Genomic DNA, 72,089 nt, shown 5'->3' with positions numbered 1-72,089 from the left:
CTTATATGAAAGTTGCATTGAATTAAATTTGAAGAAAATAATAATCTTTTTACATTTTAAGGCAGGATTAACTATTAAAAATCAGACACAGAAATAGTTTCATATCTGTACAAGGTTTAGACTGGTCTCTGCTAGTTCCAGACCTATTCCCATTCTCTCTATCAATATAACTTGAAATCCTACAAGTTTGCCTTTTTCTTGTTAGGTCATTTTCTAACTGCAAGTTTTAAGAATGTTGGATGCTCGGGGAGGCCATATAGGCTTCCCTCAGTTAATTCAGGTATTTCCTTCTTTAGAAATATAACAACAAAATAAAAAGCTTCAAATTTGGGTTTCCTTATCTTTTCCTCGATTCACTCATAAACCAAAATCAAATTGTGGACCTTTTTATAGACTCTAGCACCCATTAGACAAAAAAAAACCCTAACTTTAACAATAAACCCCGAAACCCCACGAGATCTCCAAACCCTAATTCAGTAAAAGAATTAAACACATCACCCAATACCCAACTATATAGCAGAAGCCCTGAAATTTCTTAAACCCAAATATATCACAAAGCCAACTAATGGCTAAGGAAAATAATTACAATATATATATACACACACACACATAAACATGGAAATTGTGATTGAAAAAGGGCAAAAGCATCGATAAGAAAGGTACTGGCCTGAAAAACAGCTAGAGCGACGAACTGTTCGAGCTTGAGAGTAAGCTGATGCCATAGCTTCTTCTGGTACAGATCTGCTAGCGTATTGTACCAATCTCCAAGCTCTGGATGGACATTGCGCAGAGAATCGAGGTACTGAAGAGCGGCCATGGCGTGCTCGAACGGTAAACACGAAGGTACAGAAAAAGAAGAGAGGTTTTGAGAGAGAGTGGGGGAAAGAAATCGAAACCCGTTTCGTGCGTTTATATGTACACACAGTACTTTAAAACCTTTTTTTCTCCTATTGTGTCTTTTCTTCTGCTCAAAGGAAGGAATGGATCCAATCCGGGTTTCTTCAGTTTTAGGAAGATGAAAATTTTGTTTTATCGGTCCGACCGACCCGGCTGATATGGGTTTGATGTACGGTTGCAATTCGTAATCCCAGCCTAACCCAACCCATAAAATATTCGTTCGACTTTAATTCAACCTTAAATTTACTTTCAATCGGAGGCCAATTCATCATTTTATTTTTCAAAATGAATTTATTAATTGGATCGGGATTTCGAATTCGATTGTGACTTAGTTCGGGTTGCTTACATGATTGATCTTTACAATAAAAATTTAATCTGATCTTGAGTTAAATTCAAATTAAATTACTTTTAAACACCAAAGGTTTTAATAATTTATTATAAATTTTTAATAATTTATAAACAATTTTTTAAAAAATTAATTCTTCAAAATGTTAAAATATGGTAAATTAAAATTTAAAAAAACAAAGTTGAAACAAAAAAAAAAAAAAAAAAAAAAACTGATCATAATTTGAATATTATATATAATATATTTAAAATAATATATATATATATATATATATATGAAAATAAAATTAAAATTTGGGTTTTAATTGGGCTTGGGCGGCTAACACTTCTATCCAAGTCTAGGTCTAATTAAGTTCAGTTTAAAAAAATTTAATTCAAAATCAACGTTAATTGTAAAAAAGGCAAATTACAAAAATTCCCCCTCGACTATTAGTCGAAAAACCCGTTTATGAATATTTTTGGCAAAAATTTCCCCTCAACTATCCCAAGGGGGTTTTTTTAACTAATGTCTGTTTAAGTGATTGTTTGAGGGAATTTTTCGAACTAAATAACTCTTTAAAAGATTATTTTTCAAACAATTTATTTATTAATTTTCTCTCTCTCGACCAAGCAAGTATGTGAAGCAGCAAAGAAAAATTACCAAAAATAATAATAATCATAATTATGGAAAGTCAATAAAATCATATTTAAGCTATGTATAATTAATAAAATAAAATTGAGTACAACCGCACGTGAGAGAGAAAATCCACCATGGCATTGAAATAGAAAAAGAAAATATTAAGCAACTCAAGAATTCCTTCAGTACACTTGATCTTTAGCAACCATTATAAAGTAAATTATTTAAAAAATAATAATTAATAATTTGTCATGTTTCCTTAGTCCAATTTCTTTATTTTCCTTTATTGAATTATGCTACTGCAAGGTAAGTGGACTAAATTAGCAATTAAAAAGCAATATAATTTCTTTTTCAAATCTGAATTTTTTTTTTTTTTAATTTTTTTTACTTATTTTGAGAACACGAAATATCCCAAAGTAATTTCAAGGGGTTGGCTTAGTGGTAAAATTACCTGAGCTTGGGTGCTTAGTAGCACCAAGGACTGAGGTTCTATTCCCATTATGAACTTATAACAACTTGGGGCCAGGCCTCCTCTGCCATACTTAGCGACTTACCCGGGCCGGGGTGGGGAGGCCGTCCTTCCAGGATTTTTGAGACGAAATTATTATAGTTGATGTACTAAAGTTAAAAACCTAAAAATATAAAGCTTTTAATGCGAAATGATATCGTTACCCTCAATTCAATTCACAATAATTTAATTATTAAAGATATTTAAGTCATTTAGTTTGAAAGAAATGTTTTTATCATCTCATCATATATTGTTTTGATACTACTAGAAAATTACATACCATGAGGACGAAGTATAAGGGATAATTTATGAAAAGTTTACTCACTCTTATTATTAAGATGTTTTTTTTTAAAAAAAAAATAATAATAATCTTATTATTAAGATGGTAAGAAACCAAAGGAAACATAACACTTTTTGTATACAAATGGTTTGTTCAATTACATGGATGAAATAAGGGGAAAAAAAAAGAAGAAGTCATAGATTAAGTGAATATAGCTAGTATTCTTGGGGCCTCAACTATTATTTACATGTGCTATGTCATGTTGTTCAAACAGTGTTGAAAGATAAATTTTTCACAATTGGGGTTATCGATCTGCTATTCGCTTTGTGTTCGAAGGAATAAGAATGTTTGCTTGATGCGGAGAGAGAAGAATAATTTGTTAAGGAGTAATTTTATCCAAAAAAATTCACAACCACTTAAACAGATATCAGATAAAAACACCCCCTTAGAATTTTTTACCAAAACATTCACAAGAAGGATTTTTCGCAATTGAGTAATAATAAAGGGAGATTATAAAAATAGTTGCTCAAGTTTGTGAAAATTGAATTGAGTTTGATTGCCGAGCTAAGTTACATCCATTATTTTATTTTTAGCAATCCAAGGAATCAATAATGAGCAAGCAAGATTGGTTTAGGTATTTTAGAATGTTGTATTAAATGAATGATTCATTTGAATATTTACATATCTCCAAAAAAAAAAAAAAAAAAAAAAAAAAAAAAAAAAAAAAAATGAATAAATTGAGTGGTTACGAATAGAAACTCTTATCATGATATGTCTATCCAATAACATTACTCATATTAAGGGACGTAGAGTACTTGATTAAAAAAAAAAAAAAAAACAGGCTTATGGGATATCTAATAAAAAGATGGTGCAGTAGTTGTGTCAGTTAAATACTATACACGTTTGATTTTTTTAATAAACAATATTAAATCATGGTCAATATTGGGGGCAGACTGGTTTGATTTTGATCACATAAATTATCCCTAGTACTCCTATACAATTTTTTTTTTTTTAATTTTTAAATCATAGCAAAATTTTAAAATAATTCGTGATTACTAGAAAATGGTTTGTTGAAATATTATATATAGAATTAATCTTAGAGGACTATTTTTAACTTGTTGAAAGAAATCAGGTTTGATTAAAGAAAGAAAAAACAAATTTATTTGAAGAGAATAAAAAATAAAAGAAAATTGAAGCGGAAGAAGAAGAGTAAGAAGCAAAAGAAAAAAATAGAGAGATGTTTGTAAGAAGATAATTTAATGGGGAACATTATGTAATATTTTATAAATTATAAACATATATAATACACACACCATAAGCAAAAAATATTATTCACACCAAAGATAATTTTGTGTATATATATTTATCGATTCTGAGATCTATAGGTTCCAACTTCTTAATTTGCTTGTAGCTCTCCATCGACGAGTCTAAAACATAGGGTGACAAAAGGTGACAACAATGTCCCGACAGTGTTGGAGCATAATGGCTCTGATCTAATTCCGGCTCTGAGAGGCCACTTGGAGTAAAAAGCTAAAAGGATTACTAACATTTGGTAGGGAAAATAAGGTAAAAATTTGCTCTGTGGAGTATATATGTGTTCAGGTAATTTTAAGTAATTGTCAATTGTGATTCAAAAACCCTAAACTCAAAAAGGACGGCAAAAGAAAAAGACAGTTAACTCATGTAGGGACGGATCAAGGATTTCCAGTTAGGGGCACAGTGTAATATGACAAATATAAAATAAAGGAAAAAATAATAATAATAAAAAAACAACAACAACAACAATGGAAGTTTCACCAAGTGAGCACAATGCTTGATGTGGTTTAAAAGTGAGCAAATCAGTTTTAAAAGTGAACAATTTGTCCCCTTACATTTCACTTCTGCCCACTTTTCGTCGAATGTCATTGTGCATTTACCAAACTATCCCTTATAATAAATTTTTTTTAAAAATATATTGAAGGCAAAATATCTTAAATGCCCTCTAAAATAAACTAATATGTTGACCAAGTGTGTAACTTATCATTTGGGCTTCTGCATGTATTATGTAAACCTAAGCTTTCCCTGCTCTCTTTTTCACAACATGTCTTTCACTTTTTTCTCATCTATATATATATTTTTAATTATTATTATTTATCGTAACATTTCCTCATCTCTATTCTTGGTCGAGTTAAGTAGAGAGCAAAAAGAGCGTACCATTTGTGGGTTCTTGAATGTTGATCATATTAAAATGAGTGTGTCTTGATAATAACCAAACTAATTAGCAGGTAACAGAAAGACAAGTGAAAGTAGAAGAAACAAGTGAAAGAAATGTACAGTATATTATATTAAATATATTTTTATCCTAGTAGGTATTCACACACCCATATCCATGCCTCTATTAAAGTTCAAACCTCCGATCTTCTTTTGGGAAGTAGTGTTCTGATATTGCTGGGCACTTGCTCGTTAATATCATTATATTAGATTATACATACAACTTATCATAATATATATATAAATATATATATTATATTGATTATTGGTGGGTACTTTTGGTATTAATAAAAAATATCAATCATATGTATCACAATATGGACGGAGAGTGGTCGAAGGTGAAATGTAAGGAAGCAATTTGTTCACTTTTAAAATTATAGGGACTAATTTGCTCACTTTAAAACTACAGGGGGTATTGTGCTCAATTGGTGAAATCTCATGATTTTTTTGCACTTTTGGCTAAAACAAAGAAAATTATTAAAAAATGCATGCTAAAAAGAAGAATTTTAAGAAGTACAAAAATAGAAAAGAAAAGAAAAATGAGAAAACTTTGAAAGGAAAAAGTTAGAGTTTGATTGAGGAATGGAAATTTGACTTTTTCTTTTAAGAAAATTAAAGGATAATGAAGACTAAAAGAGAAAGAAAAAGTTAAAAGATAATTTTAGAAACTAAAATATTTAGGAGGGCACAGTATAAAAATTGCCATATATATATAAAAAAAAATCATAAAGATACCACATATTGTAGAGGGCGTCTAGTACGTGCCTCCCTAGCCTGCATTGGCTCGTCCTTGAACCCATGCATGAACTTGTCAATCTTTTTTACTATTGTTATATCATTTTTTGTTTAATTAAAAAAAAAAAAAACAAAAATAACTAAACATTGAACTAAGATTAATTGTAATAAGAAAATGTAGAGGTGTTTAATTCTAAAAGTAGGGCAAAATATTAATCCTTGCTGGTTAAAAAATAAAAAGAGAAATGTTTTGAGTCTAGACCTTGTATTGGAGACTAAATATTTATTAAAATTAAAAAAAAAAAACTCACACACTGTTTTTTTCCTTTCAATATTCTTGAGAAATAAGTAAGTAGCTGAACAGGAGCTCGTGGGTGGGGCTAATTTCGGTGGACAGCAATAGTGGATTGCGTATCTCTCTCACAAAGTCACACACTATCTCTCTCTATCAATCTTAAGCACTTCTTCTTCTAGTGCTCAGAGCTTACCTTAATCAATTGACTTTCCATTTGATTCTTTCTTTAATGATTCTCTGAACCGTCCTTTTGTTTCTACACACAGCTTTTTTAAATCATCATCCAAACTCCAAATTTACTACAACTACTATATATACTTATTTCATGGAAACAGAGAGAATCCAAACCAAACCCATCGCACCAAGCTACCTTATCACCTTCCTCCCCTTTCTTTCACTCTCTCTCTCTACACTCTAGAGAGAGAAACTGAATAATAGGATACAATTCAACCAAGATCAGAAAGACCATTTTGGGTGATTTGCTGTTTGTAAGGTGAAGACCCAATTATGGTGGGAATTTTCTCTAGATTTTCTGTCGGCAGAAATGGCCACCGTCGAACCCAAAGTGCACTTGTTAGCATCTCTCTTCCACTTCCATTGAAATTTTATTTTGTGTGATTTTTTCGTTGCTTGCTTTCTTTTCTGATCTAGGTACTAACACTTCATCTTTCTCTCTACTCCATATTAGCCTAAAAGATGAATTACTAAATTCATAGATTTTATTCTTTATGGTTGTTATTAGATTTGTACCCATCATATGCAATCAGATGCCTTTTTCTTTTTCTTTTTTTCTTTTCTGGGATTGGATTTTTAATTTAATATGGTAAGACTTGGTTTGACCTTTTAATAGGTCCTAGGTTTTGTGAAATTAAGTTTGATTTAGTCTTGGATATTAGAAAATTACTTAGGATCTCGCCCACTTACTTGTGATTGGATTTTTAGGTTAACTTGATTTTTAGCAATGTTGTACTTTCTTTTCCATGAATTTTATTATTTGTCTGTGTGACTATATCTAGACTTGGATCAATATGAGCAGTGTCAAAAACTTGGCTTTTACTTCAGAGAATTAAGCAGTTCTAGTTGCGGGTTCATTTCCTTGTATTTTGTTGTCAGCATTTTGTTGTCATTTTAGTGATCTGCTTATTGGATGAGTTGATGATTTTGTATGTTTGATTCTTGTCTGCATCATCTTAGATGCGTAGATATTTTTACTGCATTTTGAAGCTCCGAAAGTACAATTTCCCCCTTTTATGCTCCACATTGTTTGTATCAAAATATGTTGACCTATTTTAATGTTATATACTAATAATTGAGTATAGCCTAATTACTTTCCTGGTTCCATGATTTTCTATTCAGATTAGGGGACTAGTCTTTTGTGGTGTTTGTTTTGTTTAAGTGGCGACTGTTTTATTATGACATCTTCTATTTGCTTTCATATGTTTATGTTTATAGCTGGGTATTAGTTATTGACCTCTAATTACATTTATGTTTTGGGTTGCTTTATTTCGTGCAGGATGAGAGGGAGGTATTGCCCCCAAATGCTGAGGCTACTGGCGCTGCTACTGTAGCTGGTGTTGCATCGGCTGTTGCTCATGGGATTGAAGTGGCAGTTGAGTTTAAGCCGGTTGAGCACCCAACTGAGCCTCCTGACAATGATCGACCAATTCAATGCCCACTGCCTGAACCTTCAATTCTTAATGTAAGTTTTAAAATTTATTCTTCGTTTTGAGAATTGATATATACATGTTCGTGGGTGTTTGTGATATAGATATCCATATCATGGAAGTTTCACAAACATGTATATAAACCATGATGGATCTCTCTCTCGGGGCGGGGGGATTTGGGTGTTCATGGTTTCGTATTGCTGATTCTTGAAGGAGAAGTGTCTGTCTTGTTCGTTTTTACTGTCATGTATTTTTAGTCCTAGTCTTTTTCCTATATACATGAAGCTATGGGGTTCTGTTATGCTCTCGATGGTAGAAATTTTTGTTAGTAAAAGCCATTGTGGGAAGCTTATGGGTTGTATATCATAGTTTAGATGATTAAAGTGACCAATATTACACACTCAAGTTATTTGAATTAAATCCCCAAAGGAAGAAAAGCTTGACTATTATGTTTGTTTGCTTATGGGTATATATGTCATACCAAAACCACCTGTATTTAGGGTCAACTCATAAACCAACCCCCAACTGAGTTGTACTTTGAACCATTGAAATTTGGGTAAATTACTCTGACCTCCCCTGAGGTTTTTCTTTATTACTTATAGATTAAAATTTTGAAAAGTTTACTCCCACACCCCTATCAGAATTTAAGAACGGTTAAGATAGTTGACTTTTGTTGTACAATTACTGAAATACCCTTAATATCACTTCATGTTTATTATGTAAGCAACAAAATTTAATTTACCGGTCTGCCCCTGATAAATTACCCTTGGCAATCTCGCTACGCTACCACCCTCTTTCCATCGCAGGCCCCTCTCTCCACCACCACCACCACCACCACCGTGCTCCACATACTCCCTATCTTTCTCTCTCTCCCCTGCCACTTCTCTCCACCACCGCATCCTCTCTCCTCTACCACATCGCCCCTCCCACTCTCTGTATTTCTCCCGTCCCTTTTATTCAATCTCATTCACAGACAATTTACTGGTAAGAATTCTCAAATCCAGAAACTCAACTTCAATAATTGACTTCCCCTCTCTCTCTTTCTATATATATATATCTCAATTTCATCACTTATCAATGAATTTTCAGTTACTGGAATTCCATGAACTCCAACCCTAAAACTTTCAGGATGTTATCAATGAAGTTCTTTTTTGGGAAAGGTAAAAAGAAATAAAAAAAAAAAGAGATAAGGGGATCATTATCAATGAAGTTGTTTGATGGATTTGGAAGATCTCATGTTGAATGGTGTTCGTTGAACATATGCTTGTCCTTCACTCCTCCACTTGTTGAATGGTGTTCATATGCTCTTCCTTCTCTAATGCGCTCACACACTCATACATATATATTGTATTATTCTGAATTGTATATATATTGTATCAAATATATTTTTAATACATATTAAATATAAATATTTATGGAATGAATTATAGAGAAATATGTATCTTATATATATATATATATATATATATATATATATGTATATATTAGTATATAGTAAATATATATTTTTTAATGAAATAAATTTCTATATAATATATTACTCTGTATGTTTAGTTCCCCATTTATAACCAATCTAGCTTAAACTTTTGCAATCAGTAAACTTTATAAATTAAGTATGGTAGGTTGGAATTGTTTGGTTCAATTAGTAATGAATTGAAAGGTAATTTGATTTGATTGGTGGGTTTAATATGGAAATGTGTTGCATATAAGGTTAGTTTGCGTATTTATAATTTATATTTGACTTGACTTTTAGTAATCCTGATTGTAGGGGTGGTGAGGGTTAATTCAACCAAACCTCAGGGAGTTTGACCATAATATTTTATCAACTTTAATCTGTAGGTAATAAATGAAAACCTCAGGGGAGGTCAGGGTAATTTACCCTTGAAATTTTTATAAAAAATAAGAAAACATATTTCCAAGATGAAAAAAAATGATAATATCATGCATTTGGTATAAGGAGAATTTTGGTCAAGAAAATACTTGTTCGTCCCATAAGGTTATAAAATTTTCAGGTAGGAAAGAAGGAGAATTCTGATGCTCTCTGCTTGTCTGCTGTAATATATCGAAGGTAATACTTGAGAATATAATTTGGATCATATTTTCAAGAAACATAGTGATGCTGAATCACCAAATGTGATGGAATGGGGAATAAGGAAGTTAAAAAGATAAACTATACATAAATGAATGGCATAACAAAGAATTCCATAGTTTTTGGGGAAATGCTGACAATGTTGAAACAAGAAAGGGAAATATCTTGTGAAAAACTGTAGTATGATACTATCATGGAGTTCTAAACTTAAAAGTTCATGTGAAGACATCGAGACAGGTCATTACAGGAGACTTATAGTTGTCCATTTTAATTGTTGATTTTGAATGCATCATAGAACACCATTGTAGCTAATGCTGTATTTGTATGTAGAACATTCGATGAAACATTTTGGATAAATGAGGTGTATCTTATTCAGTGTTCACCATTGGTCACTTTTTATGTGTATGTGGAATCAATAAATGTGCTCAGTGAAAAGAGAGCGATGAAACCTCCAACCATCTTTCCTTTTATTGTTTAATCTCCCATGAACTTTGCCACTGACTGTTTGCTTTAATAGGTATTAGCTAGGTGGCTTCTCAGAGTTCTGATCATTTCTGAGATGTCTTTTAGAGCCTTTGGCTGGGAAGAGATATTAAAACCTTATGATACCATTAACTTGGGTGTTGTGGAACGAGTGGTTTCTAAAATTTGGTGTGCAAGGGTTCTTGCTTGAGGATAGAAGAGTCCTGCTTTTATCTTCTATTTTGGCATCAGTTACAAATAATTGAAAAAGTGTTTCTCCGTGATTTGGGGAATTTGAGAGTTGTGAGTTCTCCTTGACTGTGCATCAAGAGATGGTCAAAGTGCTTAGAGTTGCCACTAAAAGGAAAAGTATGAACTTAAGTTTGGCAGGTGTTCTCTTCGGAATCGAGCAGTAAAGAATTTGTAGGTTTCCCAAAGATGATGGTGGAATTATAATTTTATTTTACTTTGGAACAGTTGGTACTTGTTTTAGTTGTGAGGCAGATATTAGTGCACACTTAGAAGGGCCTAAGGGAATTTCTTTAATGAATTCAAATAATTGTCTAGCCACAGTTACCTTATGAGCGAGGTTTTGTATTTATATGATCTTTTTAGCGGTTTATATTTGTTGGATCCCTAGGCAGGTGAGAGAGCAGATCTGCTAGCCAAATGAGGGGCTTTCTGTCTTCTCCTTGTAGGGATCACTTTCCCCTCTCTGAGAATTTGTCAGGAGGGAGGTTGTTTTTATGGGGAGGAGATTGTTATATTCTTTTTACTTGTTCTTTTAACTTTTCTTCTTTATGCTATATATCATTCTTGGGATATTCTTTATTCTGTGATCTTTGAAGGATTCCCATCCTTTTTATATGTATAATTCTCTTTCTTTTACTAATGTTTTGTTTTTGGTTTCACATCAAAATTAAAAAGGAATTTGTTTTTCCCAATGATGATGTGGTTGAAGGAAGTCAGGCAAATTCATTGGTTAACTTCCAAGCTGATAGCATATAATTTAACAGCGCTAATTTCAGTCTAGGAAGGTCTTGTGCATTTCATGCCAATTAGCTTAGTGATGTTCTAGATCAATTTGTAACCATCAGCTATTTCTTACATCCTTTGTCTTTTACACCGTATGTGATGTCTATAAGAGTGATGTAGGACAAGGGAGCAGCCTTAAATAGTTAAGAACTTGAAGAATTCAGAGGTTGAAAGTTCAAAGAACTAGGGCTGAAATTTGGAGGTTTGATAGTAGAAATGTAGAAAAACAAGGGGAATAGAATAAGAGCTGTGATAAAGGATTTTAAAAAAAGAAAAAGCCTATTGGCATCTCACCAACAGAAAACAAAAACCTATTGGAATCACTCCAACAGGGCGTAGGCATCACACCTAGAGAGGCCTCACACCCTCAGAATTTGTGAATCACTCACAAAGAAATCTCAAAGCATATTTTTAGTCATTCATTGACTGCCTCACCAAGTTTACATCATACCCTTCTTATGGCAACTTATGATCTTGAGATCTTGAGATTAACCCATAATTGAGGTAATCAAAAGTAGACTCTATAGCATAATAAAAATAATCACCCCGTAATTGAGGTAATCAATAGTTGACTCTAGGATTACCCCATAATTGAGGTAATCAATATTTGATTCTAGCATAATAAAAGTAATTACTACTGACTGATGCAATTCGATCGTAATTGATGCAAGCTACCATAATTATGCAATTTGACCAAATCCCCCCAATTATGCAAGACTCCAAGTGGACCCCCCATCATCTAGCATGTGCCGAACTAAGGCTTGAGCCTTATAACATTCCCTTTTGCGCCTTTTGTGTATCCTTAAATATGCCTGCCATTGATCTCTATCAAAGAGGGTGCTAAATTGATATTTTAAATGCTCCCAGACAAGGCTTGGAAGTGCTTTCTTTTGATAACATTGGTTGCTTAGCTACTTATAATTGCATATACTAAAATTTCAATTGTTGTCTCCAAAAGTGCTTGGATTGAAGAACAAACTAAGTTTACGTAATTTGGACGTTGCATCTATTAGTGGCTCTTTTCTCGACTATCATTGATGGTTGGTCAAACATGTGGGCATCTTTGTTCCCACTTCCCAGTTATTTATGTTGCATATATTCAGGTTAGGACTTATCCAACCCCTGTAAAACAGATGTTAAATTCTTTTAATGAGTTTCAGATTTTCCTAGAAGGAGTGTTCTGCCCTACTAAATTAGTAATAATATGCAAAATGTAATTATAAGGGGCATATTACGGAGGATGTAATTCTCACAAAGGCTAAAATTATGAAAGTTCAAAGATACACTGTACTGAAAGGTGCTTAATTACTGCAAAGAGAAGAGTACTGTAAATTTCTGTTTCATTGAGGTTACAAGTACATGGGAGTAGCTGATAGGACTTGCATATGACCTTGACTTTAACTTACTACATCATTTTAATTGTTAATTATGCTTCATGAGTCTTTTTGAAACTCTAGGCACATTTAGACTGTGGCAAGAAAAGTCAACATGTTTTTTTTTTTAATTTCATTTTTACAAGAAGTTCAATATTACTGCTGCTGGTTGTCTCATGGAAAGAGCTATTCCAGCGTTTGTTATTACGTAAATTGAAAAATGAAACGACTTGGTAATCATAATAATATAGGAGATATAAAAATGAGTCCCAATAAAACTGTCAAAAGTAATATAAGATAATCTATTTATTCACCAAAACAAGATAATGAACTTGGAATTGAATGGGAAAAGGGGTCTGTTTGATCAGTTTTCTGAAAACAGTTCAGAATAACTTGGAAAACATAGCTCTGTTTTAAGAGAAATATAAAAGACAGATTTTTGGAATTATGCCTTTTCAAAAAATATTATTCTGATTACTGACAATCAAACAAGTTTCTATCTAGTTTTACGAACTTTAGTTTTCTGAAAACAGAAAATTGAACCAAACAGGCCCTATAACTTCTATATTGGCACTATCAATTTATAATTTACTGGGAGAGAGGCTCCACACATTGTCCTGGGGGTGGTGAGGGAGGGGGTGCTGTTTATCTTGGGCATTGCCTCAATAATAAATTTGAAATATCTAAACTCCCTAGAGTTCCCTGGATGTTTCCTTAATCGCTTTACCTAGTCCTAGAATCAGTTTTATCATGGAATTTCACTTCAGGAGGAAGATTATTGAGTAGCTATGCTGTTGGCTATGTTTACTAAAAAGCTTTTGGTTGTGTTGTACATGCTTAGAAAGAGAAGGCTAATACTTAACAAAGATTTAATTCCCAATTCTTGTTGTTGGCTTTGAAGGGAACCCAAGGGAACCCCCAGTTTCTTTTTTCTTCCCCCCAGTTTCTTTAGTGCATGTATGTGTTGCTGTGGTTAACGAATTTTTTGTATGAAGGTTTTAATTCAGACAATGTACATTAAGGATGTTTAATTTATCACTATCAACCTGTAAAATGCATTGCCAAGATGAAGCAAGTATTATTATATAATGTTCCTTGCTGATAGCAGTATTTTAATATCGGTAGAATCAATTTATAGTTTTCTTGTAGAATGAAGCCTTCATTTGGGAGGCGTAATTGGAACAATTCCAATTTATAATAAGTTTCTGGTTCTTTGTGAAGACTATTGGCATGATGAAAACCTCCGCCGCATTTTCTTGACTTGGATTTCAATTATACAGTCATAGAACATCCTTAAAATATTTAAGGAATCAATACTAGCCTTAGAGTTTCTAGTCTTGAAATTCTTGTGCGGCTCTAGCCTCTAGGTCTCCCAATTGGAAGGCCAATAGAAGAGGAAAGGGGAAGAGGATTTTTAAGAAAACAAATAGAGGAACTGAATTCAAAGGGGGAAAAGAAAGAAACAAAGATAATGGAAACAGAGAAAAATTTCCTAGAAGAGTTCAATTTTTTGTTGCACTTGCAAAGCGAATCTTTACCATTATCATATATTTGAAAGGAAGATATTATGTACTCAACGGATACTAATGGGGTTAAAGATCTTCAAATTTGATGGCTGAGATCAGTTTGACCAAAGTTTTTGTGTGTAAATTGTTGGGGGTAGCCTTCCCTTTGCTCATAATGGACCCTACTCTAAACACCCTCCAACCCATTCACACACAGCAAATCTGTGATGGTGGGTTTTATCACAAGTCTTTTGGCATTGCTTTCCATCGGCACACAGTGGAAACTCTGATTGTGGGTTCCATCCTAAGTCTTTTGGCATTGCTTCAATAAAACATCACCAGTTAGGTGGTCAGCTGGCCGCCTGACACATGCTTGTGTGTGTGTGTGTGTGTGTGTGAGAGAGAGAGAGAGAGAGAGAACTAAGAGTTCTTTTCTTCCAGCTGTTTTCCCTTGTCATTCTTTCCCTAATTCATTTTCGCAGAACTGCTGTCTGATGAAAATCCTAATATTTATTTACCTTTATCAGGATGGAAGAATATGGAAGGAGAGAGTATCTGCAGGAGTGCGAAGGAGGTCTGACTTGCCGGTAATGCAGGAAGGGACTGACATAGAATCTGAGAGTGCTGGAACAAAGTCACGGACCCCATCTAATCGCATGATTCTACCATCAATCAGTGCCCCCGAACATAATATCCTTAAACTGCTTGAAGAATCTGGGATATAATTTGCGTTTTACTTGTTCGTTACTGGAAGTTCTCGTTATACTCTGTATAAAATTTGACATGCTTTTATTTTCTTCCGAGTCTTTTTTCCTTGTCCATCGTAATCAATTTCTTGAAAGTATGTATTTGCAAATGAATCCTTGTGAAGTCACACTATATGCATGTATATTTAAACAGTAAGATTGAAAGTTTCAGTTTGAGTAAGCTGATTGTTATCAGTTCAAATTTGCTTCAAGTGACATGATATTCATATCTCTGAGTCCTCTAAGCTTTACTGGATCCTTTGGCATTGTCGCTTCATTTCATTTTTGTCAAGGTTGCTAGTACATTTTTATTGCTTTGCAGAAATACGATCATCATAACCAAATTCAGTGGATCAACGTGCATTGGCATATACTGTTGAAAAGAAATAAATATAAGTGGCATGACATTAGTTCACAATGGCTAATTTTTTTTGTTTTCTTGACCATATTACAATTTTCAATCATTGCACAAACTCAAGTTTTATGTGTTTGTTCATCTGTTCTTCTTCATTTGGTAGTCTTGTTTATCACATATTAAAAATAAATAAATAAGAAAAAAAAGAAGAGAGGCTCTGATAATCTAAAAGCATGTGTTGGTCACTTGAATTTGAGACTATTTGAGTGGCCTTTTCTTGAAATGGTATGATACATGATTTTAACATCATTTTTGAAGTGACTGGCATCAAATTTATGTTAAAGTCAATTACAGAAAATTATATATGGAACAATATCATCACTGCCTAATGTAAAGGTAACTTGACAAGTACTTGAACAAGCCCTAAATTAAACAGGCAACTCCTGGACTTGAAACGGATGCTCCACAGTCGGATTGACGAGATATTTCCGAGGCCCGCGAAAGCTTCCATGATTCATCCATGGCTTCCTCTGCCACGTCCAGCGCGATGGTTGAACGTGCTTTCCTTCACGGCCAACATGAACACCATCTGCAGCTGCATGAGTTGATATCCAGAAGGTGAAAATGAAGAGCAAAATAGCAAGTGAAGTGAACAAGGAAGCCTTCAACTGCACCATTGTGCTCTTTAGTTTTCTCGCCCTTTGTGAGAGTGTGTGCTGGGTTAATATATAGACTTTAGGGTTACTTTACCTTGCCTAAAAGTCACATGCCAAATCATTTAGCCTCTGATTAATTCCTAGACCTGTGATGGTTTTGGTGGTTGGTTTTGTTGGTGGGGTGGGTTAGTGTTTGTAGTTATGATTCTGTTGTAGAAATAAGTAAGTCACTGAAAGAATATATATGCACACACACATATATAATAAAAAAAGGTAGTTAAGCATTCAATAATGTGGTCTACTTTTTAGGTTGCATAGTTAAGATGGCCAAAATTTAATATCACTCTCACTAGCCTATGTTTATTGTAATTCCACTACCTACCAAGTATCAAGACAAGCTACATACAATCATCATGTAAGGAGGTGTTTGGCAGCCCAGAGGTTTTTATTTGAAAAAAAGAAAAAAGAAAAAAGAAAAAATCAGTTATAGACTTCTAGTTTAATTTTCCATGTATATTTTAAAAATTATTTTGATTTTATTTTGTTTGGATGGCAAAATACATGAATGCTATAGTTGGATATTGGAAAAAATTATAGCATTCGTGTATTTTGATAACAAGAAGCACTAACCCACCCCACCAACAAAATCAACCACCAAAACCATCATAGGTCTAGGAACTAATCAGAGGCTAAGTGATTTGGCATGTGATGAAATTTTAAATTTATAAAGTGTCGATTTGATAATCACAAATGCAACAGAATCAAACATCTGCTTTTATTATGCAATGTTGCCAAATACTAAAGTGAAATGGTAAAATTTCTACCTAGGGTTGCTGTGTCTTTTGAAAGGTGAGAGTTGGACCTCATTTTTGTTAAGAAAAGAAGTGAGTTTTCAGGCTTCTCTCTCTTTTTTATTTTTTTTATTGGTAAATAACCAAGGAACTCATAATGTGGTTATTTGACTCATTTGGTGCATTAAAGTGGAAATTAGTGGAGGTTGAATCTGTACTCAATATGTCCCTTCTATTCCCTTGGTTGTGCTTGATTTGACATTGTGGAGGTATGGTTTTGGCTAGTATTTAATTGGCATTACATTGTTCTTTGTATGTTTGGTGTAGTAACACATTTTATTTTCAATGGGCAGTTGTATGTTTCTCTTCCTACTTTGTATCTTCCTTTGATGGACACTTTTCCATTCTAAATATACCTTATATTATGCACAAGGATAAAGGAGTCAAATTTGATTAAAATCAAGAATTGGTTTAACTTTATCATTCTTGTTTGGTTGATGGAAAATATAGGAGAAAGGAGAAAAAAAAACTAAAACTCATAAAGCTAATTTTAAACAATTCTGCGAGGTTAGCTCAGCAGAATTCGATCTTGATGCCTCATAAAATATCATGTCTCATTTTCGTGGGATATTTACATGAGTTAAATTGTGGTCATGCCGGGTTCTGAACTTGTCGGGTCATGTGGCTTGTGAAGTGTTGAGTCATGAGTATGCCAATCTAACTCTAAGGTGTGGGGGTACCTCCTTTTTTTTTTTAAAAAAAAAAAAACAAAAACTAATTTTAAACAACCTCCTCAAGTATTGGCCTTGATTTTAGATATCTCGCATAGAGTCATTACATTTCATAATAATCCCCCATTCAATGAAATGTATCATACACCTCTAGATCTAGGGGTGGGCTCAAGCCCATAAAATATATATATATACCTAATTTTAGCCTACCCAAAAAAAAAAAAAAATTTTTATTACTACAGTTAGCCCACTCAAAGAAATATTAGCTCACCCCATTGACAATTCCTGAATTCGTCCTTAGTATCATATTCAAATAAAAAGTTTTTCTCAACTAACTTGAATAATGCATTCTGATTAGATGGACATACCAATACATGTGATATGCTGAGTTCACCCATCTTTTGGAGTGAGCAAAATTTTTTTTAACTAACTTGAATAGAGCATTCTGATTGGATGGGCATACCAATACATCTGATATGCCAAGTTCACCTATTATATTCTGGAGTCAATGGACCCAGTTGAGCTTGGACAGCTAGTAGGCTTGGATTATCCTTATGGCCCCACTTAAGTTGTTGGCCTACCCTTGCTGGGCTTGTGATCAAATTAATTTACCCTAACACCCACTTACAACCTTGGTAAAAAACACCCACTTACAACTCGGTAACATTATTTATTTGGTAAAAAAATGTGTATGTACATAAAATCATAATTATTTGATAATTAACGGGATTAGTTAAGAAGTATGAAGATTGACACGATACGTTAACACGACATAATACAGATAAATCAACGTATTAATTTTTTTATAAGAAAAATAGATTGAATACTTTGATATATACGTTTGTAATATTGTTTTCAATATCGTCATATTTTGTTTTATATAAAATGAATGGTGTCAAATGTGATGGTCGAATATAATATGTTAGTCAAGCGTTTGAAATGTGTGAATTAAGTGTTCAATATATGTACCAAAGGTGGTATAGCCTAACGATATTACGGTTATTACCTCTATTTCTCAAATAAATTTTGAGAGTTTAAATCATTAAAGAAACAAATAAGTGCGTGACTTTCTTGCTAATAAAAGAAAAAATATTCAAGATATTACAGATGTGTAATAAAATTAATTTTGAATTATAAACACTAATAAATTTCCGGACGTGTATCTAAAAATATCCTTAAAATATTGGTGTTCAATACTATGTTCGAAAAAAACACAAAAGACGAAGATTTCTTAAAAATGTCCTTGCTTCTCAGGGGTTAGCACTTCGCAATCCCCCTTTTCCTCCCCATTATTGTAACTACAATTTTTTCATCTGTACACCCAATGCAAGTTCTCCTTTAATTTTCGGCTCTTCCAAATACCTTAAATACAAACACACCTGAATAAGTAATTACACCCAATAAAAAAAAATATAATATTTTATTTTTTTCCTTCTTTTATTACAAATTAAAATAAAAATTAAGTAAAATATATTAAAATTGTAGATAATAGCATTTAATGTCTTGAAAAATATGAAAATCTACAAGAAAATATATTTCTTTTTGTTTGCTTTTTGAGAAAGCTTTTGAAAATAATCAATCAGTTACTGTTACAAAATTTTCATTCTCCTTCTCTCCAGACTCCTTTAGGCCAAAAAAAACAAAAAATCTCTTTTCAAAATTCATTTCCTATTTTCGATGCTTTCAAACACTTCTCCTTATTTCTAACCAAACTAAACCAATAAATTGATTTTTTTTTTTTTTTAAAAAAAATCCACTTTCTAAACGCAACATAAAACGTAAAATAGTGGGGGAAGGCAAGTGGATTCGTATCAGAATTGTTTCTCCTTGAAGCTTCAAAACCTCAAGGCTCGAACACAAAAAAGGAAAAAAAAAAAATATATATACATGAATATACAGTATATATATGTATATACTACCATTGTCACAGTGTGATACAGAGTTCAGTTTGTGCGATGGGTGACGAGGGTTTCGAAGAATGGGACGCAGATTTCTTGGACCAACTCATCCAAGTCGAAGAACTAGCCTTGTGCTCCACAAACCCTACTCAACACCACCATCCACCGCCACCGCATTCGGCGGCGCCGTACGTCGACATCAGCTATTCGCCTCCTCGAGAGTTGTCTCAGAGAGTTCAAGACAGTACCAAAGTGTTCGACCGGTCTTTAAGTGGAGTAATCGACGATCGCTCTCAAAATGTGAAAGAAGCGGAAATTGATAGACTGAAGGTGATTGCTTTTTCTTTGATTGAACACCTGTGTGTATATATGTATATGTATATATAGATATAGATATAGGTGTGTGCTGAAAATTTAGTGAACTCTAATCAAAACGTGAACTATAATTGCAGAGAGAGCTGGGGCGCGTCTCAAAACAGCTTACTCATCTGGTATGTTTATCCCTTACACAAACACATTCTTTCTTTATACATTGTTGCTATGAATCTGCTTTGGGTATGTTTGGGCTTGATAAGTGAACAATACTTGGTCTATTAATCAGAAAAACTAGTTTCTAGTGTATTTTGGAAGACAAATGCAATTATAGTTAAATGCAATTATAGTTACCAATTAAAATTAGTTTCTTTCTAAAAAAGGTTTTCAGTAGGAGGTGCATCACTATTGTGTTTCTCTCCTTTATATTAAGAGGGTTTGAGGTTAATGGAAATGAACCCAAGTGTATGCTATGCAGTGGTGACTTTGTGAAGATAAAAGGATTAAGGCAACTCAGTTGATATGAAATTGCAGCATCCTGTGTCAGTTGTAAGTTAGTCTACTGTGGATGATACGAAATTGCAGCATCCCGTCTCAGATATCAGGGTTTTTTTTTTTTTTTTTTTTTTTTTTTTTTTTTTTTTTCAGATTAAAAAAAAGGCTATTATGATGCTGCATACGAGCTTCCTCCCTCAAGAGGCCATGTAGGATGGCATCCTTGACTTGCATTTATAAAGTAAAATAATGAAGTGGAGCACCTTTGGAGCTTATGACCTTGATAGTACTTGACAAGATGATAGAATTGAAAATCTAAGATTTTCTTTGATGCCAACCCTCCTCCCTCCCAACAAAACAAAAATAAAAAAAGGTAAGATCCACAATAAAGCAGGCCCTTGCCTTACAAATAGGGTGCAAACCCGTGTAAATGTATCCAAGATTGTTGAAAACCTATCCCTAGTGTTCCAGCCAAAATTGTTTTCAGTGTTTAACTGATTTATCTTAATGTACTTTATTGAGCCGCTATTTTATCTGGTACTTAGAAGTCTTTACGGTGGTCTAAACCTTAGTTGAACCTTTCCCTTAACAAATGAAGCAATTCTAGAATGTGGATAATGTCATTTTTGGTCAGTTTTCCAGCCGTTGAGTGCTTGAATCTTCTTAAAACTCATAGAATTTTGCATTTAATTGGAATAATTCATACTTTCTGGAGTGCCATAATAGCTGATCTTATTGATGATCTGGGCATTGCCATACATTATAATACTATCTACAGCCTTTTTGAGACATCTCCAACTATATTTGGGGCTGTTTGTGAGAGACAAGCTTGAAATCTCCTGTCGTCAAGTTTGATGATTTTTATGTGGTTTTCATTTTTTTGTTAGTTGAGAGACAGTAGGCACCCACATCCACAAAGTAAAATTTGCTTTTCTAAGATCAGACTTAAGGAAAAGAAGAAAGTAGGATTTCAGTATGGCTATTAAGTGGGATCATGGAAGAAACTTTTTTTTATTGTAATTTTGGAAGCATGGAAGAAGCTTTTTTTGTTTGTTTGTTTTTATTATTTTAAATCTTGTATTTTGGGTCTGTATTTGAAGGAAATAGACAAGAGATGAACATCTTTTGCTTAAGACTCTATGAAACCATTTTTTTGGCAAAGAGAAGTTTTATCTCAGCAGGAGGGTTGATGGGTGAGTGGGTGACCTTGTTGGAGGCTATGAGCCTGATTGTGACCTTTTCAAGTGTAAGATATAGAAAGTGTTTTTTTTCTGGCAAGGGTGTCTTTTCTGTTGTCTAACCTTAATGTCTGGATTTAGGAAAAAAAGGATCCATGGGGCTCATAAACAGAATGCTAGAAGTATAACTGCTAAGTTGGAAGTCATTGTTTTCAATCTCATGACGTTGAAAGTGGATAACAGAAGAAATTTTAACTTCTGAAAGGTTTGTGGAAAGAGATGGAGATTTGTAAATGGTCTTTCCAATACTTACGTCTTATATGCAGTATTTTAGAGTTATGGTATATAATCTGGTAGAATTTGAGGACTTATGAGGGTGCTCTTATTTTTGTTATGTTTAGAGAATGTGCATGGCTTTTATGCCTCTCCTTAAAGAGGTAAGGTAGAAATGGAAGTAACATATTAGATGGTCATCTGAGGCCCGCAAAGCATATGAAGTTTCTTCTGTGGGACTGCATTCAGTGTGCAAAAACAGAAGTAGGTATTTGTATTGAGGTGGTAAATATTAGATTGATATATGGAGTCATAGAAGAAGTGCCAGTTGAGATTTTTGTTCCTTCATTACATATTAGGTCCGAACGGGCTGAACTAATCTCTTTCCAGAGGAGCAGGTAAATTAAGTGAAGAGTGGGTGAGGAGTAGAATAAATGATATCAGTAGTGTACTTATCGCTGATGTTAGGTGCACTTTCTCCGGTTTTATACTAGAAGGATGTGGGTCAGAAATTTGCAGAGTTTATGGGGAACATTTTGCGGTAGAGCAGTTTGACAAGGGAAGTGATCTTGTTTTTATATCATTAATTTTTTGATGATTTCATAATGATAATACTTCATATTTATTCATGAAATTTCCCTTTTGAACGCCTTTTTATTTCATTATTACTAATAAAAAAAAAAAAAAATTTATTCATGCAATTTGGTAGGAGCTTGTACATGGTCATTGCTATGGAGTATGCTGTATTGTATTTGGCTTGAGGGCTGCATCACGTTTTTTATGTCTAATTTCGTATCTGTTTCCAGATGTAGGTCTGTTGTCATTTTCTTAAACAAGTGTGTTTCTACTGAATCATTATGGGAGTACGATCGGGCATCTAGTAATCTTATTCTAACAATTTTCCTGATACCCACACGATTAGTAACAGTTCCTTTATTCTATGGTAGTAGAATACCAAAATGCATACCTTTATTCTATGTTAGTAGAATTCCAAAATGCATATTTAGTTAAATCCTCTTGAAATTCATATATGATGAAAGGATTTGTAGGTAATGGGTTACATTATACTTCCAGGAGCAGGAATGCTTAGAGCTTAGAAAGGAAAGAGACGAGAAAGAGGAGCAGGTTAAGTCTGTATTTTCACATGTTGAAGCAAAAGATGCTGAGGGTCATTGTTCAAAGATTAAAAACCTGTACGTTGAACATATCTTTCACTTTTATACAGTATCCACTAGCTGGCTGCTTAGTTGATTTTCAGTCTCGTGTTCCTCCTTAATCATTGATTCATTCAAGTCACTTTGGAGTTGAACAAAAGATACTTTAGTCTTAATAATAGTTTGAAATGGACTTACAGTATCATATTAGATTGATTCATTAAAGTTAATATGGCCATAGTGAAGTTTATATCATTTTTCCCTTTTTCTTTTCAGAGGCCCTTGCATTGCCTGTCTATTTGTTGAGCTCTTTTTTTTTGTTTTTTTTTTTTTTTGTTTTTGGGTCAATAAACATTAAGTTTATTAATCTGACTGGTGGCTTCGTCTTTCTGTTTATCTTTTAGTATCTGAAAAATGGATCATTACATCTGCTGCGTCATTTGAGGATGAAAATTTAAACTGTGACTTGTGAAAAGAAAAAAAACTGTGCACATTCTAAATCAAGTCTGGCGAGGGATACTGTTACTTGTTTTTCAAGCACACACATATATAAATGGTCTCTATGTATATATGCATGCATGAATGATGGCCATGGTTGTACACCTACAATGCACTCGCTCTAGAGAGATTCAGCAAATTGAACTCCATCTTTGGTCTTATATTTCATAATTGGAGAGGCTTTCAGGTTTTAGCTTGGTTTTGTATAGAGCTAGCTCTTGAAATGGAGCGGGTTTGACCCGAGATTTGATCTGTTCTGAAGTCCATTTTAACGGATTTGGATTTGGATTTTAAATCTGTATTAAAAAGTGTCGATATGGATTTTCGTTAAATGGATTGGGCTTTGGATCAAATATATTTTACTATATTTGGATCTTGTTTAAGTCATATGGGTCATATATATATCCTGACACTAAAATATGGATCTGTGCCTGGTATCGTATGAATCCACTCATTTCAAGCCCTATATAAACCTAGCAGGGAGGCTGATTAACAGAATCAGTGATTTATTTTAGGCCTCATGAGCCTTCAGAAGTGTTTCTTTGTTTTTTATTGTTTGAATACATATATATATATATATATATATATATATTTATGTTCAGCAATTTTGATTTTTGGGCTAAGTTGCAACCTTGAATATCTAATTGCTGCAGGTTCCATCCACAACTGTTTTGTTATTTGCAAATCTCTTAGACCCTTGTAATGAGACTTTGATCATGTTTCGTTGGGTATTCACTTTGTCTTGGTAATTGCCACTACCCTTTTAAGATTTGGCAGAATGAGGTCCCCAAAAAGCATGGGCAGTAAAATGTTGTCTTCTTTGGGGATTTTCCTTTTCTGCAGTAGTGTCATTGGTTTTACAAAGAGAAATGTAGTGAACTTTTGAGGAGAGCATAATTTCGTTGAAGAATCACCATAGTTGGTCTTGCATCCCTATTTAAGGGGCATCTATTGGTAAATTAATCATCTATTTTTGCTTTTGTGCTCCTTGAACCATTTTTTGCACTCATAGATAATAACCTACACTTAGATCTTGAATAATGTTTCTTTCTTTGGAAAAACAGTTGTATTGAGTTATTCAATATTGTCTCTTATGTCGTCTTAGTATAAGGGGGTTTTTGTAGCATAAGCTCATTAGCTCCAATGAAGCTATAGTTATCCATCCTCATATCCTTTACAAGTTTTTATGAACCTGAGACCTCATAATGGTGTTGGATTCTGCCACATGCTCTTTCCCATGCGACATGAGCTCTACTAAGTTGGTGAATGGTGATTGATTATCATGGACTTTTGCATTATGTTCATCTTACATGAGATAACTCATGTATGATAGGTCAAACCCAGAATGGTGGGAACTGGGGTGGCTTTCTGGCAGTCTTAAGGCAGAGCAACACGTTTTGTTCTTATTTTTCATGCTATGTATTCTTGTCAAAGCGTACCAAACGCATGTATTGCTTTGCACTGCGGAAAGATTGTGCATGACACTGGCTATAGTGGCAGGGAATATGGAGTTCATACCCGAGACCGTTCTTGGATATCTATTGGATCCCAAATTGCGAATTCTTCAAATGATCAGGTTGACGGTCGAATTAATATAGGTGAGCATTGACTTGGCATTATGCTAAAAAATTAAATAGTTGACTTTTCAGTTGACCCATTATTATATACTTCACTAGTTTCTGATATCTTGTTTATTTGCTTTTGTTGTATGTTAGGCGCATCAACTTATAAAGCGATAGGAGTCCAGACAGACAAATCTGGTGAAAGTACCCATCCAAGCATTGAAAATGATCGGTCTACTCATCAATGTCCAAGCAAGTTGCTAGCTGTTTGGGACTCACAAAGTGACCAAAAATGGGGAAGGAACATTGTTTCCAAGTTGTTTGTGGCTTGTGAAAAAGATTTTCATGTCCTTTTTGGATTCTTGAGCTTAAGTTTGTCATCCAAAACTGCAATGGACTCTCTGGCAGATGAAATCTCCTCTGATGTGGCTGTGCAGGAGCATATGCAGCCTGTTCATTCTGTTGAAGCTGCAAAAATATCTCGTCTCTACTCTACGCTGACAAAGGTATCGATTTAAGTGATGCCATTACATTTATATTTTTAACAAAAGATGTGGCTTCAGATGGTATGCTGCTATATATAGTAAATTAATCACGTTAATGGAGTCAGGAAATTTGAAACTTCTGCTACAATTGTATATCATTACAATATCAGTCACTCAGCTTGAATCATTTTATGTTATCACCTTTTTCATGATTTCACCTAGGTGATAGTGTATTTGTTTCGGTTCGCATTTATATAATGTTGTATGTGCATATTTCACACACAGGGCAATTCTTTTGCCTTTTGATTATCTTATTTTTAGTTAACGATGTATATGAGTTGCATTTGAAGGAAAGAAAAGGTAAAGTTGTAGTATTCACAAAGTAAAAATATATATAAAAAAAAGTATGAGAAACCAAGAAGTTAAAGTTTTTCTTTTTCAAACATCTTTGTTAATCCTTCTACCAAGACGCACAATGTAAATTTCTCTACAATTATTGCAATTTCATGGGCATTTGCAATGCTTCTAGCCTTCTACCAATTATTTTAGAAAATTGCAATGAATAAAAAGTTGTTAACTTCCCCCCTCTCTGTCCGTCTGTCTGTCTCTGTACAACGAGAGACTTCCCTTGTGAAGACCGTGTTGTTTTGTGACATACTGTAAGCATTTACGTGGAAGCTGATGTGACCTAAGCTTAAATGCCTAAATTGATGTGACCTATTAGAATGTGGAACTTGAAATCAGAGAAAAGGGATTTAAAGGGGCATATAGAAGTGGGGAGAAGATAAAAGTGGGAGGATAAAAAGGTTATCACTTTCTCAATCTTAAAAGGAGATGAATTGAAGTAAAGAGAGGAGAAAATATAGGAGCGGAAAGACTGAAAATCTAGAGGAGAGGAATACAGGGATTGATAGAAAGGAGAGGGGAAATAGTGGAGAGTGTCACAAAGTAGTTTTCCAGGCCTCAAATCATAAAAGGAGATAATTTGAAATAAGGAGAGAAAAAATTAATCAAACTATAAGACTGATAGGAAAGAGAAGGTGAGAGCGATCTCTTCTGTATAATCTTTCCCTTAATTAATCATAGCGTGTAAGCTTATTTTCTCACGGTGTTCTTGTAATAGGTTTTACAAAATAAAAAATATACATTTAAATTTCTTCCCTTTTGTTGTTGTATCTTTCCTTCTGTGATTTTGATCTTGAAAAATGTATCTTACTTTGTCCATGGATCACTTATTAGACTTGAGATGTGATGGACTTTATGCAAAGTTTCTCTTTAATGGGATTGCGATCCTGGTCGTCTCTTTGTCTAGGTATTTGTTTAGCCTGAATTTGATTATGACAAGCGAGCATGCTTTTGATGTTTAAGCTAGGAAGTTCACTTTTTCGTCTTTAGGCATATCTTTTTCCCCCAAAGGAACTTAGTAATTCCCTGGACCCTAGATAGTAGATGACCCTTAAATTTTTAGGGCTCCTATCATTTTTCATTAGAACTGTTAAAATGCAATTTATTTTCATTGTTTGCATCATTTGAGTGAATTGCTCAATTTATGCTTGAATTCGGCAGATTGTTTTTCTCCTGATGGTGATACATCTCTTGTCAAGAAGCTCTTAGGGAATTTTAATTGGAATTGTTCTCTATGAAAGGGGAAATTAGCTAGTAAAGTAGGTTAGGACCCAATATATATTAAAAAAGGTAGGTTAGTGTCCAAGGACTATCTTTTAAGCAACAAGTATATAAAGATAAGTTGGATTATCATTTCCAATTTTATTTCTTTCTTTTGATTCTTCTTTTACCTATATGTTTGAGATGGTAAACATTGAAGAACAAATGGTTCTTATTGCAAGGGAAGGGTGAGAGGATGGAAGGTGGAAAGGAAAGGGAGGGATCAGTGCGTGAGGCTAAAAACCTTTGTACAATGACTTTTCAAATGGGACACTTATTTTGGGACATCCAAAAAATGGAAAGGTGGATACTTATTTTGGAACGGAGGGAGTATATGTTTGCATCCTTTTAGTTTTTGCATTAAATTCACATTTAATTAAGTTGACATTTATTTCTTAATGAAATAGCATGGGGGGTATTCTGCTGCATATATTTAGTGCCTTTTTGTTGGGAGTGAAGATTCATATATAATTATGGTTGAAGTTGGGATATTCTAGTTGACTTCCTTACCTTAGAGTTCAGGTACACACCTCTATTCTTGTGTAATGTCTTTGATCATTCAACAATGTGTTTCTTACTGCATTCAGGCTTTGGGAAGTCGCATGAGATCATTATTACCCCCTTCCCATAGTTTGTCGTGGCATGAGCCCCCTTATTCTTACAGACCTGCTATGTGACTTTCTTTATTTTGTTATCTTTGATTGGTTCTTATTTATATTTCAGATCAGTAATGAGATGATAAATTTGGAGGCTTTGGTAGAAGTGTTAGTTGATCTCTGCACTCTTGAAAATGTAAGTTATTGATTTTTTTTGGACTTCATGTGTTTGATTTTAGTGATTTGACAGCTCTTTCGGTCTCTAAAAAGTTTTTCTTTCCCTGGTGTGATGGGACCAATTCCTTAGGATAATAGATTTGGGGCCCATGCAATGTGGGGTTACTTCAAACTAAATCAAATCAGCAAAATTTTGGCATCAATTTCTTGCCAAGCGGAAGCTTCTTTTCTATTTGGTATACAATTTCTATCTTTTAGGGGGCCATTATCCATTGCATTATGCTGTGGGTAAATCTTGCTATGAAGTGGGGGAACTTGGATTGAGTCTGAAGGTAGCCACTTTGTGCAAATAATAGCAGTGGTTCGGTCTTTACCGAGTCTGTCTCTCTCAGAACCCTTGACTAACTAGGATCAATTATGAGTGATGATGTTCTTATAAATATTTTCTATCAAAATTACAAGGATGTTAGATGTTGAATCATGGTGTGATTTAGCAGTTTAAAATGATTCCAAATGAGAATGAAATGGCTTTGTCAATTTGTTACATAGCAAGATTCTAGTCTTGTTCGTTTCACTACACTTTAAATGTTTTTTGACATCAAACTACAGAGTCATGAGATGAACACAAACTTTGATCTCTTTTGATTCCTATGTTTTAGAGGGACATCATTATCATCATCTTAATCCCATACGAATGGAGTCGGCCACATGGATTTTCAAGTCCCAAAGAAAGGGAAAATATCTAATTAAACACCAAGCAAACGATCAAGGGTATAGTTACTTTATTCATGGAACACTAGGAGAGGATATTATTCCTGTGTCATCTTGCAATATCGTGAGACGACTTAAAGTCGTACCTCCAATAAATGGCCAAGGTGATGGAGTCAACTGTGATTACTTTCAGATTATATATAAGTTCTGGTTTTGTTGTAATGGGTTGCCTAATCAAATGAATCAAATCATCCTCCTTTAATCTTGATACCATTGCGTCTAGTAAACTTGAAGTTGGTTGAATCCTTGAACACTGGTCTACATTGCACTTGGTGGCGCCAAAAGTTTGCTGGATTCATCAGTCATGCTTGGAAGTCTTTTAGTTGTGTATGTCTGCTGTTGGGTTTTGTTAGTTTGTAGAGTTAGTCCTTAATATAAATTGTAAACTCTGTTTATGTCATCAGCTTTTATATGAATTTGTTTTATTCTGTTTTTATAATCTATTAAATGTGCCACTTGTGTAGCGATGCATCCTCTATTCTTCTTGTCATCTGTTTCATAAGTTACTTCATTGTGCAGGTTGTAATTATTTACAGATCTCTTCATGTATTACACATGGTTTTGAATCACTTGTTGGGTTTGAAAAGAAAATCAGAGAAAAGGTACAGCTTTACATTTTATATATTCTCTTTGTTATTTGGCACATCTTCTGTTAACTGTCAAAGTTTCTTTAGTCTCAGTCTGAAAGAATAAGATTGTTTTTTTTTTTTTAGCCTAATGGTACTTCCTCACCTTCCAAAGGAGAAGGTCGAGGGTTCAAGTCCCCACAGGGGCATTGTGGATGTGTGAGTATTGTTTCTTGCCAATGAGATTGTATTTATTTGAGAGGTGCGTGCCTTTTAAGTCTATTACAGTATTGGTCACCTCAAACTATGTCTGTCTGTTAGTTTTAAATATTCAAGGGAGAAAGGTTCTTAAAATTTCTTAGGAGTTAGTAGAATGTGGAATCATAGTAAAAATTGTGTCTGCATACCCTCCAGCGGCATGAGAAGTGAGTAGCCTGCTAATTACTTGATCTGAGAGTTACACCGTGGATGCTAATAGGACCTAGATGGGGTGAATTGGTCCTCGTTAAACTTTGACTAATTTTCTGATTTAAACTTTCTATTTAATTAATTGATCCATTGTGTTTTTAACAAATTTCCAACTCAATGAAACTCACTTAATCAATAATCATGCAAATTATTAAACAAGCAAACGTTGAAGTAGTAAGTGGTAATATAGAAACCAATTTACGTGGAATACCCCAATAGAGGAAAACCACGCCACCATGGGGAGACTATCTTGAGTCAACAAATCAATATAACCGTGAAGACATACAAGGCTACCTTCTAGTTACATTTTTCACATTCTATGATTACTAGCTTGTTGATTTAACATTTTAACCACCGCTCCAAACTCCTCTCTTGGAATAATAAGCCACTTCTCTCCCATTAGCAATCGTTCCCATGTAATCTGCCTTCTCTCCTCATTTGTCAGCCAACCATTTCTCTATGAAAACTAACATTCTTTTTGAGTAGGGCCTTCACAATTTTGATGCAAAGATAAGATGGATGCCTGTCGCTATTTTCTCTTTAAAGTTTTTAAAGCAAGCTCCGAGAACAAATTGAATGATCACGCACCAAGTTCTAAGGTTTTGGTTTTCTGTCCCAAGCTATGCTGTCCATAAGAAAGTAAAAAATCTTGCATATTTGCTTTAAATCCCTCAATAATGTGTATGCGGAGTAAAAAATCTTGCATATGTTCTTACATCATACTGGATCATTGATTTCCTTTTGTCTCCTTTATCTTTTTGTTCAATTTTCTCAAGATTCTCATCTTTTGGACATGCCTTGGCCACCCTACTAAAGTCTGTCTTAAAGCTTAGCTTCCGTTATTGCTCCTTTTTATATTCTGAAATACTCTATAATAGACAAATTTACCATTATTCAATAGTTTAAGCTTTTGGAATATGTGGTGGTTAACATATCTAAGACAGGAAGTTTTTGTCTTCATGCCCCTTCGCCTACCTGATAATACTGATAATGTTCCACAATTGTGGGAGTTCTGAGATAACTGTGGTTTTCTATCATTACTTATTTAAAACTCTTATATTGTGTGGCCGAATGCACTTCTGGTACAACTCGAAATTCTTATTGTTCATTTCCTTCCCCTTTTCTTGGACTGGGTATCCAGTGCTTCTACTTACATGTTTAGCTTTTTTGAGTATATTGGGTTATGTTGATCCATATAATGTTATTGGTGGGGGACACATGTCAGTTGCATCAGAATCCAAGAATTGCTTGGTGAAGATGATTTTATAAATCCCACAAAGGAAAGCTAAAGAAAGTCCTGGAGAAGAGTACGAGAGCGTCTGCATATGTGTCTTAAATTCCAAAGACCCTTTAAACGATCGGATGTATTTTTTTAACTCACAGAGAATTTGAAACTAATTCACATATAAAATTGGCAAAAACAAGCCAAGTGGGCACATGTTTGTGGTGTTAGTTGTATTTACCATATTGTTTTTCATCTGACTACCCTAAGATATGGTCAAGACATGTATCATATACATTTTCACTCTCTTATGCAGCTTGTAGTATGTAGCGAGGGTATACAAATTGTGTGCCTCGCAGTTATTTTCATGGTTGGCCATAATTTCTGTTGTTCTTGCACATTATTCTTTTTGAAGGACTTCTCCTTTATGTCTTATGCCTTTCTAAAAATTGCTCCTCATCTCTTCTTTCACTTGCTTATGAACTTTGATTTGATCTTTCCAGTGTACTGTACTCAGGGATAATGTCATGGTCGAGGTACCTTCCTCTGGGAACAACACTGTATCTGGGAGTGCTGGAACTGGAAGCTCTCTCTTTGCATATGTCAATGAGACATCTGATTTAGGCCATGTTCCATTTCAAGCGAGGTTTTTTGATGCAGAAAATCTTGGCAAGAATCATGACTGTACAGTGTCCCTTTCATGTATAGATTGGGTCTCTATATTTGAACTGATGCACCAAATTGCCATGAGGAACAATGAAAAACTTGTAAGACTAGAAGCTGTTTCTATCATGAATATGATTCTTGTCACTAGTGATGCTTATTTGGAGAGGGAGAAGTAAGTTTGTAGTAGTTCTTTGTGTTTTGAGTGTCCTGCATTTTTTATTGTTGTCTTTTAAATTCTTAATGAAATCCTTGTTGAAGTAGATTTGGACGGGTGCTGGTGTTTCAGAGTGTTTCACAATTGTTAAAGAAGGAAGCTGGCTTGCATGTGCAAAAGCAAGCTGTGCATTCTTTATATCTGCTACTAAATTGTAAGCCTCTCTCTCTCTCTCTCTCTCTCTCATGAAGTATAAATAATTGATCGTATAATTTACAGATTGTGCATAAATTGTTTAAACTAATTCTCTTCTTTAGGGCAAGCTTATCTCCTTACTATGTTTGTTCTCCTGCCAACTTTGCTTTAGAATTTTCTTCAACCAGCTTGTATATATCTGTACATGTTTAGGACGGAACTTTTGATATCTCATAGAAATATTTTTTTTTGATAAGTAATATCTCATAGAAATATTTATCTTCACTTCTAGGGTATTCCCACTTTCCTTGATTCATGGAACTAATTCATAATGTGTTCCTATGAATTACATGTTGGGATAACAAATTTACCAGTTGAAAAAAGAAAAAAAAAATTTGTTTGTCTTGTGTTCTTATTTTTTTATTTTTATTTATTTATTTATTTATTTCCTAGTTGGTACTCACACACACTTGTCTCTTTTGAGACTTGAACCGCTGACCTCCCTTTGGGAAGTAAGAGGCTGATACCGTTAGGCCACTGGCCCGTTGGTTTGTGTTCTTATTTTTAGTTGTGTGTTTGGCGGGGGGAAGAGATGGCATATAAATTATCTAAAATTAGGTGACTTGACATGGAGTTGTTTCTTGCATGAAAATATAAATGGACCTATTTCCTTTCCCTAGTGAGTTCTGACTTCTCTGGAATATTTCAACAACCTTACATATTCTTCCCTAAATTTGGTGACATCAGTTCTCACCAAAATTAAGTTCTCATGCCTTCTTTTGGGCTGTAAGTTTGATTGTATCAGAAAATTGTTCCATCTGGATAAACCTCAACTGTAACTTCCCCTTTGACCTTCTTGAGTGTTTCATTATTACTGGAGCAATGTGCGAATCAATAGGACAGAAGTCGCTGAACATATTGAACTATGTGAAAAGGCATTCCTGGGAATGGGTTGGGCCATCCTACTCAAAACACTTTGAACTTGAAGTAGACCAACCTATCTGATCTACAATAGTTACCTGCTCAATTTGCATTATGCAAATCCCTTTATACTAAGGGAAGGTGGGTAATATGGGTTAGTATTGATGTTTTATGAGACAACCTTCTGATTTGGAGAAGATTGGTGAACCGGTTTGATGTATAATGTGCTTGAATTTGTGTTTATTTTGTGTTCTTCATTCTACATTCCTACAACACATCCATTACAAACTTGTGTTCTACCCAATCATTTTGTAAGCACATTATTTCTTTACTGCCAGAGATTCAATGCAATTGGTCACCCAACACAATTCCCCCGCTATTGGAGAAGTTATTATAGATGTCACAAATAAAGGAAAAGATGATGATTTTTTTTTTTTAAAGTGGTTACTTTTTGCGTAACAAAGAATGACAAGTGCACTGCGAAGGGGAGTGATAAAAAATGTGGAACATTGTAGAAATAAAAGATAAAAAAATCAAGGGATAATTACACATACATCCCCTATAGATTGCCTAAATAACATGGATCTCCCTTGTAGTTTCAAATATAACACTGACATCCCCTCTTGTTCAGGTCTGAGCAACACTGGCCTCCCTTGTCGTAAAATCTGACACTCTTGTATACTGATGTCATGCTAAAATTTAGTTATAACCTGAGAATGCCCTTAGAAAGCTTGGAAAGGTTATTTTGTCCATATGTTGTAATGCCAAGTGACTAAAATGTCATTCCTTACATAAAATAAGTGGACAAAAATACCCTTTGGTAAAAACTTTATAAAATCCCCTCTCTATATATAGTTTTTTGTATACATTGACCTTAGGGTCCGTTTGGTTAGACAGAAATGTATGATGGAAAGTGAAAGTGAAAGAAAGTGAAGTGAAAGAAAGGAAAATCAAGTTTCCAGCATGCATTTGGTTAGCAGAAATTTTTTTCATGAAAGTTGTGGGAAAATATTATTTTGCTAGTTTGGATAGCATGAAAGAGAAAAGAAAATGATTTACTTACTAAAACTATCCTCATGATTTCAAATACTTAAAAATAAATTAATTTTGTATTAGATGAATCCTCTTTATACTTAATTATTTATATTAATTTTTAACAAATAAATAGTAAAATGATGGATTATTAATAATAATTATTATTATTTATATTCATATTTAAATTAGAACAAACCAAGGAGGACTGGATTTTAGTTATCAAATTCTTTTTATTTTGTGTTTTAAATAATAATTATTTATATTCATATGTAGAATGTAGTTCATTTATCATAAAATACTCGTGTTTTTATTGGAATATTAAATATATCTTTTTTGCAAGCACCTCGCAGAAACACTAAATGACAATACTCTAGGATAAAAATGATCATGCAAAAGTAACATTTTATAGTTAATGCATAATAATTTTTTGATTCATGCATAATTTATCGGTCCACTTCCATATTTTATGACTATGAACCATGCAACTTTTTTTATACAAAAATCACCTATGATTCGAGTATAAAACTCTATTAAGTTTCAAAACTTTATAGATAATAAAAAATAAATATTATTTTGATTTCCATCCATGTGAGATGGTTCTCATATAAATAATATGATGACTCTAATTCATGTCTTCTCATATATCTATTAAGATATTGGTAAAAATTAAAAGTAATATAATTCTACTATTCAATCCTTAATTTATTTTAAAAAAATTTAAGTAACGACGGTATAAGATAGGATGAATCCAAATATGTGTTCTAGTTAATAGATGGCATTATTTAATAACCTCTGTGAAAAAAATTGGAGAAACAATTCAATTGGGGCATAACAGGAAACTTGGAAATTAAATGACAGTTTTGAGCGAGAAAGTAAATTTTCTTGTGTTTTATGCGGGGAAATAGTTTAGGAAAATTTATCCGATACGAGAATCCACTTTCCCCAAAATTTTCTCTTTCTAGGTAACCAAACTCCAAAAAATTTTAAAAAAGTTCCGTTTCTTTTCCTTTCTACCTACTTCACGCTAACCAAACAAACCCTTAGAGATTTGATAATTTTGGGGGAGAATATAGAGGGGATATGGGGAGATTGCATTCATGGAGGGGTTTAGAAATTTAGGGTTCTAGAGGGGCCCTTTGATTTGGAGAAAGGGCCCTGTGAAAGGGAGGAGGTGGAATGAGAGAGAGAGAGTGGGACAGTGTTTATTGCGACTGTTTATTCTCGAACTACACTATTTTCTGGTGTATATATATTGTTTTCTTTTCTTATCCTTTACTGGTACTCGAGCTAATTTGTAACAGGCTGTTTCCTTTAATTTTTGTTGTCTATGGGTTTTTTTGAATGTTGAAGCAAGGGATTTTTGAAAAATTAATCTTTTGTGGTAAGTGGTCCTGTTTCAATCACTCTTTTCTTAACAGTGTTTCTAGAATCCATTTTATTGCAATTTAGTTTTTAGCAAAAAATAACATCAAGGATTACCTTCGCATTTTGTGAGACCAACGGCATTAGTCTATGCTTGGATGAATCAGGGAACTGACACTTTTACATGTTTATGTGTGGAAGTTAAGTTTGATGGTTCTTACTTTAGGTTGCAGTATACTTTCTTTTTTATTTTATTTTATTTTGTTTTAATTACAAGTGAACGAAAATTTATTTTGCCTATCAACTATATATGATCCTTTTGGAGATGACGTTTATGTGCGGAAGTTAAGTTTGATGATTTTCTCTTTAAGTTGCAATGTGCTTTTTTTTTTTTTTTTTGTTGTTGTGATCAATTACAAGTGTGTGAAAATGTATTTTGCCAATCAACCTATACATGGTTTTTTGTAGATACGAGAAGTGGTGATTGATATCTCATTTTTCTTTGTATTTTGTGTATCACCCAATTAGGGATGTCAACGGGGCGGGTTCAGGACAGGGCACCCCTTTCCCAAAACCGTCCCACCAATAAAAATCTTCCCAAACCCGATTCGGGGCGCCTTCGCATCGGAGTTGGGGCGGGTTCAGGGCACCCCAATATACATATTTTTTAAGAAAAACAATTCAAATTTGAACAAATTTACGATAAATTTTTTTAGCAGAGTCAAATTAACAATCATAATAACAAAAATGTTGTTAAAACTTAAAATTATCATAAGAAATAAAGGAAAAAGAAAAATTATAGCTAATAAAAGAATATTTATTTAAAAATTAATTATTAATCGAGGCGGGTTTTAAACTCACCCGCCCCTAACTCTATGAGGATGATCCCAAACCTGACCCAATAGGGCAGGACGGAGCGGGTTAAATTGACACCCCTACACCCAATGTTCTTGCTGACATTGTCAATTGAAGTTACCAAATGTGAAATAACTCTTGCTGTTATTCTCATTTGAGCTCATTATATATATTCCCTATTTTGTGATGGGTTTACAATTTTCTATATTCTTTAATTTTCATAACTGTTTCCTTTGCCTATCATCCAAAATGTTGGTGTTGTCTAAAGTTACTAATTCATTAATATGTAGTCATTTACTCACAAAAAAAAAAAAAAATAAAATAAAATAATAATAATAATAATAAAAATAAAGTAAGGTGTGCTACAATGAAGATATTGTAATATTCATGGCCATTTGGATGGTTGATATTTATCTGTATATTACTTTGCCTATTTCGTCTAGATAATGTGATGGAGATCAATGGTAAGAATCTTTAAAAGTGTATAAAAGGCACCAAAAGGAGGATTCTAAAATTCGAGCCGGCATAGGCTAGATAATATGGGCCACATGGAGTTTTGAATAATTGGGAGATTTGGTAAACTTTTAGTTACTTTAATTATGCTGTTAGGTAAGTATTGATGACCTTAATAATAGGGTAATCCTAGAGTCAAATATTGATTGCCTCAATTGTGGGGTGATTACTTTTATTATATTATAGAGTCAACTTTTGATAACTTTAATTATGGGGTACTCCAAGGGTAATGAGTTGCACTCACAAAATGTTATAAAAGGGGTAGAATGTAATCTTGGTGAGGCAGTCCATGAATGAATAAAAAAAAGTGTTATTAAATTTCTTTGTGAGTGATTCACAAGATATAAGGGTGTGACGTCTTCTGTAGGTGTGATGCCAATAGGATTTTGTTGTTTTCAATCCTTTTTCTCTACTAACATCTTGAACCATAGCTCTGTTTATTTTGATTTCCAGCCAATAAGCTCCTTTTTTATTTCAACTATTTGAAGCTATTTATCAAAAAAAAAAGTCAATGAAGAAGAGAATGAAGAAGAAAGAGAATACTTCGTTCTACTCTCTCTAAGTATATAGGAGATGTAGTACAATTTATGACTGATGTGGAGTAGTCGGTGGGTTTGGCATTGTAAGGCGTGAGGGCATTTTCGTCTTTTTAAAGAAACATATTATACATTTAAAACCCGTTAAAGTATAATGGGTATAATAATCATTTAACACTTTCGGGTAAACGTCACACTAACAGGCAGGGACGGAGCCAGTTAAGGACTGGGGGGGCACGTGCCCCCCCTGGATTTTCTCCCTCTCTTATATTCTATTTCTATTTTATAATAATATATATGTTTTTTTATGAAAATGTGGAAAGTGCCCCCCTTGAAGTTTCTCATTCTTTATATAATTCTATATATGTTTCCTATTCTTTCTCCAAAATTATTTCCTTAATAGTTATATTCTATATCTTTAAATTAATTTTATCCCAAAAATATCACTATCTCTTTCTATATATATATATATATATATATGTACTTATAAACATTGATTTATATGCATGTACATTATATTGTAAATATATGTTATGGTATAATACTATAATGTGCCCCCCCTGAATTTTTTTTCTGGCTCCGTCCCTGCTGACAGGGAAGGTCAGTGTTATCTTTGAAACTAGAGGGGAAGTCCTTGTTACTTAGGTAATCTGTAGGGGAGGAAAGTGTAATAATCCCAAAAATTAAATATAAATGTTGCCGCATTGGGTGAGCTATGGGTGCACAATCCCACATCGCCTGGGTGTGGAAAGGGGAAGTGCTATATATGTAAGCTTTGTACACTCCAATTGGCATGAGGCCTTTTGGGGTAAAATCCAAGAATAAAACTTTGCGGGCTTGAGCACAAAGTGGACAATATCATACGATGTGGTGGAGTGGGTTGTTAACTTAATGGAGAAATATATTACCAAAGATAAATGAGGGTGAAAAGAGGTTCCGTGTAGTCAATTCCATGTAATTGGTGATAAAGGATTGAGTGTTCAGATTGAAGTCCCACGTATTGAATACGCAAAATGTATAGCTTTGTTTGAGGAATTTTAATGGGAATAATTTTAAGTGAAATAGTGCAGAGAAAGCTTTAAAAATCTTATTATTAAAACATAGATAGGCTAAAGATAGATTTGTAGTAAAGCAGAATGTTAGGCGATACAGAGGACCAGTATTGGGAAATGTGAACTTAATTATTATTTTGGAGAGTTTAACTGTACATAGTTAAAGAATGATTCTAATTTGGTGTTTTCAGATACACCTGAACATCAGTCCGTTGGTTAGATGTCTGAACTAGGGCCAGGTTTGTAACAAACCTTGTTAATGGTGCATCATTCGCCAAGACCATCCTGTCTTCATATAGAATTCCACTTTGTTCTTCGGCTTCCTAGTAAACCCACCAGCGCAAACCACCTGACTTTTGGTTTGGTTGCCATTTTGTCCATTTAGAGCTGGTACTGTGCTGGTGTACTTGTAGCAATTTGAATAGCTCCTCACAGCACCGAGCTCTTATCCAAATGATAAGGGTTGCTTCATAGGGTAAAATGAAAGCATTGACTTAGATGGTTTGCCATGTGAATGAAGACTGAAGTGTTCCAGTAACAATGCCCAAGGTGGGGGAAATGCCTGGGATATTTGGGGCTTAATAAAATTTACATGGGTTGAGATAAAAATGCATAAATTGAGCTTTCCCTGAAGTTGAAGTTACGGCCTTTGACAGTGGAATGGAGAAGCAATATTAATGCAGATGATCCTAAACAATTGGGGTAAGACTTCAGTTAACCTTTCTTGGCCTTTTAGCTAAGATCAAGTGTAGTATTTGTTCTTATCAAGTTAGTATCTGATATGTGGGGCCCTCACGATATTAAATTACTTTTTAGGGAGAGGGGCCACTATTGTTGCTTGCTACTGAGCTTCTCGCGCGTTGCCTTGGCGTTGCACTAAAGCCTTGGCCTGGCACACACCTAAAAAAAAAAATGGAAAAAAGAAAAGACCACTTGTTAGAATTAAAGGTCCTACCTTGGTGGTCAACAGTCTTTTCTGTTCTTTTTACACGAACAAAATACTCTTTGCAGGCCTCCTTTCCCCTCCTAGTATGAAGCATAGATTATGTAAATGCAAGCTCATACTTCTATTCAGGAAAAAACAAAAATCATACTCCGTACTTCTTTCCTGTAGAATTCGATTTGTCTTCCAAAATTTGAATTTGCAGTAGAAGTCCACTTTTCTATCTATACATGTGATGTTTTTCTAATGTTGATATGCTGTGTGAAATGAAGGTCCACAACTAATGGGCATGCTATGTTCTGGTTGTAAAGAGGAGGGGGAGAATGCTGGAGTGGTAAATAATGATGCAAGAAGTGCTTCTGCTTTTGAAGGGTTTGGGGGTGTCCTTGAGGGTTTGGCAGATTGTATAGATTGCAGTGGAAACAGTATGCAGGTAAGAATGGTATCAGATGAGTTGTATTAAATTCAGTCATCAATTTGACGATGTTCAAATTCTTCTTGCTTCTTTTTAAAGATAAATTATTTCAAGGGAATCCTGCAAGTGGATATGGATGTTGTATAAATAAATTATATCGAATACAACTTACACTTGATCTGCTTTAAATAAGAGATCACACTTGTTATCAGTACCACAGCATTTGCCATTTTGCTTCTCCTATTTTTAGCCATATGGCTTGGGCCTTGGAAAGTGCAAGGGGGGGACAGAAACCAAATTATTTTCGAATGCTTAAAACTACTATTTGAAAATTTTCTTCCTTTTTTGTCATGTCTTTAGTTCCTTATGAGTTCCAGAATGATACCAAATATGGTTTGAAAGTATGCTGTGATTATGAGCTCCTGTTTCTCTTGCCTGGAAAAGGTGTCCAAAGGGGTTGGAGGAGACTCCGTGCTTCTCAATGAAGTTGGGTCAAGGGTAACCCGTGTCAATGTCACCCATTGGATCTCTAGCTATTTGAGAACGTTGGTCCATGCATTTATAAACTTTTGTAAGCATATTAATCTATCCGCGTGTTGTTAAAACACTTGAAACTAGTCCAAAGTCATTTATTGAATTTGTGTGACTGTTTGTTTGCCTTTTTAGTTCTTTTATAGGATACTGTTTATTGTAATTCTTACCTGAATAATACTTGTTTCAACTATTTCACAATCTTAAAAATGCGATGAACTGTCAGGAATTGCAGCTTCGAAGGAATACCATTATGGTGCTGGCTTTCTTAGCATCGTCAGGGAAATCTGGCTTTGAAATGATGTTGAGTCATAGGCTTCAAAATGGGACCAACTTTCTTGGGTTGATTGTGCGAATCTTGGTATCAGAGATGGACATAGAATCATCAAAGTCTGTTCAGCCTCCTGATATTTTCAAAGAAAGGTAATTGTGATTATAAACGAGTGTTTCAATGCCTTCCTAAAGTTCTGTTATTCATTCCTACACATAGGATTGCTGTTATATGTATGTATTCATGTTGATATATATGTTTGCACTTCTTTTCTAAATAATGTGTCCAGTTCAGAAGAGCGACATAGTCCACATCGAGGGTAATACTAGGGGAAGAGGAAGACCACAGGTAACGTGGGTATAGTAGTAATAAAGGATATGATAGCATGTGGTTTGACTGATGCTATGGATTTAGATAGAGCAGAGTGGAAACATAGGATTCATGTAGCCGACCCCAAGTAGTTGGGAAAAAGGCTTAGTAGTGGTGGTGTTCTAAATAATGCATCCATTCATTTTTCATTGCTCTTTTGAAAAGGATCATTACAGGATATCATATAGAAGTTTCCTCATTTTTATGTTCTTACCAACATTATTATAAATTTGGTCCTGCCACCACATTTTATGACTTATTTGCATGATCAAGTGTTAAAACACGGTAGACTTGTTTCATGTATGATGGGATATTCTAATTCATAGCTTGTCATTCTCGTAACTTCTTTCAGCTGTGGATATAGGTATTAGTTGTTGTTGTTGTTGTTTTTTTTTTTTTTTTTCAAATGATGAGCGCATCCAATTTGTTGAGAAATTTACACCAAGGCACCAAATTTCCTAGGATCTTGTAAATTATTATTATTATTATATTTTTTTGACTTGGCAAATACATTGCTGAGTCCATTTTATGCTGAATTATTTATACCAGCAACTTATACCATGAGACAATTTTTTTTTTTTGTGCAGAACCTTGCTAATACGAGAGGCACTTATCCTTCTGAATAGACTAGTGTCCAATCCTCAATATTCCGCTCCTGTTTTACGACTATTAACAGCCAACAGAGATGTTACCTGCTTGACCATTGATATTGCAAATAGATTATCAAGGAAAGGCGGGTGGTTATGGCAGTCTGACAGCATGACTAGGCAGATTAGAGAATCTGAAATTGTGGACTTAGCTCGTGTATTTAAAAGAAGAGTTTTTACCTTTTTAGGAGATAGCATACTATAGAGTATTCCATCTGATTATTCAAGCCATATGTAAACTGGTACAGACCACCATTAGTTTTGCAAGGATGGAAGCTGATAAGACAGTGGAATAGGAAAATAAGCGAGGTTGAAGAGTCTGAGCTCTGTACAGCAGATGTACATTCAGAAGATGTAACCCTTTAGCAGGGAAGTTTTGACAATGCTCGACAAATATAATTCAGAGACAGTTGCACCAAAACAAATACCCATTGATGCAAAGTTCTTTAAGAGGTTTTTGGTTCATTTTTTGGGGTTTTAATGATTTGACTCAGAAGTTACAATGACTATTATTAAGTCATATTAATGTGCTTTTTGTTTGGTGGTTCTGATAACTCGCGTTGAAGAATGTGGCCTTTTGTCACAACCCAACAAATATATGGTATCAAGTCGTCATCTAATCTGAACAAATTTAAGCATTGTTTAATGTATCCATGAATGCACAATAGTGAACGTACCTGCGCTATAATACTTGCTTCTAGCAAGTCAGTCTATTACTCATGCGAAATGCTTTCATTAGTACTGCTAAATCAAATCCTTGTCACAATGCCAAGCGGATGACAGTGGCTCATGAACTCTGGCAGTGCGATTACAACTTTGTCTAAAGATGTGGTGACAAACATTACCGGTAGGTGTGACAAATTTATGGATGGTTTTTTTTATTTTTTAAGTTAGTACCAGGAACTTACCTAGGCAGGGTCCTTTCGGGACTCACCCTAGGCTACAAATCTAGGGGTGTAGAGCTTTGCCTCAAGAATACACCGGTTAAGTCGGAGAAATTGGAAGGCTTGGTAGGAGTCGAACACTGGCCGATTGGATGCCAGCCCCGAGCCTCTACCATCACTGCCAAGCCCCCGGTGGCATTTATGGATGGTTTTTGATATTTTATTATCGACACATTCTCGTAGTTTCATCACCATGAACTCGGAGATTTTTTCTTGGTCAGGAACTCAATGCGTGATGGTAGTTTGTCTAAAATTTAAGGCGAATAATCGAAGATATTCAAGCAAGGCATTGGCAAATCTTCTACTGTCTGAATATGCCTTCATTGCATGAAAATGTAGAACCTTGAGCCCCAGCTTTAATCTGCAATGGAAGATGATCATATTGAATTTTCACAAGAGTGGGCAAGACAAGAAAGCATTAATATAATATGATTTATATCCACTCCAATTAAAGCCTAGTTTAACAAGCCTTAAAAAAAGATAATAGCATCCATTTGCATCCTTGCAACAGTAGCCAGTTAGATAGCAGTATAGAATCAATTAAGGGTGGTTGTGTTAGCCTAATGGATATATATATATATATATATATATATATATTTGCATTCTAAAATAGAAAGTATGTTTCTTGCTAAGATAAAAATAAATATAATTAATTTTTTTCAAATTAAAAAATTATGCTTTTTTCTTCTTATGTAATCTTAAGGACTTAAACTTTGGTTTAAGACGGTATTATCAATTATGACCATGGAAATAATATAAAGAAAATGGGAATTAGGAAAAGGTTAAGAGTTAGGATGGATATATGATCATGGCAAAATTGATTAAACAATGTCCGTTTAAAAATACAAAGATTGGAAAAAAATAGAAAAAAGAAAAGGAATCAAGAAAAAGTAATGTGCTTTATTATTATTATTTTCAAGGCAAGAAAGAAACTTTCATTGATGAGAATCACTTTTGGAACATCATCAGATTATATTTTAGTACCCTTTTTCTTCAGCCCAGGTGGACTCAATAAATGAATTATGGAATTAGCTTTCCTACAAATCTAATTCGTTGTTGAACACGTAAGAATAAGATTAATATCCTCCCAAATAGCAGCAATACAACTTAAAAGACACTTAGATTCAAAGAGAACTTCACAGTCACGCTTGACAATCAAATTAGTATAATCCCACCCCAAACTCCATTTAGTAGCCTTCGTAATTGTTGAAATTTCAGCCATAAGAGCATTACAAGTAATACAGGAACAAGTAATACAAGTGCTTTATTGACGAAACAGGAACAAGTAATACAAAAAGTAATAGAGTGATGTTGAGCCCAAACTAACTTATGTCTATCTCTCTCTATTATATAAAATTTTCTCTACAGATTGCGTACCATTAAACGACCATTTTGAAAGGAAAAAATTCGAACTTGGGGAATATGAGCTATATCCGCACCTCTTTTGTTTCGATCCAGCTTCTTAAGCAATTCATGGTGCACATCAAGCAACTCAAGCGATTGAAGTTTTGTTAGATGTTCAATACCTGATGGCACCTCCTCTACTAATTCACAACCCAGTATACTTAGTGTTTCAAGAAGTGGCATAGCACCTTCCTCCACTCTCACCCATCTCAATCCTTTTAATTTGACAAGGCATAAAGTATTAAGCCTCTGAAACCCTCCAGCCTTGATACACAATTCCTCTCTTTCATGAGCGTCTCCAAGTATAAACTCCATCAGGTTGGGCAAATCTTTAAGGGATTGCATTGGATCATCCCTTAACTTGCTACATACTAATTTTACTTTCACCAGGTTATGAAGAGAGAGTATCCAATTTGGTAACTTCTCTAAACGTCCATGCAAATATAGCCTTTGAAGAAACCGAGGAGTTGAAGACAAGGATTGAATATCAAGGATCTCGTCCTCTTCTGTCGAGTTCACTTCCAGTGAACGAAGGTTGCTCAACTTTTCAATGGAGGAGCACAGACCCTTTCCATCTTCCCTCCTCAGCTTTACAATCCCTAATCTCCTCAGTTGGGTCAGCTTCCCTAGCTCGCTCACTATAGCACTGCTACCATCACCATGACTTGCCTCGACATAACAAAGCTTCTGCAGGGACGACAAACCACCAATTCCCTTTAATGCTTCAAACCATTTGCACTGCAAAATTGTTGATATTGTTCTATCAAAGTCCAGTGCCTATACACCAGGAGATGGCGAAGTCGTTGGAGCTTCAGAATCTCAATTGGAAGCACAGTAAGAAAGGTGTTTTTAAGATCCAGAGTTTCAAGATTTACAAGGTTTCTGATGGACTTGGGAAGCATTTTCACCTTTGTCCCTCTCAAGCTTAGATCCTTGAGATGAAACAATTTCAAAACTTCATCTGGAACCGTCTCCAAAGAAGCATCTCTCAAGTCTAAAACTTTTATCAACTTCAAATTACCACTAAGCAATGTAGGTGTCGATGACAAAGGATCAACCAACCCAAACATGACCATCGAACGAAGTTGGGAGAATTGCTCGATTTGTTGCATAGAATTTACCAACGTATTAGTAGTGTTATGGATTGACAAGCGTCGAACTTTATCCGACAATGGTGTGTTTCCAGCTTCACTGGCGAGTATTGCTACAATATTTTGATCTCTTGACTTGGAAGTAGCAATTTCACGCAGAAGGTCATGGATACGACACGTTCTGGCCCTTCCATCAACACTTGTCTCTGCCACTTGGATCAAACTTCTGTTGAGAAGCTCATAGAGATATCCCTCCGCAACTTCTTCAATTGTCTTTCCAGCTTCCCTGATTTGCACAAATCCTTCTGCTGTCCACAGTCGAATCAATTTCATACACTCAATCTCGTGATCTTCCGGGAAAATGCTCAAATACAAGAAACAAATTTTGAGATACCAAGGCAAATCGTTATAACTCAGAGAGAGTATATTTTTCATGCTCTGAAGCTTATTGTTACCTTGTAATTCCCCTCCAAGGCTGCGATTCAGCATATCCCAATCATCAATTCTACTATGGCTCTTCGTTGCCAAAACACCACCAATAGCCACGATCGCAAGTGGTAACCCTCCGCATCTTTTTAAGATACTTTGAGCAATATCTTCCAAATGAGGAGGGCAAGAAGAAGAGCATCCCTGAAATGCTTTTCTACAAAACAGAGTCCAAGACTCTTCCCAGGACAATGGATTCAAACGATAAACATTACCATCAATTTCTTTGCAAGAGGTGGAAGCTATATCTTCAAAACGTGTTGTAAGAATGATTCGACTCTTGGAATTGTTTTTGGGCAAAGCATATCTGACAGCTTCCCAATCATCAATACTCCAAATGTCATCAAAGACAACCAAGTAGCTCCTCTCCTGCAAAAATTCATTAATCACCTTTTTGAGCTTGTTAATGTCCATCTCTCGCAATCCTTGGGGGACGGATTGCTCTATCTCACCAAAGAGCTGTTGAATCATGTCTTGTAGGAGTTCCACCATCTTGGCAGATTCAGAAACAGTGAGCCAGGCGTGGCTCTCGAAATGTTTCTTCACTGCTGCATCATCATACACTTTCTTAACAAGGGTGGTTTTACCCAACCCTCCCATTCCCACCACAGAAACCACTTTTAGTACTCCTGAATCGTCTGCCTGATCGACCAGCAAATGAATCAGCTCCTGCTTGCGCTTGTCGATGCCCACAAGCTCAGCTTCTGGTGCAAGGAGTGCATCACCTTGCGAATCATATAATTTGTTGTTGTTTACCGCATGAGTGGTGGAGCTTGAGCCGCCTTCTGAGATATTCGAATTGAGACAAAATCTGTGACTGATGGGATTTATAAGTCCTGGCATAGCAAATTCCTGTTTGGATTAAAGTGACATATGTTTCTGACGTTTATGAAATATTTATGTTTTATATAATTGGTGAATTCAATGTATTATATTTCGATTCATTATAGAATTGATAGTGTCCATTTGATTACAAGAGATATTTATATATATGTTTGTGATGTCAATCTATGCATGATATATAAATAGTAATCATAAATGGTTCATAATCGGTAATTATGGATGGACTCATAATTAATTAAGATTTGAACTAGATCCGCGTTAGGTTGAGATATATTGCGAGAGCCGTCGTATGCAATTGCTCCCTATCACCGTCATGGCATTTGACTCTTAAGTATGAGAAAATTATAGACTCTTTTATTAATTAATAATTACTTTGATTTGTTCGGCGGATTCTTCGGGATCCTTAGACCGACACTTTGGGTAGTTATGTAATTAATAGTTAGAGGGTTATATTTTTAATATTTGCATCGTTGCTACTTGTATTTATTTTGTATTGATTATGGTTGATCACAAAGTAAATTTGAAGGCCTTCGTGTATTTTTAGACAAAATGATTTATTATATATTTATTTATTTAAATTATTATTTTTGTCAAACAAATGTTTTATTGTGATCGAGGCAGAAATAATCAAAAGTACCAAAATAAATATATTAATTAAATAGTCGGATTGATGGCTTTATTTATCCAATAACTAATTATGCATAGAGGGGTCAAAGTGCAATATTGACTTAGAGGTTATTTATTATTTAATTGGAGTTCAATTAATTTTTTTTAGTGGAGTAGAAATTAATTTATGAATTAATTGAATTGGGTCCATGGACCGGGCCAATTATTAATTCATTGTAACCAATAAAATAATAGGCCCAATGGATTCTCACTCATAACCCAACTTGATATTGGAATCATATTAGATTTGAGACATGTGAATTAGAGATTGAGAATGATTAGTTGTTTCCTTTTCTTTACCTTTATGTTGCCTATAAATATACATGGTTTATGTATATTTTAGGTGTGATTTTTAGTAAAAGGAAAAAAGGAATATATTTTCTCTCTCTAGAAAATTAGGGTTTATGTTCTCATCTAATGGAGGCTCCCACAAGCCTAGTTTTCCAAGGTCATTCATGGAGGCATATGAGTGATTCCTAAAGGCAAAACAATTACCAAGAAGATGGAGATCCAAGAAGAATGCATCTTGCTAAGGAATCTACAATAAGTGAGAACATTCACTTTAGAGGAGAGATTTAAGGTTTACTCAAACCTTGATATAAGTATTCAATCTTTTAATTGAATGATACATCATGTTTTATTTTTGCATAAAACTTGTCTCTATGTAATGAATCAAGATCTATGAATTTAAATCTCCCGAAAAGTTTTTAAAACTAGCACGTTTCCTAACAGTGGTATCAGAGTATGGTTTGATTCATTACTAGAGATCATGATTTTATGAAAATTCATCATTCATGGATCTAATTTTGATATGCATATATTTATTTATTGATGTATGTTGATGTATGAATTAATATATTGATATATATTGATACATGATGATGTATGTATAATTGTGAATGGATGATGATATGTGTTTTGGGCCATGGATGAAGCTTATAGGAATATTGAATGTAATTTTATCTTTGGATGAATGTAATTAAGGTTTTGATTTAGCCGTTTGAAAGTTCAATGATGTAATTTATTTTTTTCCATTATATTTCAAATTGTAAATATTTTTAAAGCCATGTAATCTTCATCAAAGGATGCTATGAAGCTTCAAGAACGTCCAAGAGGGTTAAATTAGGCTTCAGGAATTTTCTGGGATTTTTTAGAAATTTTTCAGAATTTTTCTGGAATTTTTTAAGGCCTAATTTAATTTCTGGAATTTTTCGGCGATTTTCAGGCGACCGGAAAGTTGTCGGCGGCAAGGTTTTGGCCGGAGATCAAGAGGGATTGATGGGAAATATTCCCATGTGACGCGGCTAATGATAGACCCTCGCGCATTACTTAGAGCATATAAATGTTAAAAGCTGAATCCATTGGCCATTTAAATTGTTTCTGTCTGTTATTTATTTATTTAACTGATGCATGGAATAATTAATTGTTTATTATTATTATTCATGCATTGGATCCATGATATTTAATTAAATAACTTGATTTATATTAATTAAATTACGAAAATTAATTGGATTTGATTACTAATTGATTTGAGAGTACTTATTGGGAAACGAAAAATTATTTTTGTAAATTATTTTTAAAGTGTGCTTCAAATTAAATATTAGTGAATCATTTAAAGTTCAAATATTTTTTAAATTTAATTGGATTAAAATCAAGACGTTTAGCATGCATCATATCATGTATTTGAATAAAATGAAAACCTTAATTATGAATGATTAAAAAAATTGAGTGGGAGCGGGGATTTTTATACATTGCCCCATAGCCTTCATTATTAATACCATTGTAATTAGATCTTCAAAAATAAGGCCCCACGCATGATTTGATGAGTCTTAATATTACAAGAATGGTTGTCTCATAAAAATAAAAATATTAAATGTTTATTGTAATTAGATCTTTAAAAATAAGGCCCTACGCATGATTTAAAGAGTCTAGATTATAATGACAACATATTTAATGTTTTATTTTTCGTTAGAGCTCTAATAACGTTATACACTCAATCTAAAATCAATAGTGTTAGCTCCCTAACGGAGTGGTCTACACTTGGTGATTTTAGAAAGGCTAAACATAATCGGGAATCATTTCATATAGATAGACAAGACATTGTCTTAAGAAATATGGAGATGAAGGGATTTGCCCGCCAATAACAATAATGAACTTCGCCAACCGAATAAGTTATTGGTGTATTGGTTATCCGATTTTTCATGCAGTGGTTAAGGGACCCACATATTATTTTAATGGAAGTGCTCACCTAATAGCAAATGAATCTCTACAATAGTAATAATGAACTCCTCAAACAGGATAAGTTATTGACATATTGATTGGTTGATTTATTATGCTACAGAGTTGAGGGACCCACATTAATTAAAAGGGATTGTTCACCAATAATGATAATGATCTCTTGTTCGATTGAGATTTATTATATTATGTGGTAAACAAACTCATTTTAATTTTAAATATGCATGACAGTATTAATAATTCACCTTGCATATTGTATGAATGCATTTATATTTAGACTAATTATGTCTAATCAATTTTATCTGCTTGCTAATTTCAATGTATGTGGACTTCATTTATAATGACTAGAAAAGGAATTTAGATATTTTATTCACAACGTGGTGGTACAAATGTATTTACTACTCCTAAAATCTAATCCTTTTACTTTAAGATACCCAAGAGAACATTAATGCTTTGATTAAGTGAAATAAGACAAATGAGATGAATTGGTGCAATATTCTAGAGTTTACCTCGAATACGCTCCAAAGCTAACATTTACATTATTTTATTTTCTTCAAGCATCATGTTAAATGTCAATAAGATGTTTTGGTGAGATTAGATAGAGAGTATGCTAAAGTACTATATCAGACTTGAATAGCATCAAGATAGCCTAAGGAACTCCAGTATGAAATCGAATTTTGGAAAATGATTGTTTATTATTTAAAATTAGCTGGAGATCAATAGGGCTGACTTGGGTGGTAAGTTTCAAGTTGACATGATTATTGCCTTGTTACCAAACTTGTTCGACTCTATTAGAGTGAACTAAATAAGGAATCAGTTTGAGTTCACACTCGCTGATATTCTTATAGAATTGGTAACAGATGAAGGGATAATCAAGAGTTTGGGCGTTCCTATCAATCTAACCTAGTCTATACCATCTTCTTCTAGGCCCAAGTGGACGGGCAAAGCAAAGAAGAAGGATGATAATAGGACTAGGTTAGCACAAAACATAGGTATCTAAAAGGTTAAAGGGAATAAGGCAGTGTATGTTGAGGGCGAATGAAACTGTTTCTTTTGCCGTTAACTAAAACACTATAGGACGAACTGTCTAAGCAATGACGTGGCATAGGAAAATATATATTTAATCATTGAGCTATGTTATGTGGTTGCATCTATTAATTCCTGATGGATAGATTCTGGAGCCACTAAACATGTTTGCAATTCATCGTAAGGATTTCAGGAATCCAGAAGCCTTGATGATATGGATATATATTTATCTTTTGACCTGATGCCAAGGTTGTAGTTAGGTCAGTGGGAGTATTACATCTGAAATTAGAGAGTATGAGGATATTAGTATTAGAGAACTATCTTTATGCACAGAAGTTAGACGCAATCTAATTTTTGTTTCACTTGTGGTTTATAAAAACTGTGTTGTTATTTTGTAAAACTGGTTTTATAAAATTGAATAGATATGCTATTGCTTCTGGTGCATTGAAAGATGGTTAATATACTATAATCACAAACTCTTAAGATTTGCAGGATGTAAAAACTAATGTTGCATCTTCTAGATTGAATGTTAAGAGAAAAATTGTTATTCCTGACTCATTGTATTTTTAATGTCTATTTTTGGGTTGTTATCAATCAAAATAAGATTCAAAGATTGGTCAATGAAGGTTAATTACCTAGTGAGGCAGGGGAGCCTAAACCAAACTTGTGAACCCTATTTTGAAGGATAGATAACTCTTAGGGCTTAATCAGCCAGATGAAATAGACATAAAGGACAATTGGAGTCGGTACACACTGACACGTGTGGTCTTATGAACATCCAAGCAAGATTACTCACGTTTTGGATAAGTTTATCTGATGCAACACAAGTCTTAAACTCTTGGTATATTCTGAGAAGGTTAAGACTGATGTGGAGCACATATTAGGTAAACTTATCAAGACACTTCGATCTGATCGAGGATATGAGTATTTCTTGGGATAGTACAAAGACTATATGGTCAATGAGGGTATTATGTACTAGTTTTCCGCAATTGACGCTAAATGCATTTAGGTGTCAAATAGGAATAACATAATTCCACTTAACATGGTTAGATCTATGATCAGTTATGCCACATTATTTCTTTCATTTAAGAGTTTAGCGTTAATGACAATGATGCGCATTATGAACTGCATTCCATCTTAGTCTGTCTCAAGGATACCATTGAGCTGTATTTTTGACTAAATCTTAGTTTGAATCACATGCACGTATGGGGTAGTTTTGCACATGTGCGTTTGATATGGACAAGTAAGTTGGAAGCAAATCATAGGCATGCTAGATTTGATAGATACTCTTAAGTCACTAGGATGGATTATTTTATGATCTCAATGATAAAAGTTGACTGTTTACACTCACTGTTTATCTATAGGAGGATCATATTATGAATTACATACCTAGTAGCATAATGTTAGAGAATATGGTATGAGTATCAGATGTACCACATTTGAACACACTTATTATAGAGATTGAGAATAATAAATGAATTCTCTATTGATGCGTCAGCATCATCTTGTACACAGATTCCTGCATCGGTACATTAATGTAGTGGGAGGATTATCATCCAATCCGACAGAATCATGTTTTTAAGTGAGACCATTATGGATATCCCTGTTAAACATGAGTTGGACCCAGTAAGCTACACGGAAGCGTGAACCGATATGGATACAGATCGTTTTGGCGAGTTACTATGAAATCAGAGTTGGAATCTATGTATTCTAATAAATTCTGGGATCTTGTAGAACTTTCTAGTAGGGTGATTCCTATGGAAGGCAAGTTAATCTACAAAAAGATACCAGAAGATTTTTTTGTGAATAAATCATTAGTGTACAAGGGAATGCCATTATTTTTCTGATTCTATATTTATATATGACATCCTACTCATTTAGAATGATGTGGAAGTTTTGTCATCGATAAAAAAGTAGTTGTTCAATTACTTTTAAATGAAGAATTTTCAAGATGTAAGCTATATTCCTAGGATCAAGCTTTTGCAAGATCAGGTTAAAAGGAAAATAGGCTTATCTTAATAATCCTACATTGGAAAAGTTTTTATCAGGTTTGGTGTGCATAACTCAAAGAATGAGTTCTTGCTTTATTGATATGGATTGCTCTCTCTAGTAAGTAGTTTTTCAAGATTATCAAAGAAGATTGAGCAAATGAGACTGGAACAATATGCTTCGGCATATGAGAGTCTCATATATGTCATGGTCTATACCAAACAGGACATCCGCTACATAGTAGGGATAGTCAGTAAAGATCAGTCCAATACTGGACTTGACAACTAGTCTGTTGTGAAAAATATCATTAAGTACCTAAGGAGAATCAATGATATCATACTCATTTATGGATGTGATGATATGGTCCTAGTCAGGTATGCTAGTTCTGATTTTCAATCAGAAGTAGATACTATGAGGTTCATGACTTAGTGTATGTTCACTTAATGGAAGGGAAATCAGTTGGTAGATTGTTAAGCAGATTTCAACTGCTGACTCAAACCTGCAGGTGGAATATATTGCAGCCTTAAAGGCGGCAAAAGAAGCCTATTGGTGTGATTTCACTGATTTAGAGGTTGTGGAGCATACTAGCCTACCTATCGAGCTATATTGCGACAATAGTGCAGAAGTAGTCCAAACCAATGACCCAAGGTTCCATAGATGAACAAAATACACTGATAGGAAGTATCATGTTCTACATGATATTGTCCAGCAAGAAAATGTACTTGTGGCTAGAACATTGCATTGGAACACAACTTTGTTGATCCATTAACAAAGGTGTCGTCGATCAATAGTTTTGATCAACACCTGGATAACATTGGAGTTAGATGCAATTTGAATTGGCTATGAGGAAAATGTACTTGTGGCTAGAACATTGCATTGGAACACAACTTTGTTGATCCATTATCAAAGGTGTTATTGATCAATAATTTTGATCATCATCTGGATAACATTGGAGTTAGGTGCAATTTGAATTGGCTATGAGGGCAAGTGGGAGCTGTTGGGATTTATATGCCCTGGCATAGCAAATTCCTGTTTGGATTAAAGTGACATATGTTCCTGACGTTTATGAAATATTTATGTTTTATATAATTGGTGAATTCAATATATTATATTTCGATTCATTATAGAATTGATAGTGTCCATTTGATTAGAAGAGATATTTATATATATGTTTGTGATGGCAATCTATGCATGATATATAAATAGTAATCATAAATGGTTCATAGTCGGTAATTATGGATGGACTCATAATTAATTAAGATTTGAACTAGATCCGCGTTAGATTGAGATATATTGCAAGAGGCGTCGTATGCAATTGCTCCCTATCACCATCATGGCATTTGACTCTTAAGTATGAGAAAATTATAGACTCTTTTATTAATTAATAATTACTTTGATTTGTTCGGCGGATTCTTCGGGATCCTTAGACCGACACTTTGGGTAGTTATGTAATTAATAGTTAGAGGGTTATATTTTCAATATTTGCATCGTTGCTACTTGTATTTATTTTGTATTGATTATGGTTGATCACAAAGTAAATTCGAAGGCCTTCGTGTATTTTTAGACAAAATGATTTATTATATATTTATTTATTTAAATTATTATTTTTGTCAAACAAATGTTTTATTGTGATCGAGCCAGAAATAATCAAAGGTACCAAAATAAATATATTAATTAAGTAGTCGGATTGATGGCTTTATTAATCCGGTAACTAATTATGCATAGAGGGGTCAAAGTGTAATATTGACTTAGAGGTTATTTATTATTTAATTGGAGTTCAATTAATTTCTTTTAGTGGAGTAGAAATTAATTTATGAATTAATTGAATTGGGTCCATGAACCGGGCCAATTATTAATTCATTATAGCCAATAAAATAATAGGCCCAATGGATTCTCACTCATAGCCCAACTTGATATTGGAATCATATTAGATTTGAGACATGTGAATTAGAGATTGAGAAGGATTAGTTGTTTCCTTTTCTTTACCTTTATGTTGCCTATAAATATACATGGTTTATGTATATTTTAGGTGTGATTTTTAGTAAAAGGAAAAAGGAATATATTTTCTCTCTCTAGAAAATTAGGGTTTATGTTCTCATCTAATGGAGGCTCCCACAAGCCTAGTTTTCTAAGGTCATTCATGGAGGCATATGAGTGATTCCTAAAGGCAAAACAATTACCAAGAAGATGGAAATCCAAGAAGAATGCATCTTGCTAAGGAATCTACAATAAGTGAGAACATTCACTTTAGAGGAGAGATTTAAGGTTTACTCAAACCTTGATGTAAGTGTTCAATCTTTTAATTGAATGATACATCATGTTTTATTTTTGCATAAAACTTGTCTCTATGTAATGAATCAAGATCTATGAATTTAAATCTCTCGAAAAGTTTTTAAAACTAGCACATTTCCTAACAGTGACGTCTTTCAGCAACTACCCTGACTCTGGATTTGATGCTTTGTATCTCAGAAGCAATTTGAAGCCGGACTTTTACGTTCTTGAGAGAACGAAAAGTCTTCCTAAGAAAAACAAGGTATCTGTTCCCGTCATGACGACGAGGCATCAGACGGAGCATGAAAACATCAAGAACGGTGTCATGAGCAACGTCTCTCACTTGCTTAACCCATACTTTGATTTCTGGGTCACTCTCTTCCATTGAATCGGCAACTCTGAGGAAAGCAGTCATGCTCTCGAATTCAGCTCTGATGTAAACAACTTCTTTGCGAACTTCACTAAACAGGTTCACCTCTTCCTGGAGTAAGGTTGCAAGCTTGTCTAGCAGAAAGAAAACTGCACCCTCAGCCATTTTTTGTTTCCTAATGAAATCTGTCTTGCAGTAAACTTAATTCGTGCTTGAATGAGTACTGGATAAAGAGGAAATGGTGATTGGTTGTCTACGGAGTAATATGAATTTCAAGATTATAAATGGGTGGCTAGTAATGCAAGTCAAATCAAGTCGAGTTTTCCTGTGATAACTGGGATTTTTTTTTTAATTTTAAATTATATTTATTTCATGTTTTTAGGTTAACAAAATTGATTATTTTGTTTTAGTTAGAGACTTATTCATAGGAGATTTTGAATTTCAGTTTGATTTGATTTTGGTGCGACCTACAAGGAGTAATAGGTTGGTTTGGTTTTTGGTTGCAATTGTGTATTTATTCAATATATATATATATATATAGAGCATATGTGGATTGAGACAAGGAGCAAGTGCACGAATTGATGGGAGAAGAAAAAGATTGGTAATGTTTTGGGCCCCACCAAGAAAGATTGGTTTTGATTTATTGTGTGTATATATATATATATATTTTAGTGCATCCGATGGTTGGATAAGGGGCTGCCGAATTGAAAAAAAAGGGAAAGAGAAATGTGATGATGGCTACAGAAAAGTAATGATACTTTTCGTGGGACCCACTAGGTGAACAATGAGTTTGAATTCTGATTTTTGTTTCTTTGCGTGTGTGTGTATATATATATATATATATATATATATATATATATATGAGGCATCTGTTGAAGGAAGCAAAAAGGGGTAGCTGCCGAATTTTGCAGGGATAAGAAAAGGGTAAATTGTAATGTTATTAGCGGGGCCCACACTATGGGATTGTTTTGAGTTCACTTAGTTGTCTGATGGAGTGTATATGAAATGATAAGGAAATCTTAAGGAAAACCAAATGAGTGATATTGTCTGATATGGAGGCATGAGCGAGATTTTGTGAAATAAATATAATTAATTTTTTTCAATTTAATATAATTTAACGCATTCTAAAGTAGAAAGTGTGTTTTTTGCTAAGATAAAAATAAATATAATTATTTTTTTTCAAATTTAAAAATTATGCTTTTTTCTTCATATGAAATCTTAAGAACTTAAAATTTGGTTTAAGACGGTATTATCAATTATGACCATGGAAATAATATAAAGAAAATGGGTATTAGGAAAAGGTTAAGAGTTAGGATGGATACATGATCATGGCAAAATTGATTAAACAATGTCCCTCTAAAAATATGAAGATGGAAAAATAGAAAAAAAGAAAAGAAATCAAGAAAAAGTTGTGTGCTTCATCATTATTATTTTCGAGACAAGAAAGAAAGTTTCATTCCTGTAAATCACTCTTGGAACATCATTATGATTATATTTCAGCACCTTTTTTCTTCAGACCAGGTGACTCAATAAATGAGTTATTGAATTAGCTTTTCTACAAACCTAATTCAGTGTTAAACAGGTAAGAATAAAACTAATATCCTCCCAAATTTAGAGAGATGTCGAACAGGTAAGAATAAGACTAATATCCTCCAAATAGCAGCAATACAACTTAGAAGACTCTTAGATTCAAAAAGAATTTCACAGTGACGTTGGACAATCAAATTAGTATAATCCCACCCCAAACTCCATTTAGTAGCCTTCACAACTGTTAGAAATTTCAACCATAAGAGCAGTACAAGTAATACAGGAACAAGTAATACAAGTGCTTTTATTGACGAAACAGGAACAAGTAACACAGAAAGTAACGAGTGAGGATGAGCCCAACCTAACTTATGTCTCTCTCTCTCTCTCTTATATAAATTTTTCTCTACAGATTTCGCACCATTAAACAACCATTTTGAAAGTAAAAAATATTAACTTGGGGAATATGAGCTATTTTCCAGTAATCCGCACCTCTTTTGTTTCGATCCACCTTCTCAAGTAATTCATGATGCACATCAAGCAACTGAAGCGATTGAAGTTTGGTTAGATGTTCAATACCTGATGGCACCTCCTCAACTAATTCACAATCCTTTATACCTAGTGTTTCAAGAAGAGGCATAGCACCTTCCTCCACTCTCACCCATCTCAATCCTTTTAATTTGATAAGGTATAAAGTCTTAAGCCTCTGAAACCCTCCAGCCTTGATACACAATTCCTCTCTTTCATAAGCGTCTTTAAGGAAAATCTCCATCAGGTTGGGCAAATCTTTAAGGGATTGCATTGGATCATCCCTTAACTTGCTCCATTCTAATCTTACTTTCACCAGGTTATGAAGAGAGAGTATCCAATTTGGTAATTTATCTAAACGTCCCCGCAAATATAGCCCTCGAAGAAACCGAGGAGTTGAAGACAAGGATTGAATATCAAGGATCTCGTCCTCTTCTATCGAGGTCACTTCCAGTGAACGAAGGTTGCTCAACTTTTCAATGGAGGAGCACAGACCCTTTCCATCTTCCCTCCTCAACTTTAGAATCCCTAATCTCTTCAGTTGGGTCAGCTTCCCTAGCTCGCTAACTATAGCACTGCCACCATCACCATGACTTGCCTCGACATAAAAAAGCTTCTGCAGGGACGACAAACCACCAATTCCCTTTAATGCTTCAAAACCATTTCCACTGTGAAATTGTTGGTATCGTTCCATCAAAGTCCCGTACCTATACACCAGGAGATGGCGAAGTCGTTGGAGCTTCAGAATCTCAATTGGAAGCACAGTAACAAAGGTGTTCTTAAGATCCAAAGTTCCAAGATTTACAAGGTTTCTGATGGACTTGGGAAGCATTTTCACCTTTGTCCCTCTCAAGCTTAGATACTTAAGATGAAACAATTTCAAAACTTCATCTGGAACCGTCTCCAAAGAAGCATCTCTCAAGTCTAAAACTTTTAGCAACTTCAAATTACCACTAAGCAATGTAGGTGTCGATGACAAAGGATCAACCACCCCAAACATGAGCATCGAACGAAGTTGGGAGAATTGCTCGATTTGTTGCATAGAATTTACCAACGTATTAGTAGTGTTATGGATTGACAAGCGTCGAACTTTATCCGGCAATGGTGTGTTTCCAGCTTCACTGGCGAGTATTGCTACAATATTTTGATCTCTTGACTTGGAAGTAGCAATTTCACGCAGAAGGTCATGGATACGACACGTTCTGGCCCTTCCATCAACACTTGTCTCTGCCACTTGGATCAAACTTCTGTTGAGAAGCTCATAGAGATATCCCTCTGCAACTTCTTCAATTGTCTTTCCAGCTTCCCTGATTTGCACAAATCCTTCTGCTGTCCACAGTCGAATCAATCTCATACACTCAATGTCGTGATCTTCCGGGAAAATGCTCAAATACAAGAAACAAATTTTGAGATACCAAGGCAAATCGTTATAACTCAGAGAGAGTATATTTTTCATGCTCTGAAGCTTATTGTTACCTTGTAATTCCCCTCCAAGGCTGCGATTCAGCATATCCCAATCATCAATTCTACAATGGCTCTTCGTTGCCAAAACACCACCAATAGCCACGATCGCAAGTGGTAACCCTCCGCATCTTTTTAAGATACTTTCAGAAATCTCCTCCAAATGCGGAGGGCAGTTGGTGTCGCCCGGAAATGCTTTTCTGCAAAAGAGAATCCAAGATTCTTCCGGAGAAAATTGATGCAAATGATAAACGTTACCACCAGTTGCTTTGCAAGAGGTGGAAGCTATATCCCCGAAACGTGTTGTGAGCACGATTCGACTTCCGGAATTGTTGTTGGGGAAAGCATATTTGACAGCTTCCCAATCATGAATACTCCAAATGTCATCAAAGACAACCAAGTACCTCCTCTGCTGCAAAAATTCATTAATAACCAGTTTGAGCCTGTTAATATCCATCTTTCGCAATCCTTGGGGGACGGATCGCTTTATCTCACCAAAGAGCTGTTGAATCATGGCTCTTAGGAGTTCCACCATCTTAGGAGATTCAGAAACAGCGAGCCAGGCATGGCTCTCGAACTGTTTCTTCACTGCTGCATCATCATAGACTTTCTTAACAAGGGTGGTTTTACCCAAGCCTCCCATTCCCACCACAGAAACCACTTTTAGTACTCCTGAATCGTCCGCCTGATCGACCAGCAAACGAATCAGCTCCTGCTTGCGCTTGTCGATGCCTACGAGCTCAGCTTCTGGTACAAGGAGTGCATCACCTCGCGAATCATACCACTTGTTGTTGTTTACCACATGAGTGGTGGAGCTTGAGCCGCCTTTTGAGATATCAAACTTGCGACAGTATCTGTGATGTCTGTCAGCAACGTCCCTGACTCTGGATTTGATGCTTTGTATCTCAGAAGCAATTTGAAGCCGGACTTTTACGCTCTTGAGAGAACGAAAAGTCTTCCGAAAAAAAACAAGGTATCTGTTCTCGTCGTGACGACGAGGCATCAGACGGAGCATGAAAACATCAAGAAAGTCTTCGGTGTCATGAGCAACTTCTCTCACTTGCTTAACCCATATTTTAATTTCTGGGTCACTCTCTTCCATTGAATCGGCAACTCTAAGGAAAGCGGTCATGCTCTCGAATTCAGCTCTGATGTAAACAACTTCTTTGCGAACTTCACTAAACAGTTTGACCTCTTCCTGGAGTAAGGTTGCAAGCTTGTCTAGTAGAAAGAAAACTGCACCCTCAGCCATTTTTTGTTTTCTAAAGAAATTTGTCTTGCAGTAGACTTAATTTGTGCTTGAATGAGTACTGGGTAAAGTGGAAATGGTGATTGGTTGTCTATGGAGTAATAGGAATTTCAAAATTACAAATGGGTGGCTAGTAATGCAAGTCAAGTCAAGTCAAGTCAAGTCGGGTTTTCCTTTCAATCTCTCTAGTACTATAAGTAAGCTTTGAAGTGGTAGATGTATGAATGGCACGTCATAGACTTGTACATGTGTAATCATGTTAGTTAAAAAAAAAAAAGAAAAAAAAAAGCACTCACACATTGACTCACCCTGTCTTAATTTATTAATTTGTGAAATTCCACTTGGCATCCTCTTTTCATAACCAGTGACTTAGGGCATTCTCATTCCTTGATTTATTTATTTATTTTTATTAATGATATCTATCACATAGTGTAGTATACAGATCACACAAATATAAACCCTATGCAAAAAAATATATATATTTTTAACTCCCTTTTGATGTGCGACACCCATCTCATGGGTGAGCACAGCACTGAACAAAAGCGGCTGAACTTTATAATCCAATAATCTTGTGTTAGTGTGTTTGGAATACACTGAATTGAATCATAGTAAGATCACACTATATAATGTATTGTCATCATTTTGGTATATTTTTTATTTACTAAATTTATAGGTTCTAAATCCTGAGGAATTTAGTGAACTCAAGTTTCAGTATTAGTCACATTGATTTACCAATGTGTAAAATCTTTTTAAGATCAATATCACGGTATCTTGGGTGGCTAATGTTGAAGTTCTGGGAACATAAATGCTCAATATGAAATCTACACTCTTTATAAGAGTTAGAATATCCCCTTGATGCAGTTTAATAAGTTTGATCACTGAAATCTGGTTAGGGCATTTTAGTAAAATGTTTACTAAATTATTTTTTTATTATTTATTTAGAAAAAAATATTTATTTTGAAAAATTCTTTTATAAAAAAAATTCAGTGATCATAAGGATTGAATTGGTTACTCAAGGAATATAAGAAATAAGCATGACTTAGGTGGGATAGTATTTATTTTCCTTGGGGCTACTTATGAATATTCGGTAGTGGAGGGACTTATATGTAGTTATTTAATATGACAAGGCCTTGTTGTAATTTTTTAATCCTAGAAAGTTGTGAGATAACTCTATCTCTATCTAATTAGAGTTAGTATAAGAATCTCTTTTGATTCTCATCTCTAGCCCCATCTCTATACGTAATATCTCTTAAGTTAATTGTTCTATTATTCACGCACAAACTTACAGAATACAGAACAATCGAGAGTGAGAGATATAGGGTTTGCACAAACTTGTGTATTCCGGGGATATAGTGGTGAAGGTTTACTGGTGTTCAAGGTTAAAGGAGGAGCAATCTAATTCACTGTTATTCTCGGAATGTTGATGATTAATCAATCGTCCAAAGGTATGAAATCCCTTTTCAGTATTTCTTGATTTGATGAAATATCACGTGGATTTAATCCTGAAAATTTTAAATCGTTTCCGTTGTGCCTTCAATCTAATGAATGAAGGTTGCTCAACTTTTCAATGGAGGAGCACACACCCATTCCATCTTCCCTCCTCAATCTCCTCAGTTGGGTCAGCTTCCCTAGCTCCCTCATTAAAGTATTGTCGCCATCACCGTGATTTGGCTTGACATGACAAAGCTTCTGTAGGGACGACAAACCACCAATTCCTTTCAATGTTTCAAAATCATTTCCACTGTGAAATTTTGCAAGTTATTCCATTGAAGTCCAATACCTATGCACGAGGAGATGGTGAAGTCCTTGTAGCTTTAGAATCTCAGTTGGAAGCATAGTGACAAAGGTGCTTTTAAGATCCAATATTTCTAGATTTACAAGATTTCCAATGGACTTGGAAAGCATTTTCACCTTTGTTCCTCTCAAGCTTAGATACTTGACATGAAATAATTTGAAAACTTCTTTTAAAACTATCTTCAATGAAGCATCTCTCAACTCTAAAACTTTTAGCAACTTCAAATTACCATTATACAATATAGGTGTCTATGACAAAGGATCAACCACCCCAAACATGAGCATTAGACGAAGTTAGGAGACTTATTTGATTTGTTGCATAGAATTTACAAAGGTATTAGTAGTATTATGGATTGATAGGCGTCGAACTTTATCCAGAAATGATGTGTTTCCACCTTCACTCCCTATTATTGCTACAATATTTTGATCTCTTGACTTGGAAGTAATAATTTTACGCAAAAGGTCATGGATACGACGCGTTTTGGCCCTTCCGTCAACAGTTGTCATTGCCACTTGGATCAAACTTCTATTGAGAAGCTCGTAGAGATATCCCTCTGCAACTTCTTCAATTATCTTTCCAGCAACTTCACTGATTTGTACAGATCCTTCTGTTGTCCATAGTCGAATCAATCTTATACACTCGATCTCGTAATCTTCGGGAAAAATGCTCAAATACAGTAAACAAGTTTTGAGATACCAAGGCAAAAACTCATGGAGAGTATATTTTTCATGCCTTAAAGTTTATTGTTGCCTTGTAATTCCATTCCAAGACTGCGATGAACCATATCCCATTCATCAATTCTACTCTAGCTCTTCGTTGCCAAAACATCACCAATAACCACGATCGCAAATGGTAACTGTTGGGATTTATATGCCCTGCCATAGCAAATTCCTATTTGGATTAAAGTGACATATGTTCCTAACATATCTGAAATATTTATGTTTTATATAATTGGTGAATTCAATGTATTATGTTTCGATTCATTATAGAATTGATAGTGTTCACTTAATTACAAGATATATTTATATATGTATGTGATGGCGATCAATACATGAATATAAATAGTAATCATAAATAATTCATAGTCAGTAATTATGGATGAACTCATTATTAACTAAGACTTGAACTGGATCCGCGTTAAGTTGAAATATATTGCGAGAGCTATTGTACGCAATTGCTCCCTATCACCGTCATGGCATTTGACTCTTAAGCAAGAGAGAAGTATAAATTCTTTTATTAATTAGTAATTACTTTGATTTGTTCGGCGGAATCTTCAGAATCCTTAGACCGGTACTTTGGGTAATTATGTAATTAATAGTTAGAGGGTTATATTTTCAATATTTGCATCATTACTACTTGTATTTATTTTGTATTGTCTATGGTTGATCACAAAGTAAATTCGAAGGCCTTCGTGTGTTAGACAAAATGATTTATTATATATTTATTTATTTAAATTATTATTTTTATCAAACAAATATTTTATTGTGATCAAGTCGGAAATAATCAAAGGTATCAAAATAAATATATTAATTAAGTAGTCGGATTGATGACTTTATTTATCTAATAACTAATTATACATAGAGGGGTCAAAGTGCAACATTAACTTAGAGGTTATTTATTATTTAATTAGATTTCAATTATTTCTTTTAGTGAAGTAGAAATTAATTTATGAATTAATTGAATTAGGTTCATGGATCGGGCCAATTATTAAGTCATTGTAGCCAAGAAAATAAAAAACGCAAATGATTCTCACTCATAACCCAACTTAATATTGGAATCCTATTAGATTTGAGATATGTGAATTAGATATTGAGAATGATTTATTGTTTCCTTTCCTTATCTTTATATTGCCTACATATATATGGTCCATGTATATTTTATAAGGGACTTTTGGAAGAAAAAAGAATATATTTTCTCTCTCTAGAATTTTAGGGTTAGTATTCTCATCTAATGGAGGCTCCCACAAGCCTAATTTTCCAAGTTCATTCATGGAGGCTTATGGGTGATTCCTAAAGGTAAGACCATTACAAAGAAGATGGAGATTCAAGAAGAAGGCATCTAACAAAGGGATCTACAAAAAAGTGAGAACATTCACTTTATAGGAGAGATCTAAGGTTTACTAAAACCTTGATGTAAGTGTTCAATCTATTAATTGAATGATACATCATATTTTATTTTTGCATAAAACTTGTCTCTATGTGATGAATCAAGATCTATGTATGAAAATCCCAAAAAAAGTTTTTAAAACTTGCATGTTTCCCTACAGTAACCCTCCACATCTTTTTAAGATACTGTAACGACCCAAATCCACTGGATCCGGATCATTAAATGGGCCCTTACAAGACCCGAAATCATCCAAGGGTATTATGGTCATTTCACGTCAAATTCATATATTAAAGTCCAACAAGGACGAGATGGTCATTCATTGCACTCCTATTGATTTGAGACCCCAAGGGTATAATAGTCATTTACTGGTATCACATAATAAATAAGATAAAGTCCGGGCAATATAGTCATTTCCGTGGTTAAACTATAATTATTGAGTTTTATTGGGTCATAAAATAAATACTCGTAACTTTAAATAAAAGCATAATTAGGAAACTAAACAAAAAATGTATGGAACAGGAACCGGTTGACGTATAGGAGTTCATACGTTAACTGGTTTGGGTCACGCACAGTGATTGGCTCACTGCCAAGATACCGGTTGACGTGTGGGTGTTATACGTAGACTGGTTGGAGATGTGTATAGTGATAAAACCCACTGCCAGGATATTGGACACGTCGATTGGTTTGGAACGTGTACAATAATAACACACTGTCAAGATATCGGTCGACGTATGGGGAACTATACGGTCGACTGGTTCAGGTCATTCGGTTGACGTATGGGACATTACGTCGACTGATTCTGGGTTATTTACACTCAGTTGCTCACTGTCCAAAGAAGACCAATATATATCCACACTTGATAACCAACCACCAACGCCACTACACTTACGTACAAATTTAAATACATTTCAACATTTAATCCAAAAACAACAACCATTGTTAATGTAATTTACCACACGTTACTTAAAAGACATAAAGGGATATATTGTGATTAAAACATAATTACATTTCCATAATGGCCATATACAAAATGAACCTAAATACATCACTTGTTGCAAAATAATACATTTTTAGTTAACACTTTACAAAAATTAGGCCCAATTACAAAATATAGCAAAAAGAGACATTCTTCTAATCCAAGCTAAAGTTGCGATGGATTATCGCCCGCCACTTCTTTTCCCGAACCTGAAAATGTTAAAATAATGGGGTGAGCTAAACGCTTAGTAGGAAGTGTCTAAGACACACTTCTTATGACCCCGTGAATCCACGTAAGGAATAGGCAAAAGGAAACGGGATCATAGTATAGGGGTACATGGCAACAACTATAGCGGCAAGTATATAACAATTGTCACTCAAACACATACACGCCATATATTCTAATGAAATGCAATGTCATGTACATGTCACTCCCCATATCCGAAACATTTCCGTTTCAACTTTCAAATCTGTTAGTGTAATCCGACTCAAGGCACCTCCAAGGCGTCACGAAAGGAGGATTGGCTAACCATCCACAACCACAAGGTACCTCCAAGACGTCGCATCCGGCCTGGTTAGCTTAACCATACTCCCATTTAGACTACACTAACACCACAGACCACTAGGCGCCTCCTAGGCGTCCGAGTTTTCGCAAACACTTTTCAAAGCAATTTTCCCAAAATCCTTTCACTTGCTTTTAAACATTTTTCCCTTTTTCCTTTCCCAATGGATGCATGAATGCTTCATGCTTCTAATTGTTAATCCCACTATAGAACAACACATATGCTTGCAAGTTCAATTTCTAAAACAAGTACCTCATGCTTTCATTCAACATTAATTTAGCATATCAAGCTTATAAGGAGAAATTTCCATTTCACAAATGAATACTATTACACAATTTAACAACCAGCACATAAGCTCATATTTCTTATATACAACACATAAGCAACTTGCAAGAATTTAAGCAAATTAGATACACGAAACACAAATTCCATACACATAAGCATGCTTATACACATTATATCAACTTTCACATGTATACACTTTCCAAAACATAATATTTAAACAATTTGCAAAAGTTTTAACCAATTAAGCATCCAATACTAGAATTAACTCACAAAAGCATAAAAAATCATAGATTAGAATACCCCTACCTCAAGATATGTAAAAAGCCCCTATTTGTACCCTAAATCCCAAGTCTCCTAGAGTGCACCAAACACAAAATTGCTTCATCAATTCGTAGAACTCACCGTGATCTTCCATTTGCCGCAAACGGCACTCAAAAATACCAAATATTGAGAGAGAGATCAAGAATTGAAATTTGGAACCAAAAAAAAAAAAAACGAAAAAAAAAAACAAGAAGAGGAGGGAGAGAGATACGGGAGAAGAGAGAAATTGAGAGACCAAAAAGTGGTCTCTAACCCCTTTAAGGTGGGGGGTGGGTCTCACTCAATTTTCCTTTTCTTTTCCTTTTTCTTTTTCTCATTAATTCCCTCCATAAATTTACATATTCATCAACTATTAAAAATAGTCACACACAACATATTAATTAAAATGAACATGATGCAATTGGACCCAACCAAAATCCCCATATGCAACAGTTCCAGTAGCGGGTCCCACACGGGACTGTCCGTCCCGAAAATAGAAAAATGCCGAAATGGCGACCCTTACATTTCAAAGAGCCCTGAACTCAATGAAACACCTCCACCAACTCTCGGACATAACCGGCACACTCCACGGTGTCTAGCACTCAAAAACGAGGAAGGATGAAAATACCCTGGAAAAAATAAAAAATTTCCAAAAATGAAAAATGGTGAAAATTGAAATCACTACAGATACTTTTAGAAATCTCCTCCAAATGCGGAGGGCAGGAGGTGTTGCCCGAAAATGCCTTTCTGCAAAAGAGAATCCAAGATTCTTCTCAAGACAATGGATGCAAATTAAAAAAAAAATCACGTTTCCCTACAGCAACCCTCCACATCTTTTTAAGATACTTTTAGAAATCTCCTCCAAATGCGGAGGGCAGGAGGTGTTGCCCGGAAATGCCTTTCTACAAAAGAGAATCTAAGATTCTTCCCAAGACAATGGATGCAAATGATAAACGTTACCACCAGTTACTTGGCAAGAGGTAGAAGCTATATCCCCGAAACGTGTTTTAAGCACTATTCGACTACCAGAATTGTTGTTGGGGAAAACATATCTGACAGCTTCCTAAGCATGAATACTCCAAATGTCATCAAAGACAACCAACTACCTCCTCTGCTGCAAAAATTCATTAATAACCTGTTTGAGCCTGTTAATATCCATCTTTTGCAATCCTTGGGGGATGGATTGCTTTATCTTACCAAAGAGTTGTTGAATCATTTCTCTTAGGAGCTCTTCCATCTTAGGTGATTCAGAAACAGTTACCCAATCCTCCCATTCCCACAACAGAAACCACTTTTAGTGCTCCTGAATCATCCACCTGATGGACCAGCAAACGAATTAGCTCCTGCTTATGCTTGTCGATACCTACAAGCTCAGTTTCTGGTACAAGGAGTGCATCACCTCGCGAATCATACCGTTTGTTGTTGTTTACCACATGAGTGGTGGAGCTTGAGCTGCCTTTTGAGATATTAAACTTGCGACAGTATCTGTAATGTCTCTCAGCAACATCCCTGACTTTGGTTTTGATGCTTTGTATCTCAGAAGCAATTTGAAGCCGGACTTTTATGCTCTTGAGAGAATGAAAAGTCTTCCGAAGAAAAATAAGGTATCTGTTCCCCCTCATGACGATGAGGCATCAGACGGAGCATGAAAACATCAAGAAAGTCTTCGGTGTCATGAGCAACTTCTCTCACTTGCTTAACCCATATATTGATTGCTGGGTCACTCTCTTCCATTGAATCGGCAACTCTAAAGAAAGTAGTCATGCTCTCGAATTCAGCTTTGATGTAAATAACTTCTTTGCGAACTTCACTAAACAGTTTCACCTCTTCCTGGAGTAAGGTTGCAAGCTTGTTTAGTAGAACGAAAACTGCACTCTCAGCCATTTTTTTTTTTGTTAAAGAAATTTGTCTTGCAGTAGACTTAATTTGTGCTTGAATGAGTACTGCATAAGGAGGAAATAGTGCTTGGTTGTCTATGGAGTAATATGAATTTCAAGATTATAAATGGGTGGTTAGTAATGCAAGTCAAGTGAAGTTAGGTTTTCCTTTCAATCTCTCTAGTACTATAAGTAAGCTTTGAAGTGGTACATGTATGAATGGCACGTCATACATGTGTAATTATGTTAGTTAAGAAAAGAGAAGAAAAGAAAAAAAAAAAAAACTCAAGGGTTATGTGCAATGCGTAAGTCATTTTTTGTCCCTGATTTCTGTGTAGCTAAACTTCTCTTTCTCATTTTAGGTAAGATATCTTAAATACTGTAGTAATTAATTGGTTTAGTTTCTAATTTTGGAATATATTTTTCTTATTATTCAAAATCCCTAATATTTTAGTCTAATGAATAACACTCAAAAGATATACTATGGATCATAGCACAAAATACTATTATTTCAAATTTTTTCCAAACTCTGGTGATTTTTAAGCAAACTAAATATCAAGAAGTCTATTCATTGGAAAAATCATAATAATCAGAGTTTAATTTGACTTGGTCAAATTGGGGACGCGGGACTATAGTACCTTGTGCGTATGAATGTGTTAAGACAAAGGACTAGACATAAAGAAATTAGAGCCGCGATACAATTAATGAGTAAGGTATGGACGTTTTCAGAATTTTTCATTGAAGTAATGTGTGGATGTGGTAGGAGTACAGTTTGTATTAGGTTTCCCATCCGGATATGTTTAAATAAATCTACATGTGGCATATGTGTATATATATATTTTTTAAATTAATTTTAAAAATTGGCACAGTACTTGCACAATTATTGGTGGTAAAGTTGTTCTGCATGTAAAATAATCTCAAGTGCCCATTTCTTTTCTTTCTCAAAACTCTAGTGCCCATTCAACTTTACAAAAAGCTAGCTATGGTATTGATGGCCCCAATGGATTTCTCTCATTTTGTGCGAATAAATACTTTAAATGTCATATTGATATTACACGCATTATTAAGAAGAATAATTAGATTAGTTCAATATCACACCTAAAGATTTTAAATCTGAATTCTCTTGACACGCGTTTTCTATTTTAATAAATATTTACGATAACTCACACATATAATCATGTCTTCTATCTGTGCTGTTAGAGCATTGAATCTAGACTTAACAAGTTTTCACATTTTCTTGTGTATTGTTGTCTTTCAAGACACCTATATTCTCTTCATACTTGAAAGAAAAGTCCTCTCCATCACCTCAAACCATTAATATGCTTTTTTTTTTTTTCTAAGCTTGTGGTCCTCTTTTAGAAAATATAAATAGGGTTGACGCATTAACGATCCGTAACATCTTAAATCCTCTTTTATCTTTGTCGGTATGTGTAGCGTAACTTTAATTAAGATATTTTGATTATTTATTCATTTATTTTTTATTTTTTGAAAAGTAAAAGAAGAAATTTGAAATATTCATGTTAATGTGTATAACACAGCAAAAAGATACTTTTTGCCTCTGATTCTAGAATAGCGGAAGCCTAGGGTATTAATTTTGCTCTTTTATATTGTGAAGGCCATATGCTAATGGGATATCCTATTGCTAAATGCTTTCATTATAGATTTCAGATGTCCAAGTTTAACATGAAATTTTGAAGATCATCAATTAAGGTGAAATAAATTAAGATGAAAAGATAAGTGGATTTGCACTACATAACAAAAGAAACAGAACCATTAATACATATCAAATTCTTGTGATGCAGAGAACTTCATCTAAAAGTGTATTTTTTTGCACTTTCAAATAATGACATATCTGTGATGTGAACCTAAAGATTTTAGCTTGGTCAGGACCTCAATAGCTGATGGTACCTTCCCTGGAATTTAAATTTAAAGCAAGCAATCTGATATCTTCAAGATAAGGCATTGCTAACTCTTTGAGTGTCATACTTGTGAATACACCCCCATTGCATGAAGATGTAAAACCTTTATATCCTAAAAACGCAATACATCATCATCATACTGAATTTCCACAAAATTGAACAAGACCTGAAAGGATTTTAGTGGATCATATAATATGATTCATTTCTTAATGAACTCCAGTTCAAGCATAGTTTAACAAGGCTTAGGAAGAAAAATATCTAAGGTTATAGCATAAATATATGTCTTTGCACCGTATCCATTTTAGATACTTACAGTTACATTACCTAATCTGTTAGAATTTATATGCCCTGGCATAGCGAATTCCTAATTGGATTAAAGTGACATATGTTTCTAAGATATTTGAAATATTTATGCTTTATACAATTGGTGAATTCAATGTATTATGTTTTGATTCATTATGGAATTGATAGTGTCCACTTGATTACAAGATATATTTATATATGTATGTGATGACGATCAATATATGAATATAAATAGTAATCATAAATAGTTCATAGTCGGTAATTATGGATGGACTCATTATTAACTAAGACTTGAACTGGATCCGTGTTAGGTTGAGATGTAATGCAAGAGCCGTCGTATACAATTGCTCCCTATCATCGTCATGGCATTTGACTCTTAAGCATGAGAGAAATATACTCTTTTATTAATTAGTAATTACTTTGATTTGTTCGGCGGAATCTTCGGAATCCTTAGACCGGCACTTTGGGTAATTATGTAATTAACAGTTAGAAGGTTATAATTTCAATATTTGCATCATTGTTACATGTATTTATTTTGTATTAATTATGGTTGATCACAAAGTAAATTCGAAGGCCTTCGTGTATTTTTAGACAAAATGATTTATTATATATTTATTTATTTAAATTATTATTTTTGTCAAATAAATATTTTATTGTGATCAAGCTGGAAATAATCAAAAGTACCAAAATAAATATATTAATTAAGTAGTCGGATTGATGGCTTTATTTATCCGATAACTAATTATGCATTGAGGGGTCAAAATGCAACATTGACATAGAGGTTATTTATTATTTAATTGGAGTTCAATTAATTTCTTTTAGTGGAGTAGAAATTAATTTATGAATTAATTGAACTGGGTCTATGAATCGGGCCAATTATTAATTTATCGTAGCCAAAAAAATAATAAGCCCAATGGATTCTCACTCATAGCCTAACTTGATATTGAAATCCTATTAGTTTTGAGATATGCTAATTAGAGATTGAGAATGATTTATTATTTTCTTTCCTTATCTTTATGTTGCTTATATATACATGGTCCATGTATATTTTAGGTGAACTTTTGGAAGAAAAAGGAATATTTTCTCTGTTTAAAATTTTAGGGTTAGTGTTTTCATCTAATGGAGGCTCCCACAAGCCTAGTTTTCCAAGGTCATTCATGGAGGCTTATGGTTGATTCCTAAAGACAAAACTATTACCAAGAGATGGAGATCCAAGTAAAAGGCATCTACCAAAGGGATCTACAATAGGTGAGAACATTCACTTTAAAGGAGAGATCTAAGGTTTATTCAAACTTTGATATATGTATTCCATCTATTAATTGAATGATACATCACATTTTATTTTTGTATAAAACTTGTCTCTATGTGATGAATCAAGATCATGTATGAAAATTCCTCAAAAAGTTTTTAAAACTTGCACATTTCCTAACATAATCTTCCTCTTCCAGTTGCTTGTCTAGATGAGACCGGTATCAATTAATTGCTTTTTGTAATTAATCTCATGATTTGAGCATGCTAAGTAGACTATGTATTGTTATACATATCATAGGTTAAGGTTCTTAGTTGACAATGGTACATGTATGTGATGAAATTTGAATATATTGGTGCTAAATGTGTAAGTCTCACAAACATGTATATATATGTGATGAAATGAATTTGAATATGTTTATTTAACTTATGTACATGGTTTGTGAGCTGGAAATGCCCTTGAAAAGCTAATCATGACTTTAATATAAAATGGTAAAATGATGAATGCCATGCTAGATTATTGTTGATAAAGTATCTTATGGAATAAATGAATTAGTAAAATGAGATAGCATGATTTAATAAGCTTTACTTAATTTTAGCAATTAATTAATTAATCACATGTAAGATAAAAGTAAGGTAAAGTAAATAGAGTTTGAGAGATGATATCAATATTTTTAGCGAGGAAACCCCAATTGATAGAATAGACCAATTGTTGTGGAAAAAATCTTGTAGATTGTGCAATTCAAAGTAAACCGATCCATTATATTTGAAACAAAGTACAATGGACTTTTAACTCAGGCTCACACCTTATCATTTTACCAAACACCTATTGTTGATAATCTACTGACTTTGCGACATCCCGTCCAACAACTCTTTACTTCAGGCTTACTCTTGATCTCTGTAGAATGATTGCTACCTTGCTAGTAGATCAAACAATACTCCTCGAATGCTTTGACCCTTTCAAAGTGTGATCGCTAGCTTCACCTCTGTTTTCTTCAAGATCTGAATTAAATGTAGAAAAAGTAGATCTTCTTTCTCTGATCGTTGTAGATACAAATATTCAATAAACTTTGAACACGATCAGGATCTGAACAAACACTCAAAACTCACTCTTGTGTTTATGTGCATGTTCTAGAAATAAAGATAGAAAAATTAGATTAGATTTTCTACAAAATTGGCTTTTTAAGAATCAGAAGTTATAATGCAACAGCGGTACTAACCTAGATGTAAATCAAGGTTTCTATAAAATTTTCAAAAACCTAGATATGCATAGAAAAAAGGTGATTTTCGTGCATAGGACTTATGGAAAGAATTTTATACCAAATAGGAAGTTTAGACAAAATAGGAAACTAGAATCCTAAACTGTATCAGCAAGTGGAACCGGTAGCCAACTTTAGAACCGGTTCCCAAAGGTCCAAAGGACAGAATGAAATTCTTCGAAGCACAGGTTCTGTAACACCCCAACATTTTCCACGCATAAGTTGATCAGGCTTATACACGAAAAACGAGGGAT

The 72,089-nt window shown here is 34.2% G+C and overlaps 5 protein-coding genes, 1 long non-coding RNA gene and 1 other non-coding gene across 9 annotated transcripts in view; 3 read left to right on the top strand and 4 right to left on the bottom strand.

Annotated features, from left to right (window-relative positions):
* Window positions 1–942, bottom strand: part of LOC132283503 (26S proteasome non-ATPase regulatory subunit 13 homolog A) — a 7,302-nt gene extending 6,360 nt beyond the window's left edge. Inside the window, exon 1 of the mRNA XM_059785449.1 lies at window positions 668–942. Coding sequence (XP_059641432.1) covers window positions 668–817 — 150 coding nt within the window. The 5' untranslated portion in view covers window positions 818–942. The remainder of the gene's footprint in view (window positions 1–667) is intronic.
* Window positions 943–6,001: 5,059 nt separating this feature from the next.
* LOC132283221 (uncharacterized) lies at window positions 6,002–15,012 on the top strand. The gene is made up of 3 exons (XM_059785147.1): window positions 6,002–6,499; window positions 7,440–7,625; window positions 14,582–15,012. Exons 1-3 carry the CDS (start codon window positions 6,434–6,436, stop codon window positions 14,777–14,779), a joined length of 450 nt encoding a protein of 149 aa, XP_059641130.1. The 5' UTR covers window positions 6,002–6,433; the 3' UTR covers window positions 14,780–15,012.
* Window positions 15,013–19,120: 4,108 nt separating this feature from the next.
* On the top strand, window positions 19,121–41,748 carry LOC132283344 (protein SENSITIVE TO UV 2). Of its 3 annotated transcripts, none has more exons than XM_059785285.1 (12): window positions 19,121–19,561; window positions 19,684–19,722; window positions 22,564–22,682; window positions 24,636–24,739; window positions 24,857–25,209; window positions 27,577–27,645; window positions 28,917–28,999; window positions 31,171–31,491; window positions 31,581–31,687; window positions 39,158–39,318; window positions 40,058–40,254; window positions 40,392–41,052. In XM_059785285.1, exons 1-12 carry the CDS (start codon window positions 19,289–19,291, stop codon window positions 40,423–40,425), a joined length of 1,860 nt encoding a protein of 619 aa, XP_059641268.1. In that variant the 5' UTR covers window positions 19,121–19,288; the 3' UTR covers window positions 40,426–41,052. The 3 variants fall into 3 exon arrangements, with proteins under 3 accessions (XP_059641268.1, XP_059641267.1, XP_059641266.1); XM_059785284.1 differs by lacking the exon at window positions 40,392–41,052 and adding an exon at window positions 41,059–41,748 and having other exon boundaries at window positions 19,122–19,561; window positions 24,642–24,739; XM_059785283.1 differs by lacking the exon at window positions 40,392–41,052 and adding an exon at window positions 41,059–41,748 and having other exon boundaries at window positions 19,122–19,561.
* LOC132287231 (U2 spliceosomal RNA) lies at window positions 38,659–38,845 on the top strand. The gene has a single exon (XR_009472963.1). It is a non-coding gene; the product is annotated as a U2 spliceosomal RNA (small nuclear RNA).
* A 1,557-nt stretch (window positions 41,749–43,305) lies between the features above and the next one.
* LOC132281442 (disease resistance protein RPM1-like) lies at window positions 43,306–45,886 on the bottom strand. Its single transcript, XM_059783143.1, has one exon. It carries the CDS (start codon window positions 45,884–45,886, stop codon window positions 44,183–44,185), a length of 1,704 nt encoding a protein of 567 aa, XP_059639126.1. The 3' UTR covers window positions 43,306–44,182.
* Window positions 45,887–56,248: 10,362 nt separating this feature from the next.
* LOC132285557 (disease resistance protein RPM1-like) lies at window positions 56,249–59,324 on the bottom strand. Its single transcript, XM_059787750.1, has one exon. The coding sequence runs from the start codon at window positions 59,206–59,208 to the stop codon at window positions 56,374–56,376; it is 2,835 nt and encodes a 944-aa protein (XP_059643733.1). The 5' UTR covers window positions 59,209–59,324; the 3' UTR covers window positions 56,249–56,373.
* Window positions 59,325–64,069: 4,745 nt separating this feature from the next.
* LOC132285723 (uncharacterized) lies at window positions 64,070–67,382 on the bottom strand. Its single transcript, XR_009472595.1, has 2 exons — window positions 65,236–67,382; window positions 64,070–64,291 (listed from the first exon to the last, which is right to left on the bottom strand). It is a non-coding gene; the product is annotated as an uncharacterized LOC132285723 (long non-coding RNA).
* Between the last annotated feature and the right edge of the window lie 4,707 nt (window positions 67,383–72,089).

The sequence above is a fragment of the Cornus florida genome, unplaced genomic scaffold, assembly GCF_030987335.1.
Source record: "Cornus florida cultivar Cherokee Brave unplaced genomic scaffold, ASM3098733v1 CherokeeBrave_3.0.0_Hap2_Chr11, whole genome shotgun sequence".
NCBI classification, from domain to species: Eukaryota; Viridiplantae; Streptophyta; class Magnoliopsida; order Cornales; family Cornaceae; genus Cornus; species Cornus florida.
This window is presented reverse-complemented; position numbering and strand designations above follow the sequence as displayed.

Excerpts from the sequence above, each read along its gene's own strand:
- LOC132283221 (XM_059785147.1), top strand. The coding sequence starts at position 6,434 with ATGGTGGGAATTTTCTCTAGATTTTCTGTCGGCAGAAATGGCCACCGT. Across the intron at positions 6,500-7,439 it reads GTCGAACCCAAAGTGCACTT|GATGAGAGGGAGGTATTGCC; the intron begins GTTAGCATCTCT and ends TATTTCGTGCAG. Across the intron at positions 7,626-14,581 it reads CTGAACCTTCAATTCTTAAT|GATGGAAGAATATGGAAGGA; the intron begins GTAAGTTTTAAA and ends TACCTTTATCAG.
- LOC132283344 (XM_059785283.1), top strand. The coding sequence starts at position 19,289 with ATGGGTGACGAGGGTTTCGAAGAATGGGACGCAGATTTCTTGGACCAA. Across the intron at positions 19,723-22,563 it reads CAAAACAGCTTACTCATCTG|GAGCAGGAATGCTTAGAGCT; the intron begins GTATGTTTATCC and ends TTATACTTCCAG. Across the intron at positions 29,000-31,170 it reads AAAAGAAAATCAGAGAAAAG|GGATAATGTCATGGTCGAGG; the intron begins GTACAGCTTTAC and ends TACTGTACTCAG.
- LOC132281442 (XM_059783143.1), bottom strand. The coding sequence starts at position 45,886 with ATGCCAGGACTTATAAATCCCATCAGTCACAGATTTTGTCTCAATTCG.
- LOC132285557 (XM_059787750.1), bottom strand. The coding sequence starts at position 59,208 with ATGGCTGAGGGTGCAGTTTTCTTTCTACTAGACAAGCTTGCAACCTTA.